At 41.2% G+C, this 72,089-nt stretch overlaps 1 protein-coding gene across 1 annotated transcript; it reads left to right on the top strand.

The window, feature by feature from the left end:
* The first annotated feature begins 19,076 nt into the window (after window positions 1-19,076).
* Window positions 19,077-58,054, top strand: LOC147634672 (Transport protein particle (TRAPP) component). Its single transcript, XM_086803803.1, has 8 exons — window positions 19,077-19,225; window positions 34,302-34,390; window positions 39,172-39,235; window positions 39,333-39,410; window positions 39,489-39,565; window positions 40,151-40,217; window positions 40,317-40,424; window positions 57,646-58,054. The coding sequence occupies exons 1-8, from the start codon at window positions 19,160-19,162 to the stop codon at window positions 57,673-57,675; spliced, it is 579 nt and encodes a 192-aa protein (XP_086659929.1). The 5' UTR covers window positions 19,077-19,159; the 3' UTR covers window positions 57,676-58,054.
* Window positions 58,055-72,089: the final 14,035 nt, after the last annotated feature.

Below are 72,089 nucleotides of genomic sequence, written 5' to 3'. Positions count from 1 at the left end.
TCTTTTTAAAGACATAAAAACATACCTACTCATGTCCTTTAAATATTTTCTTGTCATATAATATTTAACGGCTATAATTTCTAAGAAAAATTCTCGTCCTTTGTAATTATTTGGATATTAAAGTACAATTATTGCCAACAATTACACACAAATCTTGTCAGAGGCCTAGAGCATAAAATTGTATGCCCTATGTAGGGCCATTTCATTAAAAAAAAAGGATGTGAGCTAGTTCATATATAAAAGGCATGAGCATATAGACATGAATCACCAGACATGAGTTAAGCAAGAATCAAGCAAGCTTATCTCAAGCACGCACACACACACACACACACACTCAAGCAATGACACATGCAAGCAAGCAACTCATCAAGGCTTTAATAACTTAAACATGAAAGCATGCAAGAATTAATAAGAGATTAAGGCAACCATTACTTCTTAAAGGATAGCAATAGGGGAAAGCCACTAGGTAGACATTCGACTCTAAGTCAAGTCACCAGAGGCCAAATATATACCAAAAGTCATAAGAGTTCAAAAGTCAAGTCGCCAAGGCCAAAAGCCCAATGGCATAAAAGTTCAAAAGTCAAGTCGCTAAATGATCCTAAGGCATAAGAGTCAAGAGTGAGGTTGCAAAAGGCCAAAACAAGCCCAAGCATAATTCCTTAAAAGGGTTCACCTTATATACACACATGAGCAACAATTGCTACTCCATAAGTCGAGTCACAAAGATAAGCATAAACGTTCAATTGAGTCACCTTATGCTGGATGCGATAGGCATAAGGTCAAGTCCAAATGAGTCAGGAGGATAGAGTAGCGTCTTTGGGTGGATTACATGTTTAGCACCTATATTTGGCTTCTTCCTAGGTACTATTATTTGTGTGGTCACCCATCCCTGTGTGGCTAGATCATTATAAGATTTTTGGCTTCTTCTTAGCTTAGGGATCCACCCTAGTTTTTCATCCACTTTTGTGAGCATTTTGGGGATACTTTCCTTTGGAATCCACACACGTTTAGGCTTTTCATTCTTGGGATTTAGCAATTTAGTGGGCACATAAGTTGGCTTTCTTGATGCCTTTGGTACCCACCATAGTTGCTTCATCTAGTTCTTTGTTGGGACTTTATGAGAGACTGAGGTAGAAGGATTAAAAATATTAGTCGCTAGCCTTTGGTGTCTCTTGTAGTGCCTCTTAGTGTTGTTAACAATGCTTTTCCTCGTTTGGGGTGGCTTTTTCCTCCTAGGTTTTTTGTTTTATAGGATGTGAGGAGAGGATTGATTAAATGAGGCCCTGAGCTTATGGATAATTACACTTATTGCCATTTACCACCCATTGTTGCTATGAAATCTTGATTACGGCCATCCTCATGGTCCAATCTATGCTACAGTCGTTTTTGGCTATCCATCCCCTTCTAAGGATGATCTCTTCTAGAATTGTCCTTGCAGTCATAGAAGCTACATTCCAGAAGGTAAGAATTGATATGGAACTTGAGGTTTAACATCCCCTTGCATTCATTATAAAGGAATGAGATAGTTTACTAGAGCTTGAGTTGGATCAAGTGCAAGTTTTCCTAATGAGACCCAAGTCTCATATGACATTAAGATCCTATATCCACTAAAGGAAGTTTAACTATTAGTTGCATGCTTATGGGAAAGTCTAGGCAAAGCCTTGTGGGTTTAGCCTCTTCCTCCTTGTGATCATTGTGTACTTCAACCATGTGGATCGGTATAATACCTCTCCTTTATGTTTCTTTGTCAGCCACACGGACAGGTATAATACCTCTCCTTTGTTTTTCTTTTTTAGCTCGTCTCTTAATCTCCACCTCATGTTTTTTCTTTTCTTTAGCCTTATGAATAGCTTGAAGTTATTCATTGGATAACAGCCCATAGTACTTTCTAAGTATTGAGGAATCCTTCTATCTAGAATCCATCAAGGGTCTCTATGTGTGTTTCCCCTCCAATCATGAGTTTGTAGATCCTAAAAGGACCCATCCCTCTCAAGTTTAGTTTCCTTTTATTTTTCTTAAGGTTATAAAGTAGGACTAGGTCCCCTTCCTTGAAACTCTTGGTTTTGAACCACATTTTTTGTCTCTTTTTCTTAGCATACATGCTCATTACTAAGTGTAGACTTGCTTCATCAATTTTGTGATCTCCACAAGTCATTTAGATAACTCATTTCCCATCCATTTCATTTGCTTTGCTACCCTCAAAGTTGGGATCATGAATTCTACTAGGAGTATAGCATCAAGTCCGAAGATTAGGTTATATGAATTTTTATAGGCAGTTCTATAAGCCCATAAAGTGGATGAGGGCTTTTGCTTCTAATCCATCATCATCAATACTTCCGCTCGAATTTTTGTAGGCAGTTCTATAAGCCCATAAAGTGGATGAGGGCTTTTGCCTCTAATCCATCATCATCAATGCTTCAAGAGAGTCTTTGTAATCACAGTGCATAAGATAATGTTAGTGCTGTCTCACCTTGTCTATTTGTTTGTGGATAGTATGGGAAAGACTTGTGGTGCACTACTATTAGTTCTTCTAAAGAGAAAATCCACCACATAACTTAAGAAATTGGTCCCTTGGTTGCTAAGCTCCAAAAGATATCCAAATCTAGTGATGATGTGCTCATAAATTGGTCCCTTGGTTGCTAAGATCCAAATGATATCCAATTCTAGTGATGAAGTGCTTATAAATAAATTTGGCAGTCATTCCCATGTATATTTTTAATGTGGCCTTAGCCTCAGCAGCCCACTTGGCCACATAATAAATAGCCATAATGATGTATCATGCTTTTGTGCTTCTAGAAAAGTAGCACGACAAGGGTAATGGCTATCCCACAAAGTCAATTCTCTATTTAGTAAAAGGTCTTATAGGTGTGATTGGATGTAAAAGAATTCTATCCTTTTGTTGGGGCCTTTTATTAGTGAAAAGTGAAGCATTGGCACTCATCGCAATGTTTGACATATTCCACTCCATCATTGAAGAGTATCAGCCATTGTAGTCATACGCATAGGAATTTTCTAGCTATGATTTCTCCTTTGAAGTGTCCTCTAGTGACTCATGCATGAGCTTTTTTTAATATCAATGTACTTATCCTCATATATGCAGAGTCTTAAAATATCATCTTTCCCTCTTTTATAGATTTATCTTAAAATGAGGGTGTACGAGATAACTACTTTCACTTAACAGATGTTATCTCCAGATCCCTGTTTTCTCCATAGGGATATGGTCTCATCAATTCCTCGTATATTGACAGCATTAGGCATCTCTCCAATAGTATCCCATCAATGTCAAGATTGGGACTTGGTTAGTTGTGTGGAAGCTATAACATTGTAATATGTATGCTTCATTGGTTCTTGTATTGCTAGCCTAGCCTCTAACTTGTTCACTTGTGGCCCTTCTCTCTCACCCATTAGTCTTGGGGCTTGGGATCTTTCAGCTCCTTCCAATACTCCCCTCTAAACACTCCATGGCCTCATTTGTCCATAACTAAGTTTGGACAATGAAGTGGGCTTATGCTCCTACAATCCTGATCCGATATATCCACCATTTGTTAAGGGTTCTTGGTCTGCTTTCAAACTAGAATCTATAGCTACTAGGGTGGTTAGATCGACTCTCTTGGTCATGTCCCACTCCCTAATGTTGGAACGTATGATAATGTTTCGTGTTTGAGAGTTGGGTTAAACTATGAAGTTGCAATGATTCAACCCGAACGTAAATGTATAAGCACTTGGTCCAATGCACCAGAATCACTTGCTAAGGTTCTTTTTATGATTCTTTCTTGGTTTTTTTATTTTTTTTGGGTTTTCTATGCTTTTTCTATTGTTTACATTTTTTTGTAATTTTTATTACTTTTTTAATGTTTTAATATTTTGGGAAAGATTTATATTTTATTAAAATTTTATGGTTTTTCTCCAAGTTTTAGCATATCTAAGTTTGAGGTGGTGGTCAAAATCCCTTACATTGATTGTTTTTTCTGAATTTTAATGTTTCTAAAATTTAGTCTCAATAGAATCGACGATCTTACTTGGGCGATTCATCTCTGACGATCCTCCTTGAAAACAATTCCTATTAGAAAAAACAAACAAAATGATTCCAGTAAAATGATTCTATTGTTGAAGAACAATTCTACTTTTGGGATCAGTACAATTAGACCTTGGACAATTCTACTTTTGGGACTCGTATGATTAGACCTTGGACAATTCCACTTTTGGGACCGGTACGATTAGACTTTGGATAATTCTACTTTTGGGACCTTGGATGGTTCTACTTTTGGGACCGGTACTTTTGGGACCTTGGATGATTCTACTTTTGGGACCGGTACGATTAGACCTTGGAAAATTCTACTTTTGGGACCGGTACGATCTAAGTGATCCTAGTTGACTAGCGATGTGGAACTTGGATCCACCGATTGCACTTTTTAGATCGTCATCCAACTGTATACCAAGCTATTAATGTCTATAAGCGGTGCCTCAACTGTAGTGCATTTATTGCACCGTTAGCAAATTTTCCCTATAGATTTGGAGGTACATTGGCACTGACTCCCACTTCACAACCATTATGGATAGTTACCTACTCTCATTAATGCACTTGCATATGTTAGGTCAACAATCGTGCTGGCCCAGTCAAATCGATCCAACTCATAGACTTGGATTAGAGATTCTACCCAAAATGATCCTACTAAGTAGGACTGAAACAATCTAATTGGAAAACAATCCCATTTTACACAACGAGTCCTTTCCTTTCATTTTCTTATTTTTTTGGGTTTTTTACTTAGTATCTAGCCTAATAATGATTCCAAGATGGTTATTCTAGCATACGAACATCAATATGAATGATTATGATAAATCAATTGAAAGAATGGGCCAAGTTTTATCCTTTGTACATAATGGGAAAGCTCTTAATTTAGCCTATTCAACCTATTTAACCTTATCTAATGCTTAAGATGTTAATGGAAAAAACTCACAAGCAAGAGTGCCAACCTCAATCTTGTAAGGGGGAGCTCAACTCAACCATCCATCACCACGAATAAGCAAAAACAATTAAAACATAAGAAGGGTTATGGTAGAAGCACTAATCAAGGCTACTAGAGCAAAAGAAGAAGAGACTTTGCAATTGGCACAACAATGATTAGTAGCCCAAATAGCTCATTATATCCAAAGCCAAGACCACAAAAGTAGTGCTTGATAGCCTAGACACACACAATAGCATTGCATCTACCTTGAGGAAAGAACTAGGCATGCAAGTTTTAGACCAACATCTTCTTATAGAAGACTGGGAGAGTAGGACGCGGGCGACAGAAACCCTTGTGGATTTAGGCTTAGCTCAAATCTACGGTCTTACTTGGGAAGAGATTGTTTAATCAGTCTCTAGGGACACAAACCGAGGAGGAATGCTTATATGACATCTATGATTGCATACATATGATCATCAAACATAAAAGGATCCAAAGACCTATGATACAAGTTAGGACATCCAAAGCAAAAGTGCAAAATGGTAACACCCCTTGTGAGCTCGGCAGATCCTACTTTTGTAGTATCACCCAGATATACCATGGACCCACCCACATCTTCTATCCCACAAGGCCATGTAGGGACTCAAGAGCATGATAGCATGAGCTTCACATTCTTAGATCCTAGAGCTATCCCTACCCAAGGCACTACTAGCACACTACCTGATCAAGTGATAACTGACAAATCATTATTACCTCTAAACCAAAGGTCCACCACCATAGTAGAAGCCACCCCCACTTTCCACATAGTCCTCCCCTGTGCCTCGCACATCTACTACGGCCATTTCAAGAGGATCATCAAAACTTCACATCAATCATTTGTCACATCTCATTCTAGTGCACCCATGACACATCCATTTTCTATAGTGAGTGTGCTACCAAGTCCCATTGTGAGATCGACTGCACTTAATGCCCACATGATTGTAGCACCTATTTCGGCTCAAGCATTTGAACTCTCATTATGTTCTTCATAAACTCTATTCGATTAATCCACCACTGCTTGTGATAGATATCCATGGGCTTAAATATGAAGCGATCTATAATGGCTTAGTCATTAGAAGGATCACTACATGGGATGAAGTCATAACCAATTCCATCCAATTAGAAGATAATTTGATGGTCAAGGAAGCCAAGACATTGGATTCTACATCTATTACTTCCAAATTCACTCGTCATATAGCACTTCTACTATCAAACCCATTGCTAAAGGTAACACTTTAGTGGATGAATTTCACAAACTTCATGAAAGCACTCTATGAGGGGATGAAGCAAGATAAAGCTCCTAAAAAGGTAACACTTATGTGAATGAATTTCACAGACTTCATGAAAGCACTCCAGGAGGGGATGAAGGAAAATAAAGCTCCTAAAAATGTATATATATATGTATCCAAGAAGATAGCTTCAATGGTGCTCAATCTGTCGACAAGGGCATTTGACCAGTGAATGTCCAATCCTAAGGGCACAATATAATGGGAATTATACTTTTTGTGGATGTTATGGACATGAGGATTCACAGTGTTGCACGCATTTACAAACCCTTACTAATGCTTCTAGACCTCAACATTGGCTTTATGAGCTGCATCACAACCACAAGTCATAATTCCTACTATAACACCTCAACCCAATGCTCCTTCACTAGTTTTAGGACCTCAACCTCCACCTCCAAGGTTATAACATTGAACCAAACAGGTTTCGAGGAATCTTTTAAGTGTCCAAAATATGAGGTTGACTTGGAGAGTGTATCACATGTCACTAAGGACTCCAGAGAGCTTTATCCAGACTACTATATAGTCGATGTAAGAGGCGAAGTTAAACCAGTATACCAAGTAACCACGGGGTAGGAAGAGGTCGAGACATCAACAACTCTACTAACAAGATAACGCCTCTTCAATGCTATCATTGTCAGGGACCACACCAAGTCTCTGAGTGTCCTATCAGAAACTAACCAATCACCCAAGCTACATCTTCTAGCATGCCACCTACAACCTGTAATCGTTGTGGCATAGATCATTGGATCAAAGATTGCCTAATGAATTTTGTAGTTACAAATTAGCAAAATGGTCCTACCATCACACCTCTCAACACGATTAGAGTGGGTGGTCAAACTCATAGATCAATTTTAAGAAACCTTAACCCACCTATAAATGCAATAAGGAGAATCATGTCTCAAAACACACCCATTGTGGAAAAGAAAATAGAAAACCAAGCTAGTTTAGTAGTAAGTTCCAAAAAGAAGAGGGGCCATAGAAGGTAGAAATCTATAAAAGGGAGTAAAAGTGAGAAAATGGAATGAGTGAACCTGGGAACACCTACTGAACTAGTCTACATGAATGATATGGATAAGAATTCCAATTCAATGGACACAAAGGTTGGTTCTAAGCAAGCTAGAGACACTCAAACAAAAACTAAGGAGACCAAAAAGGAAAGGATGCAATCCATCAAGCAACTAGACAAAGAGAAACTTGGTTCATACCTTGACCCTGTAAAAGAATTGGAACAACTTCATGAGCTCACAAAAAAGTAAACATCCTTGACACTATTCATCCAAACTACCTAAAGCCTATCACAACCCACAAACTATTGGATATACCTAGTGTCATCCTTGAGGTCAATGAGAACTTGTCTATCCCAAGTATGGATTCTGAACTCTTTAGGAGATTAAATATAAAATAGACGAACCACCACTAAACTATACATAGTCTCTTAGTGGTGACAATGTACCAGTAGCCATCCGACTCACTAGGTACATGGGTACATGTGTACTATGTGCATGAATCAACCTTGCAACCCAAAGATAAGTTATCCTAAGAAGATCTACCCAAGATCATGGTCCATTGATTTGCAAATGTGCAAAAAAACCAAGCCAAAACCCTCGAGCCAAAATACCTAAGCTTACAAATTTTCAACACCCCAATGTCGACATATTAACCCATAAAATATGGCTTATAGCTCATAATGCAAGACAACTTTGCACAGGAGAAGCAAAATAGCTAAAACCTAATAAATGCATGATAAGTGACGCCACAATATCATGCATTTATTAGGTTTTAGCTGTTTTGCTTCTCTCGTGCAAGACAACTTTGCACGGGAGAAGCAAAATAGCTAAAACCTAATAAATGCACGATAAGTGACGTCACAAATAGAGTACTACATGGGGCATGTAGCCGACCATGTCTTGAATTTCTCTTGACATAAACAATCAACATGACATTCTAAAGAGTTCGAATACATTTTCTAAATATGTGAAGGAAAATCCACAAAATAAATGGAATCTAAATCGTCCAGTGTCATTGGAAAGACACAAAAAGAAGTCTATATTATTGCCTCCCAAAATATGAGGTAAACCTATCCAAAAAAGAAGAAAGGCAAAAATAATTTGTTTGTGAATCTAGCATATATGACTCCTTAGCCCAATCATCAATGAAGCATATTGTGCATCTCTCTTTCTCCTCAAAATCAGAGTCAAAGAAATCATGGTTCCTCTCCATGAATGAAGCCATCCCCCCTGTGCATAACAAGGCATAGAACTATAACCCCTATGAGTACTACTTGTATCATCAAAACCAAACCTTCATTGATCTAAGCATCAAAAAACAAAATGAACATATTGTAGCACTTACTAATCCAATGGGACTAATCATCATCGAGATCAAGGACTACATGATGAGTACAGGCATCCTCACCCAAGAATGCACCCTCCACCACTCCCTTTAACTGCACATCACAAATTTATTTATCCATCTCCACTACCAAGCGTGAGCAACCAAAGTGCAAAGCCGCCTTCAAACAAGGCCCTATTCCTGCACCCAGCTCCACGATAGAACCATGTGCCAAACAAAACATCTCCATGAGCATCAACATAAATGACAAACTCTTCTCAAGAGCCCCATGCCAAGCCCTTTGAGCGATATGACGAAGGTAGGAAATGTGGAATGAAGTAGTTGCCAATTTGTATCTTAAGTATAGATGCAACAACTTGCTCCATCACCATGTAATATGGTGCAACCTCACCTTTCCTCTTTAAAGCGATGAAGAACAAAACTTTCATGTCACTTGCTTTGACCATTTGTAACCAATGGAAAGAAAATCTTTCAAGAAAGATAGGAGTGCTTGGGAAAAAGATTGTAGTACATGTATCTTGCATTAATTTATTAAACTTGTTTTGAAGGTGGGGTGGCAATAGACAAAGACCCCTCAAAGGTTCATATAAATTCTTTCTATGTCTGATGATGGCATCTTCAAAGTACTCCACTAGTGTGGGGTGCTTGGGCACATTTGAAGATATGCATCACCAATTGTAGTCTTCACAATGTGTTGTAGCAACATTGTTGCATCACCAAGTATCTGATCCATGAAGACCTCTTTTGCAAGCCATTATATGATCGCATGGTAACTACTAGGCATGTCGTGTGTAGTCTTCAAGTTAGCATCTACACTAAGAAGAGCTATAATAGACAACTATTTTGGCTTGCTACTACAAGCCATAATTGAAAGCTGGTACAACTTATCAATGGTGATCTTAGCACAGGAGTCATCAAATGGCAACGAACAAAGTATGTCAAATCATTCCTTTCCATTTAATGGATTTACCACACTTAACATCTGCAACCATCCCATAACAAACAAAACAAATCAAAGTAGTAAAGCAAATTACTAGAACAAATCAAAGTAGTAAAGCAAGGAAAAGATTCTTCAAACTCACTTGATGCACCTTCCATTTGACACTTATAACACTCTTCTTGATTGCATTGACCTTGACTCCCCTACCCGCTTTCTCCATCCTTGGTGGTAATTTCTTTCAAGCATCATCATAATCTGCCTTCCATTTACCTTTTAAGTCACGGCTATACTCTCACATAAAAGCCTTTGCCAAAGCATGAATGCAATTATTACATCTCCCTTACTAAGAAGACCATGCGACCAAGTATTTCTTGAGTTAGAGATACTAAGCCCTCTTCCCTTGGCGTGAGTCCCGTTGTCTTATCATCTTAATGTTCCTTTTTTCATCCTCACTAAAGCCTTCTAGGAATTGCTGAGAATCACAATTCACTAAGGTGCTAGTATGAAAGAGATAATCTTTCAAATTTGTCTCACAACAATGGCATGCTTATTAAGCCTGCTCAACATAATAAAGTTAAACATGCATGTTTAGTAAGCATGCAAAGTGGGTATCCTCCCAAAGTAACATATGTCTTTTGCTAGTTACTATAAAAAGAATCAATGCATCCCCCATTATACTCCACATGCATGAGCTTCAAGAGATTAAGGTATACTAATAAGTTGCATCTTTGAAGTGCAACAATCAAATTGGCTTCATCTTTGGCCTTGGTTGAATTATATTTGCACATACTCTAATGTGACGAGACTTGTTGTTGACAAAAACCTCAACAATTCTATCAAGCCACGATGTTGTTGTATGCGATGATTTCCCTTCCAAACCCAAAACATCTTGTTAGACAAGAACCCCCAATTTGGATCATCTTAGATCTCTTCTTCAAACTCAGCATTGACAAGTTCTTGTCCCACTTTGGCTTGACATCATCTACATCTTTTACAGTCCCATCAGGAAACACAACATACAAAATGAAGGGCCCCTTTCTAGTGACATACCCTAGGTCTCAAAATCCCTCTTCAACATAGAGAGGTCATCACGTAGCTATCACATAATAGCATTGACCATACATTTACAAAGTGGAATTCTTGGTGGACAAAGACCACTATTTATTATGAGAGCCTCAATAATAATAGATGATCCAGTTGGCTTGTCAATGGCCTCATGAATAAACTCCTCAACCTCCACTTTTTTACCTTTCTTTGTTGTAGATCCAGGGACCTCACCATAACCTTCTGAGTTGGCATGATCATCGTCTTGCAAGTCATCATCTCCTTGAGTCTTGGCCTCCGCTTCATGGTCTATGTCTGCTATTGGGTCCTGCCCCTTCTCTTGAGGCTGTTTTGTTTTTTTCTCCCTCCCTTTTTGCTTGTATTTTCTTGGGAGGCATCAATTCTACAACATGGATTAAAAACAAAAACATACCCAATAAGAGTCACAAGAGAATGTCTCCCTTAACCCCCTAGCTCCACTAGATACCCTTCAAGCCATATCTTGGCCATGGTTGCCTCTCAGGTATTCTGCTCATGCATTTGCAATGTGTATTTACCGAACTTTATGGCTAGCGCAGTAGGTGCCTCTAATTCTTTATCTCTTTCTCTCTCTACCTTGACACTTCCCATCCTTCTCTTTTTAGCCATTTACATGGCACCTACCTCCACCTACATACTCCCTCACCTACATACACTGATGCATGCAGATGAGAATTTAAACCTCATTTGGGGCCCATTTTCTCAAGCCCCACCCATGTGCAACAAATTTAGGACCACTTAGGTATTGTGCCTAATTAGGAGAGAGGTTTTGCTCCAAGTTCCCTAGAAGGTGCTTCCTACTCTTATTCATCCATATCAATATGGATTTGTGCATGGCAAGAATATTTTGCATAATATTCTTAATGTTCAACCTCTCTAAGCTCATGAATGTAGACTCAAGGCTCATGTCTCTAGACTCATGAGAGCAGCTATGTCCTAACAAGTTTGCAAAGGCATTTTTAATTTGTTGGTATAATATTAGGTATGCCTACCTTTAGACTCACCTCTCTAAGCTTATGTATGTATGACTATTGGAAGCTCATGGTTGGCCCTCTATTAAAAATCAACTTGAAAGAAATACTCAAGCTCAAAAATAGAAGAAAGCTATGCACACGACATAAGAATGGGTTGAATCTCCCCCACCATGAGAGTGGCTCACATCCTCTTCATGGTGTATTTAAATATATTTCCTTGTACAAAAAGCAAGAGCCAAAAATACATGTAGCCAAAAATATGGATCTCCACATTGGGCTTGCATAAGCCTAAATACAAAAATGTGAACACTCTAAGGTTCACTCATAAAATAGAACTAATGTATATCAAAATGTTGCACACTAATGTGTAGATAAAATATCATTGCCACTGTCGAATAAATAATCGCCATGCGCCATGTGTCAATAGATTTACGTCGAAGCAAGCCCAATGGATCCACGCACATCCCGCACACTACCCTGCCACCACTGATCTGCATTGACATTCACAATATAAACTCAAAATATCAATCTCGCTTACATATAAAATAAATACCCATCAAATAAATCCATAAATTGATCTCGCTTGCATATAAAATAAATACCCATCAAATAAATCCATAAATTCCAAATAATGCGAATAATTCCAACATAGACTCACGTCTCATGTCTATAGACTTATGTCTAGCTAGACTCACATCTATTTTCATTTGCAAGATTATGGGCTCACATCTCCAGACTCATACTTGGCTAAACTCACACCTCATTTTCTTAGGTTGTGTGCTTACAAACCAGAGAGATGGTTTAGCCTAGTTTTTTTTAATAAAATAAAACTTGATAAGAGGTGATTAAGGTTCATAATCCTAGTTTAAGGTGTTTATGCAAGTGATTAAGTGTTTTTTTATTGGTTTTAGTTGATTTTACATACTTCTAAGGTACCATTTCCAACAATGTATGAAAAACACGCAATAGATGAACAAAAAATATCTTTTCACTCTAATCCACACCTAATGGAGCTCAAAGCTTATGTTTTCAAAGTGGAATCACGTTTGCTAAGCTATTGCTTGATTCAAATGCAACAAAATATAAGCCTTATGGGCTCCAAAATCATGCAAATCTCCAAGAAACTAGGGTTTTTCCTTTTTAAGACATGAAAATAGAAGTATCTAGTGCATCGAAAGCTTCAAAACGTAATAGAAAACAACAAAATAAACTTATCCAAAGCTCCAAAACCATATGGTTTTTGGAGTGTTACCTCCTAGTCAACATCACTAGTAATATTGGTGTGGGTGATCCCAATAGCTTGTTGTTAACTCTTTTACGTACACATAAAATCCTCACCTCTAGCCTCAATTATATTCACATTATGTTTAGGCCATGGGCCACTATTGTATTGAAGCCTACTATAGCCACAAAACTTGTTTATAAGGATAGAGATAGGAATTGAGCACCCAGGCCGAGAAAGCCCTCTTATATATAACTTTTGATAATGTGAATGGGGAAGTTCTATAATTTCCCAAGTGAAAAGCTTTCTTCTTCTCTTGAGCTCTTGCCTTCTTGCTTGTTTGATTGCAGTGTGCATGCTTTGTGTGTGTTGATGGTGTGTACAGAGTGTGCATGCTTCCTAGCTTGAGTGAGAGAGTGATTGAGCATGATTGCAAAAGAGGGTGGTTCAAGCTTCCTAGCTTAACCCCATTGCCCTTAGATTTCTCTTACATAGTATGTTCATGTATTGTTTTTTTACTTATATCAATTGAAGCACATAAATATAATTAAAATGTAGCACTATATGTATTTATTATATACATATCCTATAGTAAACAATGCATTCCAAAAATATAGAATTTCATATTTTGAAATGTATTAAATATAAAAGGTTACAATATTTTAATACATTTTATGTTAATATTAAATAATGTAGTAATATAGTATTTTAAATATTTGAATGTTTGAAGTATTTAAGACATTCAATTGGACAGATGGTATTAGCATTAATCTCACTTATCACAAAACAATAAATATATGGTATAGTATTAAACACAAGACGCTTATGCGGTGTGTAAAGATACTCTTCTATGTGGCAAGGGGCATCACTATTAGTTGTACTGGTATATACAACCCCCTAGGTATGGGCTTGTGCATGATGCAAAAAGAAAGTGTGATATGGAAGGTCTCGTGCACTATGCTTGTTTGCCTCTCTATAATCCCAACATTTTAATATCAAAAAGTAAGTGGGCTATCTAACGATGAACATTTTAATATAAAAAACTAAGTGGGCTATCTAGTGCTAAACATTTTTCTCCATCAATACCACTATCAGGAACTCTTCTAGCTCTTCGTCTCACCATTGATTCTCCCCATAAATTCTCCAACCAACTGGCTATAGCACCAGGTACGAACCACACAATGTATGTGCAATGACTATTTATATGCCCCCTTCAAGGGTATTTTGTTGCAGAATACTCTAGCAGGAGTTTTTTTCTATTGTGTCGATTCTTCTCTTTCTTTATATGCAATCAATTTTCTATTTTCCATGCAAAGTTATGTGCAAGTAATGGATCATATGCCCTCTTGGGGTAATGTGCTACTTTTTAGCCTTGATTCTAAACCACGCCTTAAGGGTATTCCGCTAGAAGAATACCCTTGAGGGGAATTTTATTTTGAGGATGCTTTGAGCCCCCCATTTAAGGGTATTCAGTTGGCATAATACCCTTGAAGGGGGGCTCACAAAGAATCCTTTAAAAAAAAGTTCCCCCTTTAAGTGTATTTTGCCAGTGGAATGAAGGGGGGGCTCAGATACAAGGCTAAAAAATAGTGTCATAAAGGAACCATGCACATATCAAAGCCAATGATGGCAAAACATTTCCAAGCTTGTACTTGTATAAGAAAAGAGGTTGGAAACTTTATTATAAAGTGGAAATTTGTTGCCTAGTATAACCAGGGAGAATCTAATTTGTTGCCATGATTTAGTCAGGATAACCCCTTATTTATATAGCAGAGGCTACTTTGTGGATGCTTTGGGGACCCCCTTCAAGGGTATTCTACTGGTGGAATACCCTTGAAGGGGGGAACTTTTTTTTAAGGATCCTTTACTTTATGAGACCCCCTTTCAAGGGTATTCTGCTGGCAAAATACCCTATCGGAATACCCTTAACAGGGGAACCTATATATTTTAAACATGTTTTAAAAGGCTATAAAAGAGCCCGAATTGGTAATCCTCCCATGTTACAAGTGTATGTTACCATGTGATTGCCTGAAAGATGTCACAATACTAGCCTTGTAGACCAAACAAGGCATGTTTTAAGTGTATATGTTATCATGTGATTGCCTAAAAGATGTCGTAATACTAGCTTTGTGGACTAAATAAGGCATGTCAAATGTTTATTTCATTATAGGTCTAGTGAAATCCATAGAAGGCTTTATAGACCCCTCTATAAGGGTATTTTGCTAGTGGAATACCCTTAAAGGGGGGAACTAGTTTTTGAAGATGTTTTGTGAGACCCCCCTTCAAGGGTATTCCATTGGCGGAATACCCTTTAGGGGGGCCTATAATTTTTAACATATTTTATTAAGGAAGCTAGAAACAAATTGACCGGGGAATTTTGGAAGGAGGAATGAATTGGAACAAGTTTGACTAGGGGTTTTCTATCACTTGGGCCTATATAGGTACAATGTGCCTTTGCCTTGTCGTGTGATAAATTTGTGTATACTTTGTGTGCCCTTAAAGGTATGCTTAGTTTATGCTTCATGTGTGTGAGCTTTTCTCTCCAATGGTCTCCCATGACAAGCACCAGAAGAGTTGTAATGGTAGACATTAAAGGGAATGTTAATCTTTGTAAAGATTTTATACATAATACCCAAAAGTGAGATCGGGCGCCATTGAGCCAAAGAAGTAGACGAAGGGACTTTGGGCAACAAACGAAGTATGCCCAACTTCCAATCGGCAGGCATATATCCCTCATCCCAAACCCTTTGACAAATAAGCGTCAAAGGCTCTGCAAGCTGATCAGCATATTTTCGAAAAAACTCATTTGTCAAACCATCCCAACCAAGGCTCTTTCCCACGGGAAGTTTGGAGAGAACAGCTTCCACTTCCCCTTGAGTAACAGGAGCATCAAGCTGAACCGCCACATCAGGGTCAACTTGATATCGTACTTCAGCAAACAATGACTCCCTTGCAGCCAGGACAGCCGACGAGACATCCTCTCGAGGGGCAAGCAAATCTTCATAAAACCTGATGCAATGCTTAATAACCTCAGAAGGTTGAGTAACAAGGTTGCCTTGGGCATCCATAAGCCTAACAATATTCTCACGCATATGTTTTTGATGCAACTTATCATAAAAGCGATGAGATTGACAGTTAGCATCCGCAAGGCATCTCATGTCATATAAAGATTTTCCAAACTTGAAAGAAAAAACTTACTTATGTCCTACAAAGATTTTCCAATTATACAATCTGTACTAACTACAATTTCTAGGGAAATTCTTGTCCTTTATAATTATTGGGGAGCTCACCAACCCCTCATCACCCCTGTCTCAAAGGCGTATTTCATAAGAACATGCCCAGGTAGGCCTAGTTTATAAAACGTTAGCTTAGTTCATACAAGAAAAGGCTTGAGCCTACATACATGAGTCTATAGGCATGAGCCGACATCCATGAGTCTACAAGCATGAGCCTAGAGATGTGAGTTTACAAGACATAAGCCTAAAGATGTGAGTTCATAAGACTAAAGATGTGTAGTTCTGTCTCACAAAAGGCGAGGGAAGAAGAAGAAGCTAATGCAAGAGGGAGACCTACAAACAAATGCAAGAAGAAGCTAATGCAAGAGGAAGCTAATGGAAGAGGGAGACCTACAAACAAACTTATCCAACATGCATCCATCAAGCAAGGAAGATTCAATAGCATACATGAAAGTAATAATATAGCTATAAACAAACCTATCTAATATACATCCATCAAGCAAGAAAGATTCAATAGCATACGTGCAAGTAATAAGATAGCTACAAACAAACCTATCTAATATACATCCATCAAGCAAGAAATATTTAATAGCATACATGCAAGCAATAATAGAGAAGAAGGGGAGCTCACAAGTATTCTATTGCAATTGTATTGCTTAGTGTCAAAAATTACTTACAAGTGACTCAGCTGGCCAAACTTAGAAATGGTCCGGCCTGTACTACCACTACTCTTAAGTTAGTATGTACAATGATGTCTTATAAAAGATAAGTGCCTTTCCAGCAGGTAAGATGACAAAGCACCTTACGATACATCGGGCAAATAAAACCATGTTAACCTATGGAGTGGTTAACATACCCCCCTTCCTAATGATCATCTAAGTTGGTGGTAATGTTGTTGTCAGGGTAGAGGGGTGGAAAGGTGTGGATAGTCCAAGATACACCATGAAGTTGGTCAGCCGAGGTTAAGTGGTATGGTTTGAGACCGACTGGTATCTGGATACAGGGCATATTGGTGAGAAAGCTTTAGGTAGCCATGGGGATAGGCAACTTGTCAAGGCGACATGGAAGGTAGATGCAAAGCCTCCTTCTATTATGGAAATGGCATGGGCCCTTTAAATTTAGGCAGTTGGTAGAAGTGGCCCACTCCCTGTGATTCGCGGAATGGGCACCCAAGGACCTTCATAGAATAATTTGCATGGTAAATGGTGGTCCAAATTTTATTGGCATGCAACATAATATAGTATGCCCCAATCTCATATCATGTGATCCACAAGAAGACCTGGGCTTTCACTGGGATCAAAGCTTCCCATATCAGGTTCCACATTCTCTTCCAAATGTTCATATCCCAGCTGACTCTCTAGACTTTACTACAATATTTAACATTAATTTCCCCTTTACATATCTCTTCATACAATATCTTAGTATTGATTTTATTAAGTTTAGCCCTATTAAACCAACTCTAGTCTTAAAACCAAGAGTCTTCATTGTATGCTGTAGAGTACCAACTTTTTTTCGCCTCAGTAAGAACTAAACTCATAACATGTACCTCAGTGCCCTCATGATCTGCTGAAGCTCTTTCCATCCTGCTTGAGAGAAATCCCAGATGTCCTCTAATCTCCTAATTCCCATATTGTTTAATCTTCTAGAGACCTTGGTATCAAGGAGGGCTAAGGGAGGCTTAAACTTATGGGTCCACCAAATATTTAGGTCAAGTAGAGAATTTCCAAAAAAATTTGGTACACTCATTCTAGTTAATCAGGCCCATTTCTTCTTTCCAATTGGAACAAAGGAATTTATAGAAGGGAGAGCTCCTTACTCTCAGGGGACCAAAGGATAATAATTTCTCTTTCTAGTTGAGATCAAACCATTTACCCCTAAGCTAGACTTTAGCCCCCTCTATCTCTTCTTAGCCTAGATACTTTCTTGCCTAAGAGCTTTAGTGTGAGAGGGTAGATGTAATATTCTCAAGCTTCCCAAGTTTTTGGGGAGAGCAACCTTGTCCCAAGCCAACCAAGAGAGGACTTTTTTCCCATTATAGCCATTCCTCCATAGAAAGTCGCATTTAGGAGCAAATTTTTTTTTCTAATGGCCTTTCTTAAACTCTATCCCACAGGGAAAATAAATAGGATATAAGCATTAAGTACTATATTCACTATAGAAACCCTGTCATGAAAGGGTACCCTTACCCCTTCCCATTTCCTAAGCTTAATGGACAACTCAATAGCCCAATCTATCAGATCCTTGTTACTCACTCCCATAGGGACCCCTAGGTGTCTAATGATCCTTCTTTTTTTAATAACATCACAACCCCATATCAAAGTTGTTCTCTTCTATCAGGCTTATGATTCTAGATTTATGAATATTACACTTAGCTTTGGCAAACAACTGTACTAGCTGTAAAGCATTTCTCACATTTTCATTGTCAGCTCTCAAGAATAACAGAGAGTCATCTTTCAAAGCATTGAATGATTACTATTCCCCATTCTTAAGTTTCAGTATAGTGATTGATCCTTTTTCACTAGCATCCTCCAAGGCTATTATGAGAGGGTGCGATGTCACAACAAACAATAAGGGAGCTAAAGGACAACCTTGCCTTACAGATCTCCTAATTTCAACTCCCCCCACTAGCCTCCCATTTAATGATAGCTTAGAATGTGCTCCAATTGTTAGAGTATAGATGCATGAAGCAATCTAGCCAAAGCCCATCTTCTCCATCACTATTGCTACAAACGACCAATGAATTATGTCATAAGCCTTCAATCGGAATATTACACAATCCTTTCCTATTCTTTGAGCTATGTCCTTTCCCAACATTGCTGCAAATATATTATCATAGATGGATCTGCCTTTAATAAACCCATGTTGTTTGCTGAGACAGATGGCTTTCTAATGAGACCATAGGCACCTATGTTTTCATGAACGAAGATAGAAAGCAAGACTTGTAATAAATTCACAACCTTGGAAAATTAGAAGTACGCTTTCCGAATAAGGTTTATTTTTCTATTATAAAACTATTATAAAGAGAAAAAAAAAGGGAAGGATATTAAGCTACCATTTCGGCAATACACCAGATCAGGCAGGATGATAGGGCGAACCAAGCAGTATGTTAACGTCGTGGACAAACCCCTTGGCAAGGGCAAGTTAGAGGTAAATTTTACTTCCGAGAATGAGTAGTTTAGATCCTATTAGGCCTTCTTGTACCTGCTGTTGTGTGTGCGCGCGCGCGCGTGAGAGAGAGAGAGAGAGAGAGAGAGAGCGAGAGCTGCTTGGTCTTGATTAGTGTTCTAGTGGGTAAGATCATGCTGGGCTGAAATGCTGTAGCATAAAACTCATAGTAATGCCTTGTGGAAGCTTTTAAAGTAGGGAATTCCCGCCGTGAAGGTCGAGGCAGAATTATCTGGATGATGATGATGATGGCTTGTCCAGCCAGTGCTGATGTGTCAGAATTGCAAGCCGATTCTGTCTGTTTGGACAGCCTTGATTTCCACGCTGCTGACCTGTGACCATGATGCTGAATGCATCAATGATGGATGCAATGGCATAATGTATGCTTTTACTGGTCCTAGGATTGTGTCTAGCTTGGGGCAATAGGAGGATGGGCTAGAGTCTAGCTCTCAAGCAGCAAGGGTTATGCAAAGCAATTCCTCATGGGGTGTCTACTTGTATCTCCCCTGACTTGGCGCTTTGACACAAGATTGTGAGAGGTTTCTGATTATGATCCTCTCATCTCCCCATATGTCTCATGCATCATGAGCCATGCTTATTAGAGAGAAAGTTTTGCTATGCAATTCTATGGTGGGTCGAACATGTTATCTGCATTGAATGCATGTCGAACAGGATGTCAGATTGCATCGATGGAACCGGCCAAATTACAGGAGATATATGGTTAACTTCAAGAAAGTCATAGCACAATTTCTGAAGGATCTGGAGAATAAAAGCTAGTAGACAGAAGGGCAATACAAGATTGTGCAGCAGTTATGACTGCCCGTCACTAGATTGTTGTGTGTCAGTTTTGACTAGTTTTGATCAGATCACTCATAGTTGACAGCAGTGTTTGCTGGTGTGTAGACCAACCTTTGACCTGGGTTGCCTGGCTTTCGAAGAGGGTTCTAACAATGTTTGATCAATATTTGACCATAAAGGACTTGCTTTTGACCATTAAAAAGCATAATAGGTCAGAAGATCTATAGTATATGCTTCATGGGGTTGCTTTGTGAAGACAAGAGAATTGAAGCGAGTGAAAGATCCTCTCTGAGAAGCAGATCCTAGATTTGCTTGTGATCTTTGACTTGGTATTAGTAGAGAGTCTGCTGAGTAGGGCAAAGAGGAAATCATCCTGGGTTAATGTGGTATATCGCATGTGTTTAAATTCTTGGAGTTATTTCCTTATGTGTTTCATTGGATTGAAGTTAATAATAAGATCTTGTGAGCACCAAGTTTTGGCTACTTCTTGGATTCAAACAATTCAAACCTCAAATGCCTTTTTTTTTTGCTTAGATATAGAAGAGTCGACCACAGGCCTTTGCTAGTTTTTTTGCAGGCTTATTGGAAAATGTAATGCATGTACAAGCGTAGAACACGTATCAAAATGAATGGACATGAGAACATGTAATCCAAGGTCATTGCATACTGAAGAAAAGCTTTATGTATTCTTGTGGTAGACTTGTGCCTAATGTGCAAGTGAATAATAGAGAAGATAGCACAGTAGAATAGAGAGACACATGCACAACACATAAGTACCTAAACTATTGTATATTATGTACAAGAAAATGGGGTACAAGAGTATTCTTCCAGTACAAAATGTTATTGAATGGAGATTTTTGATCTTCAGGTCAATCATGGCTAGATTAACCTCAGGTCAGCCCTATGAAGAGAAACGCTCTAGTGGGCTCAATTGCTCCAAAGGTGTGAAATGGAAAGACTGAATATCTATGCATGTATATATAAGGCCCTTCATGCCTAGTCAGCCCTGTTGGCCTGTAGAGGACATGCCCACAGCCATGTACAGAACTGACAACAACTGGCCTAGCTAACTTCCACATGGTACGGCTTGGCACTTGTCTCGGCTGTAGCCTGCCGATTGTCCACCACAGGGTTGTTCACGGAGGGGTGTCACATTCTCCCCCACTTGCATTGCAGCTGTGTCCTCAACTGCATGGTATCCATATAAAGTGCCCATCCATAAGGAAAAGATCCTAACAAAGCTTTTTCAAGGTACCCGAACATTGCAAGACCACTTTGTGTCCAGTACAAATGCTCACATTCCCTCCTTGTATGTCAGCTCAAAAACTTGCAAAGAAACATGTGGATGACCAACTTTTGCCCAATCCAACACTTTCCATTTGTCCAACTATCCATGACGTGACACGTCCGGCTAGTGAGTATTTTCTCGTTATAGGGCATGGAAAGAGCACTCCGGAGAATGAACTGTCAAATTCTTGCTATCCAAATTCCATATGCTAATGCATCGACTTAGATGGATCCCTAGCCTTATTCATGTATATGTGTGTGTGAACACCTGCTTAGGTGTGAACACACCCTTATAATTGGATAAGATAAGTGTGTGGCATGTGCCATATACTTATATGTGTATGTGATTTATGTGAGTCAAAAGATAAGGTTTGCAACCTATAAAAGCATGTACTTGGTTGTACTTCAAAATACCAATCAATCCAATACACATTGGGTCATGCAATACTGTAGGCTCCTTTTTATCTCATTGTTTTCTCTACTCTTCTCTTTACCGTACACACCATGGAAATCTTCCATCCCCCATATCTGCTCATCGCTTGTGTATTCTAGTTGGAGCTCCTTCAGTTGGTATCAAAGCTTGGTTTTTGCTTGCCAAAGAAAGAGAGAGCGTGCTCATGACAACAGGCTAACATAGTTTGCCATGACTCTCGGATGATCGCTTGCTGGAGCAAGCTGGAGTTGCTGTTGGGCATGGGAGGGGGGCCTTTCCTCTGGACGCATGCTGGCCCTTGGCCTCCACCAACAGGCCGCCTTCCAAAGAGCATGGGATGCACATGGAGTCCATACAATCTACGGGAACTCATCCTCTAGCATCCGTCCCATAGAGACATAGTTGCTACCATTGTCAGTGACCACCTGCGCTATGTTTTGTGGGCCTATCTCCATGATAGCCTCGCGAAGGGGTGACCATATAAACGCTCCTGTCACCAATGTCCCAGGCATAGATGCATCAATGGCACGCAAAAACATAGTGCCCTTGCAAGAGGACACCAAAATATTGTACACGTTCCTCTTGCGTATATCTGACCACCCACAATGTGTAACCATACTTGCTCCAAGTGGCTTTTAATGGCTCCATCTCCATCTCCACCTCCACTGCTTGTTGCTCTGTTTTGAGCTCTTTAGTGCACAAGGTCTCATAGGAGGGTCCCTCCCACTCACATCCAATGCGGTTGATTGCCCTCATAGCCTTTTTTCATCATAGTGTGCGCACAACGTGAAAAGACAATGAAAAGCCTAGTGAGTTCCCTAGTTATATCTTTAATTGCTTGCTTGTGTATGCTTGCTTGAATGCTTGCTCTCTTTATAGAGAGGCTTTGGGTGCTGCGGGCAAAGGGGTTCGTGTTGCCGTGGGAGTGGAACTACCAGCACCCCCGAATCCTGCTTGGCTCTGTGCATCTTCCTCTGAACCCAACCGTGTTCTCTTTGATGCATCACCTGTAGCCTCACTAGCCCCGATATCCTCAAGCACAGGCCCACAACCGCGTCTTGCCAGTCGCTGTCTTTTCCATTCTTGTAGCTCGGCTTTGATGTTTGCAGGCACAAGTTTGCATGCACCAATGCCTTCCCGGTTAAACCTGTGAAATGGGCCTTAACACAGATTATGAACCCTCCTGAGCAAACTCCTCAAAAATTGCATTTCCACTTTTGTGTTCCTGAACCACCATATTGAGATACAAGAGTGACATGGGCCCACATGGCATCCTTAGTGCGAGGCATCTTGACAAAAGCAGGGCTAGATTGGCACCCTGGCATGAAAATCCCCAAATTTCAAAATCTGTGTGTTTTTTACAAAATCGAAGAAAAAAAGTACAAATCAGCACAACCAACCTGAGAGATGGCAGGCACGGAACCTGGGAAGTGCGGGAGGAGCTGGTAGGGGCTGATTTGTGCAAGGCAAGAGCTCCTTCAATCAGTTTTCCAGTCGCCTGTAGGCGTTTTTTTTTCGAAAAACGTGCTCTCTAGATTAAAAAATGCTGAAATTTGTAGGTTTTCCCAGGCTACATGAAAAAAATGGGTTTCATTCCAATGAAATGTTTCGTTTCATTCAGCTGGAATGAAACGTGTTTCATTGTAACTATGCAGGCTCCAAGGGACTCAACCTCCATAGGTCCAACCAAGTCTACATGTATAAGCTCAAGTTTTCGTGCAGCCTAATGTGTAGCCTCCTCTGGAAAAGCATCTCTATGATGTTTGCCCATCATGCAAGATGAGCATGCATATATGTGGTAGTTGACGGAGCTTAGGTAAACCAAGAACCAACTGTTGGGAAGATAAGAAGAAACAAGTACATGACCAAAGCATGAATGCCACAAAGAAGTCTCATCAACATAGACTAAGGCATGAGAAGGAGAGAATAACTGATGGATATGAGAGTTGGATGAGGGAATCTGTGAGGAGAAATTGGTGATTTTGTAGAGGTCTCCATCATGAACTCCATTGGCCACAAGCGAGAGTGTCTTTCAATCAATGACCTGAACCACCTCATCATCAAAGTAGACTCCAAGTCCCTTTTGAGCAGCCATGTGAACTGAAACTAAGTTCTTTGAAAGTGGAGGCACATGTAAAACTTCATGGAGAGTAGTAGAGGGACCAAGAGAGACATTACCAATACCAAGAACGGGTAAGGAAGAGTCATCTCCAATGCGAACTGAAGAAGAGAGTGGCTGGTAATCCTCCAAAATATGTGAATGTTTGGTCATATGGGCGGAAGCACCGCCGTCCCTGACCCACTCAACCTCTGTTGGTGTGTCACTAACCTTTGTGGAAGAAGTTATATCGGTAATCACGAGGAAGTATTCTGTGGAGAGGTAGGGGTAGAATCTGTATCTGCCATGCATGCCACTTTAGCATTGCCCTCGTCCTTCACCTTTTCCTTGCCTTTGTTCTTATTAGAATCCTTGTCAGATCTTGAGAGTTATCTTTGGCTGCCCGAGGATTGTCATGTCGAGCAAAGCACCGTTCCTCCGTATGGCCTGATCTGCCACAAAAAGAACACTCCAAGGTTTTGTTACCTTTGACATATGTAGCATCCTTGTTGCCCTTGCCTTGGGTAGCTTTGTTGTTGTTGTTGCCACCTTGTCCTCCATTTTCTCTCTCCCAAAATGCTAAGAAACTGGCTGAATTCTGATTTTTAGAATTGAAGTTCTCCATTCAAGCTTGCAAAAGAAGAAGAAGACTTTTCGGTTGATCTTATTGTAGCCAGGGTACATTTTTAAAAAGCTAGGTTTCCATTCTCTTTGGCATTGTTGGGCAATCTTGGAGAGGGGTGCATGGCACCATATTGCTAGCTTGTAGCCGGGCTACTTGTGGGCGAGTATAGCACTTGTGTATTGTTTTCATGCAGAGTTATTTTGGAAGAGATGGTGGTGTATGGCTAGGCCAGGCCACCCGTTTCATGTACTTGTGGAACTCTTACTCCCCTAAGCCTTAATAATCAATTGCCATGTACTTTTTAAGACAGAGATGTATGGTTTTGTATGTGGGCATGGCTGTGATCAGAGGATGGTAATTTTATGATTTAAGTGTTAAATTTTGTATAATCACGTGCTCGTTTGTGATAGTTAGTATGAGGATGAAGAAGAAGGAATGCAGGGTGGGAGGGTGGGAAAAAATGAGAAGGGGAGAAAAGAAACGGTTCTCCAAGGTTTAATGGCACCATAGATGCTGAAAACACGGTTCTGTGAAGAGAAACACAGAGAAAACGTAGCTTTCTGATGAAAAAACACAGCACCCAGATCTGAAAACACAGGTCTTTATGTGCTGAAATCTGTAAACAACAGGTTCATGAAGGAAAACGCAGCTCTAGGCTCTAATACCACGTGAGAAATATGTGCTACTGCTGTAAATCTGAAAACAGAGAATAAAACATCATATATGTGTAGACAGTAGACTGTAGATGATCAAGAACCTGAATATGAATGAAGGTACAACACGAGGGAGGTCCGTGAGTGCTGGTATGTGCAAGTCAAGGCTGAAATCAGAGATGAAATGATGTGGGAATGAGGCACCTATTTATATTGGTCCTCATGAGCTAGTCGGCCAGGTCCTGTAGGCCGACTTGGACAAGAGTCCATAAAATAAGCTAAAAATGCTAAAAAAGGCACCTAAAAAATGGTGCAAAAATAGCAGAGAAAATATGCGATGCAGGGCGAGATACAAGCATGCAAAGAGTCCATCTAGGGATGAACAATATTTCCAACATGGCCACCTAAGGTAAGCTTCAAGCGCTTGATCTTTTGTGCTGGATAATCCCCCATTCCCAAAGCTTGTACATTATTGCATCTCCAGAGGTTTGACAGAAACTCAGTAACGAAGGGCTTTGTGTGAATATATGCTCTTATGTGTGTGTGTGTGTGTGTGTGAGAGCATATCTTGATACAGAGTTCTACACCCACTATTGGGCGCTGATGACGTTAGTGGGGATGTCGTAGTATCTAGTCCATACTATGTATAATGGAGTTGATAGTTATATAGTCTTGTGGGTTGACTACGATGAGTATATAACATGCACGTTCCTAAAAGGTGAATTTGGGCATGTTCTTGGATTCATCTAGGTATATATATATTATTGCATATTTGGATGTTTTGGAATCCGCTAGACCTCTTTTCACATTGGAAACGTCCACATTGGTGACATACCCTCCAGCTTCTTAAAAGCTGTCCACAACTTTAGACTTTAAGCCATATATCCAAGATAGAACTATGTCCCATCAAGTGAGCGAAACGAGACATGATTGCGTAATCAAAGACTTAAACCCATGTTCAAAGTGCTTCTTCTTCATGCTCAAGACAGAGTAGAGAGAGATGACCTAATCTACTATTTATTACTAACATGAAATGTATACAATGCTAAATAGAGATACCCAATGGTAGTACTGCTACTGAGTTCTCAATCACTCAATGATGATCAATGAATGAATATGGCTAAAGCCAAGACCCTCGTTTATAGTGTCTAATGTTGGTGAGTTGGCTACCAACTCTACCAACCCTAATAATAATGTCCAACTAGGTGTGTTCACACAATAACAGTAACTCTGTCCACACTGGGCTGCTCATTGGGTGCTTGGACAATATTACAAAGATCTAGCACAATAGCATAAATCCGGCCACATACTCGACCTCTGAGCTAGCCAATGGGTAGAAGCATGTCCACGTCACACTCGGGAGAGTGTGCATGTGACATACCTCAACTTTGGTGTGTGTGCTTCCATGTGCTTTTTTTTTTCCGAGAAAAGATCCTTTCATTAGTTATATAAAGACGCCCATAGGGCTACAAAAGATCCTCTCCTGCTCGCAAGAAAAACAGAGCAGTGGACAAAGCAAGGCAGCCCGGGAGACTCTCCCTAGGTGCTGAAAAGTACAAGCAACAGTACAAAGAACTGAGGGGCTAAATCATACAATAGGAGGGGGGAAAAGCCAAACAGGTGGCCTGTAATGCCAACGGGGGGGCCCCGCGTGTAGGGTATAGAAGGGGCCGCTGCGCCAGGTGGTGTGGAAGGCTTGGCGCCGCAAGGTCGCCTCATCCGAGTCACCCCGGATGCGGTCATACAACTGTCCTTGCAGGGTGTGGATCAACTCCTGCCAAATCCCCCGAACAGTCTCTGCTGGTGGCTCCAATCTCCCCTCAAAGGCCCTGAAACATCGGGCCCTCCAGGTGAACCAGATGGTGAGGCTGCTAAGGAGCTCCCATCGTAGATCCCTCTCCTGTGTCCAGCTGGCGGACGAGAAATCCGGTGAAGGAACAAGGCGAGGCTGGCCCCTAATGAATCTGATGGCCTGGCTGTCCTGCTCCGTCTCATAGCCCATAGCAGGCCCTGACGAAGTCGACCAAGCAGCGGCACCCCACGTATACAAACCCTCTGGAGAGAGAGGGGCCAGAATACGCAGCATCTGCAGCCAAATCTGCTGCGCCTGAGGGCAATCCCAAAGGCAATGTCTCTGTGTCTCCATAGGGTGGCCGCATCGGACGCAGGCCGCCGGAAGACCGCTGTAGACACGCCAAGTGCCAACTGCTGATCCCCTGTGGGCGACCAACCACTGGAAAGTCGAGATCCTGCGGGCCTGTCGACTAGCCCAGAGCCGGGCCCAAAAATCCTCCAGAATGGGGGGGCGGGGCGCTGAAGGAAGATGGGAGGGCGCGAAGGAGAGGAGGAGGAGCGTTGCACTGGGGCGCACAGGACAGCCAGGCGGGGGTGGGGGGGCGAACGCGAATGCAGGCGGGGGGGAGGGAGGGGTGAGCAAACACGAAGGCGGAAGAGGGGGGAGGTGTGCAGTAGCGCGATCTGTTGGGGTAAAGGGGTTATGCCCACCCTTATAGTGTGTACAAGCCCATAAGTTATAGTACATAGTACACTTAGTACTTTTAATGTACTAAGTGCACTATGTGTACTAGTGCAATATACATGTGTGATAGGGGAGTCACACACTCATGCCTCATGAGTTGACTTATCCCCACAACTCTCTCTCTCTCTCCCTTGCTTCTCTGTGTATGTCTCCCATGAATGAACTCTAACCCTAATTCTGTTTTCTCCCCATCAACTGGTATCAGAGCCCTTAGTGATCCCTCCCTTCCTCTTCTCCTTGATGGTAGCAAGGAGTCAGGCGCAACAAGGCAGCGCAGCAGGCAGCAATCAGGCACGTAGTTCTTCTCTTCACAACTTTGTGGGCGTGAACGAAGGTAGCATAAGCGGGCGTAGATGATGAAGCGGGTGCTGGTAGTACCTTGGTCGAGGGCGTCCATCGAATACTAGGCCAGCTCTACGCGGCGCAGGCAAACACGAGCGAAGCGCACAGCAGCCAGGCGAAACTGAAGCGCCAGGCGTTGAGCGAAGGCTGCTGGGCATATGGAGTCGGCCGGCCACCTAGTCGTGTAGGCGCTAGGCAGAAGTCGAAGCGTGGAGCGAAAAAAACGCTAGGCGTCGGCTGGCGCTAGGCGAAACTGGTGCGACGCGTGTTCGTTCCACCTTCCGACACTTCATCCTCTCGCGAGAGCTCCGCTGCGTTCCCTGCCGTCGCTGGCCGATACCACCTCTAAGGGGCTGGCCAACCAGCATACGTGGCTGCCCACGCAGCCCAACAAGGGCTACCCAACTGGCTGCCCACAGCCAGGTGGGGCTGCCCAGCTGCTCCAGAAGTTGCCCAGCACCGAAGTCGCCGCCGAAGTCGCCGCCACCACCGCCTCCGTCTCAGCCTGCAAGTCAAGAAACTCAGAAAAATCAGAAATTTCAGAGGTATTTGCCTTCAATATTTTGGGAATTTCTTATCAATTCAAGCAATTGAGCAGGTACAGGTGCCCAATTGCTCAATTTTGAGCAAAATTGGCAAAATTGGGTGACATTGGTCACAATCAGGATCAATTTGCAGGAAATTGGTCACAATCAGGATCAATTTGCAAGAAATTGGATGTCGAAATTTGGGGCTTTTGATGTAATTGTGCAATTAAGCACTCATACATGCTGTATGATGTGAAAAATCGCACATTTGGGCAAAATTGCAGCAAATTGCAGTGCAAATCAAGGGGCTTTTGTGCCGATTGAGTTGATTTGCATGCAGGCAATCGCATTTGATGCTGTGGATAATGTGTTGATGCCTTACAAGCACTCAATGTGCCTGTAAATCAAGGGGCTTTCATGTATTTGATGTATATGTGGCCAGGGGGAAGCATCGTGAACACTCTGGTTGCCTTCATGTGCGTCAATGTACCATGTATGATCAGAAATTGATCTTAAATCAAGGGCTTTTCAAGTTCGTATGCTTGTTGAGCTTGGCAAAGCAGCAGGCAAGACATTTATGCCTTGAATCCTCAAAAATCAGCTTGCAGTCAAGGGGCTTTTGCCCAATTTCTGTTCGGGACTGTTGTATGCAGTGTACAGGACTGTAAAAGTCTGATTTTCACTCATTTGGACAGCCAGGAGAGCATTTATTGCTACTGTGCCTGCTGGTACAGATTTGGCACAGCTTTGTGCAAGTTTTGGCATGGCTGTACACTGTTTTGAGTGACCAAAAGGTTCAATTTCAGCTGCTGTACTTGCCGGGACAGGTTTGGTACATCATTGGTGAGCACTTGGTACTGCTGTACAGTACTTTGGAAGGGCAAAAGAGCACATTTGAGGTGCTGTCCAAAATCTGCAGCAACCAGATTTTGGTGTTTTCATCACATAAAGTGGGAGAAAAGTTGCATTTGTGCTTCCGCAGTGGGAGATAAAGCTTGGGAGAAAAACTGTGAGCACTTTGTGTGCTTTTGGTGCAGTGTTTGCACATTTTGCAGGGAGTCAGGCATTGACAGGTTGCATTTTGCTATGGCAACCACAGGTGAGAGCTCTTCATTGCTTCACATCAAGAAGCTTGAAGGCTCGCATAATTATGATATTTGGCAAACCCAGTGCTACAATGTGTTGCTCCAGAAAAAGCAGCACAAGCCTATCAAAGAAAGGGGTGTAATGCCCGCTTCTCTTACTGCTGAAGAGTGGGAAGATATGGATGAGCTGGCAAGATCTACTATCATGTTGTCTGTGTCAGACTCTTTACTTTTCAGCATTCGTGAAGAGAAGACAGCTTGGGGAATGTGGCAGAGATTGCAGGACTTGTATGCCCAACAAAGTGCCTCAAGCAAAGTGTATTGGTTGAAGAAACTCATAGGTCTTCAGATGAAGGAAGGGGCGTCTATGACAGCCCATCTAAATGAGTTTAATGGTATTGTCAGCTAGGTCATTAATCAAAAGTTGGCAATGGACGATGAGTTCAAAGCCACTTTTCTGTTATGCACTTTGCCAAAGAGTTGGGACACATTCAGGACAGCCACTAGCAATTCGCATGCTATGCTGTCATATGCAGATGTTGAGGGTGCTCTTCTTCAAGAAGAGATGAACAGGAAAAACAACTCTGTTGGAAAGTCCAATGGAATGAATGCACGTGGGAGATCCCAGCAAAGGGGGAAAAGCCAAGAAAGGGGAAGGAGCAAGTCTCGCTCCAAAAAGGATTTGGAATGCCATTATTGTGGCAAAAAGGGACACATTAAAAAGCAATGCTACAAATGGAAAAATGATCAAAAGGAAAAGGGAAAAGGCAAAGACAAAGACAAGGATGAAGCCAAAGATGTAAAGCCAAAGGGCAAAAGTGGAGTCAAGATTGAAGAAATCAATGTGTCACATGCAGGTGGCAGTGAGGATGAGGTCCTATTTACTTCTTCACTTGATGCCCATTCACTTCTTACAGGTGGTCATGGTATGCACTCATGGATCATTGATTCAGGTGCCTCCTTTCATGTCACAGGTTGCAGAGACTTGTTTGTCAGGTACACTGCTGGCAATGAAGGAGTGGTTTATTTGGGTGATAACCATGCATGCAAGATTCTTGGCAGAGGTGATGTAAGGCTTGTATTTTCAGATGTTTCACAGCTTATGCTCCATGATGTCAGGCATGTGCCTGAGATCAAAAAGAATCTGCTTTCTACTGGACAGCTTGATGATGCTGATTATGTTACCACATTTGGTCGTGGAAAGTGGAAGATTAGTAAGGGCTCACTGGTTGTTGCCAGAGGCTCTAAGGTGGACACTCTTTATTTCATGCATGCAGGTGTTTGTCACCATGCTAATGTAAATGCAACCGAGCTGCCGGAAATTTCTATGTGGCATAGCCGGTTGGGACACATGAGTGTCAAGGGAATGGAGCAATTGTCTCGTTTGGGTTACTTGCCTTCTCTAAAGTCTTCAAGTTTTCAGTTTTGTGAGCATTGTATATATGGTAGGCAACTACAGTGCCCCCACAAGAAAGCTCTTGGACAGAAAGATGCTCAGTTAGAGCTTGTGCATACAGATGTATGTGAGATGCCTCAGCTTTCTTTGGGAGGGGCAAAATATTTTGTGTCTTTTATAGATGATGCCACACGCAAAATGTGGGTTTATCCTCTTCGTTTGAAGAGTGATACATTCTCAGTGTTTCAGAAGTTTGTTGCTCTTGTTGAGAATCAAACTGGCAAAACACTGAAGGCTTTGCGTTCCGACAATGGTGGAGAGTATACGTCCAAACAGTTTCAGGACTTTTGTGATGCCAAAGGCATCAAGAGGGAGCTCTCTACTCCTTATGATCCTCCACAAAACGGGACAGCAGAGAGGATGAACAGGACCATACAGGAGAAGGTCCGTTCTATGTTGTCACATGCTGCATTACCTCATGGTTTTTGGGCTGAAGCTGTTATGACAGCCGTTCACCTTATAAATAGGTCACCGAACACGAGGCTTGGTGGGAAAGTGCCAGAAGAAGTATGGACAGGGAAGCCTCCGTCATACAAGCACTTGAGAGTATTTGGTTGCGTTGCGTACGTGCACATACGCAGGGAAATGCGCACCAAACTTGATCCCAAGTCTCACAAATGCATATTCCTAGGATATGGTGACAGAGGTGAAATGGGGTATAGACTTTGGGATCCCATAAATAGAAAGATTATACGCAGCAATGATGTCATTTTTGATGAAACATGCATGTATAAGGAGCCTGCAAGGCAACAGGAGCCTGACAGAGTCATCTTTGATGATGATGGACATCATGGACAACAACAAAGGGCTGTAAATCAGCCATTACCGCAAGAAAACCAGCCCTTAAATGGTGCTGAAAATGGTCCAAATGGACAGCCAGAGATGGCAGAAGATATCCCTATGGATATACCACAGTTAGAGGAAATACTGGGCATGATTTTTCAGCCTTATGGCATGGAACAGGAGCCACCAATGGGTGATATGCAGGCTGGACAGCAACCTGCAAATGATGGTCATTGGGTACGGAGGTCCACAAGACCCTCCAGAGCCCCTGACAGGTTTGTTCCAGGGGTTGACTACTTGATGCTCACTGACTGTGGGGAGCCCTCATGTTATAAGGAGGCTTTACAGAGGGCAGACAAAGCTCTATGGGAGCGTGCCATGAAGTCAGAGATGGATTCTCTGCATAAAAATGGAACATGGAAGTTGGTGCCTTTGCCTGCAGGCAAGAAGGTTTTGCCATGCAAGTGGGTATACAGGCTCAAAGTTGCACCAGATGCAAAGCCAAGATACAAAGCCAGGTTAGTGGCTAAGGGCTTCAAGCAGGAATATGGTGTGGACTTTGAGGAGATCTTCTCTCCAGTGGTCAAAATGACCACACTTAGAGCTGTGTTAGCTTTGGTTGCACATGATGATCTGGACTTGATTCAGATGGATGTGAAGACTGCTTTTCTTCACGGTGATCTCCATGAGGAGATATATATGCAACAGCCAGAGGGTTATGCAGTAAGTGGAAAGGAGAAGCTTGTATGCAAGCTGAAAAAGAGTCTTTATGGGCTCAAACAGGCACCAAGAGAATGGTATCATAAATTTGATACATTCATGAAATCTCAGAAATTCAGGAGAAGTGACATAGATCACTGCTTGTACACCAAGAAAGCTTTGGATGGCAGTCTATTGATTCTCATTTTGTATGTTGATGATATGTTGATTGCCGGGAAATCTCGTAAAGAGATGGATGTCTTGAAGCAGAGGCTGCATCAAACCTTTGATATGAAGGATTTGGGTGATGCAAATCACATCTTGGGTATGCGGATACTTCGGGACAGAAATCAGCATGTGTTGTATTTGTCTCAGAAGGAATACATTGGCAAAGTCTTGCAGAGGTTCAATATGGACGGGGGGGAGAAAGCTAGTACTCCTTTGCCTCCATATGTGAAACTCAGTGCTATGGACAGCCCACAGTCGGATAGTGACAGGGCTGATATGGCCGAGATTCCGTATGCTTCAGCTTGTGGCAGTTTCATGTATGCCATGGTTGCTACTAGGCCGGACATTGCATTTGCAGTGGGAGTGGTTTCTAGATACATGGCCAACCCTGGCAAGAAGCATTGGGAAGCAGTGAAAGGTGTCATGAGATACCTGAAGGGCACACAGGATTTGTGCATTTGCTTTGGCAAACAGGATGCATTAGTGCATGGTTACACGGATTCGGATTATGCCGGTCATCCAGATAACCGGAAGTCTACTACCGGTTATGTATTTACATTCACAGGAGGTGCTGTGTCATGGATATCCAGGATGCAGAAGTGCACAGCCTTATCTACTACAGAGGCCGAGTATATTGCAGCCACAGAGGCTTGCAAGGAGGCATTATGGCTATCTCGGTTAGTGGTTGATTTGGGTTATACAGGGGATATTCCATTGTTGCATTGTGACAGTCAGAGTGCCATTCAGTTGGCAAAGAACCCTGTCTTTCATGCAAAGACGAAGCATGTGGATGTGAAGTATCACTTCATCAGAGAGGTGATAGAGAACAAGCAAATTCAGCTTGTTAAGATTCATACGGATGACAACCTGGCTGATCTGTTGACAAAGAGTTTGCCTCCGGAGCGGTTTGCTCATTGCAGACACTTGATGGGCATTGGATGAGGCCAGTTTCAGCCTTGATATGGCCTTGTATATTATCATGTACATGCTGATTTTTTCTTTTCCTTTACTTAAGGGCACTTTGCCTTTAAGTGGGAGGTTGTTGGGGTAAAGGCGTTATGCCCACCCTTATAGTGTGTACAAGCCCATAAGTTATAGTACATAGTACACTTAGTACTTTTAATGTACTAAGTGCACTATGTGTACTAGTGCAATATACATGTGTGATAGGGGAGTCACACACTCATGCCTCATGAGTTGACTTATCCCCACAACTCTCTCTCTCTCTCCCTTGCTTCTCTGTGTATGTCTCCCATGAATGAACTCTAACCCTAATTCTGTTTTCTCCCCATCACGATCAGGGGGGGGAGCGCGAGCTTCAGCGAGCGTCTTACTTTGTGCTTCCATGTGCTTTATATACATATGGAGTAGATTTACCTAGTTCTGAAATTTTATATGGAATAAATATGTATATTTGCTGATATCTTTACATTCTCAATAAAAAATGTGTGTTTCTGATGTTCATTTGTGATAGACTCCAAGATCTTTTGTCGGGTTGTATGCAGGTCAGCTTAAATGCATTTGCATTCTTATTTTCAGAAATGGTGCAGTATAATCAAACACGTGTGGACAATATTGCTGAACTTGAGCACAGGTCATACTTGTCATTTTTTAGATCTTTAGTATATAGATAATGGTAATATAGTTGCTTTCTGTGTGCATATGTGCTTGATCCATACCGTACTCTTTGCATACCATATGGAAGGCCAAAGCTGCTGCTATAACAAGTACTTAATTGATGTATTTAACTAACTTGCATAATAACCATACCCCTGAACCCCATCCTGGACTTAAGATTGAATAATGGCCATTACCTTTTTTGCAATGACAATACTTAAGTGTCCTGGCCCACATCACTGATATTGTTTGCCTCCATATATTCTATTGCAAACCTTGTATGCGATATTATCCACCTAGTTTAGTGCACCAGGCCTTTCTTTTGTCCATGCTCCCCTCTTGGGACAATGAAAAATGTCATAGTAATCATCGACTCCCTTTCCTGCTCTCATGAGTGGGAAGTGCTCTTTTAAGGCTTTCTTGCAAACATCAGTTTCACTCATCACCAACATGCTGAACTTAAAAATCATTTGTTATTTGGGGCTTGCAAGGTGCACTGTAAAAAAGGATGGCATTCAATATACATCATGTAGTCTGCTCACTAGTTGCTGCTTCCGGATGCAATCCATGAACTTGTGATCACGTAGGGGTTGTAAGATATTAGCTGCTACCGGTGATAAAGTATTCCAATTTGGATAGTCTACCACCTTGTGCGGTCCATGACAATAGAAGCAGTGCAATGATTGCTTCCTTATTAGCTTCTTTTTTTTCGAGTAAAACAGGGCTGATTATATTACCACAAAATCTCATACAAACACGTGCTAAAGCGCCAAAAGATACAAGTGCGACCAACCGCACTCAAAGGCAAAATTTATGCCAAAAAACAAAACTTGTACAAAATCTCAGGGAGGGAGAGAAGAGATTTGGGACAAACTACTATGGAGGAATGTACTTCCACTGTGGGTTACCACCTTGCAAGTGGAAGAAAATATGGTGATGACTCCAAGTCTCCAAGAAATGTTCCTTATTAACTTCTATCCCTTGGTTGGTTTCTTTTAAGGAACTCGATTTCTCAATGGAGTTCCTTGGGTAGGTGTTTGAGAGGTTTGGCATAGTGATTGGGTCAAGTGTGTGTCAATCGATGGTGCAAGGGTTGACACGCCTATCATCAGGGATTGCAGTGCAACTAGGATTTGAGGTGACCTTTGTACACTTATTGCATGATACTAGCTTAGGGTATGGATAGTATGAATTGGGGTGGTAGTGATGCCAATGTACACAACACATTTGGTCCATAAGTGGAAGGGATTTTTAAGCTCATCATCCTCTTGGAATTTTCTTATCAAAGCTCTCAAGCAAGGCTGTATGGAATTCAGCGTACGACATTTCAAAGATCAATTTCTCTTTGCTCCTTGCTTCTATAGGTTTAGACGAGGAAGATGTTATTTCACAATTATCCTCCAACATGTTGTCATCTAAACAAATTTGGGACTATAATCAAAATGTGCAAAGTGTTTTTCTTCAATCCCATGAGAAAATGTCTCTTTATGTGTGCCATTGAGTTTCTCCCAATGCTCACATCGTGAGTTTAGGGTTTTCATGTGCAAGATGTAATCCCGTATAGTTTTACTGAGGTATTCTTTCTATGGAGGGGATTTCTCTTGTTGCACTCCACCTAGGATCGTGCCTCGAGAATCCGTAGATGAAGTTTTTCGCTCTATGGTGTAGAGTTCTCTTGCTGCACTCCACCTAGGACCTTGCCTGGATAATCTGTAGATGAAGGAAGGCTTCCTTCAATGTTTTGAAGTTTACCTTAATCTAAGGCCTCACAATGACGAACCACCTGCTAGCCTTTTCCACCAAGAATAGGTTCAATGCTTGTATTTTGATGGGGCAATCCGGATTTCTAAATGCTTCACATCTCTGTTCAAATGTTTCTAGGTGGCTTCCTTGGGCTTTGTGTAGCTCTTCTTGAGTTTAGAGTACCATTTATGCCATGTGTCCCCCCCCCCTTCCCCCCCCCCTTCCTTTGCTAGATAGTTCAGTATAGCTAAAGTTTGGGCATCTAGGGGTTGCAAGTGTTGTTGGGTGTTGAGTCCCAACATCTGCAAGAGATTGGGACTTGTTGTGTTTGGTAAAGGACTAGTCACTAGAGCATAGGAGCCAGGTGTTTCATGAAAAGCATTTTTCTGAAAGTTTTTGAAACATATTATAAAAATCCTAGATGTTTCAAAAACATTTTATACAAACACGTCTAAAAAACTGTGAGATATGTTACTTCTATGCATAAATAAACTTCACAACTATGGTTCATTGTAAAAAGCATATATTCTATCATACAAATCATGCATTGCCTGCATTCATACAGTGACGAGAGTAAAGATAAGTTTAAACTTCAGACTTAAAAAACTTTGCAAGTACTCCAAGAAGAACGGCGTACATTTTCAAAAATTGTGCAGTATGCTTTTTTCTTTGATTATTGTGGACCAGTATTTGATAATGCCATTTTTTTGACTAAGAAAATACAGTGTTTATGAAACGCATTTTCAAAAACTGTGCAGTATGTTTTTCTTCTTTGGTTATCGTGGGTCGCTATGCGAACTGCTGAATGTCACATTGCCTTTGCGTGACCCTTCATGAACTGAGCCTCTACCCCTTTTGCCACCCTCTATACCTGAGGTTTCCCCTTCCTCTTATAACTGTCCGAACCAAATTTCTTGATGTATGGATAAGATGTACACGGACAAGTTGAACTTGCCATTGTGTTCAAGATGGGATCTACTTATCTGCGTACAAGATGAAAAAGTAACAAACATGGAAATGTCTATGGACAATCAGAATTGTCCACGTGCTGACGTTTTTCTTCCCCCCCCCCCCCCCGGACTGGCCTTAGGCCCAAGATCCTCTCGTAGTTACCGTTTTTCATTGCCCATAGGCGCTTGCCCGTAGTTACCATTTCTCACTCCCCGTAGGTGCTTTCTTTATTTGCCATAGGCGATGCTGCTGAGGAAGCACCTAGCGAGGGTTTTGAACCTAGGACCACCCAGTCCTAGAAAAACACCACCACTTGAGCTATCACCTCATTGGTCGCGTACAATTAGAACTGTATTGATGTATTGATATGACGTACTTTTCAATTCGTCCGTGTACAATTAGAAATGTACAGTTAAGGTTTGGATGAAGATGTAAGAATAAGATGCCATGTGTCACACAGTGATTGGTCCGTCAGATTTTCTTATCATGTACTGTTTCAAACCATGTGTATTGTTGCAACAGTGTACACTGTACATGTGGGGTCGAGATGCCATGTGCAGGTTTTTGATTTTTTCAGTTTGTGTGTGTATATTTTAAGTTCCTAAGAATAATGCAAGCATGTGTGCACCGCATTCTACAAACAATTGAAATTTTTTTTTTTTCTGACTGGTCTTAGGCCCAAGATCCTCCCGTAGTTACCGTTTTTCACCGCCTGTAGGCGCATTTCACCACTCGTAGGCACTTTTTTCTGCCAGTAGGCTATGCCACCAAAGGAGTGGTCTGAACCCAGAACCTCCTGGTCCCAAGACAAACACTTCACTACTTGAGCCACCACCTCATTGGCAACAATTGAAAGTATCAACAACAAGTTTTAAACGGATTTTTAAGTTTTTTGACAAAATGGAAGAAAGAACATAAATTTGCTTGCATATTACCTAAAATGCAAAAATCTCTCAACTCTGAAGCTATTTGATAGAACCATGTATTCTAAATGCATCTAGCTACTCTTTAGTATGCTCTACAAATAAAAAACAAACAAAAAACAATCTACAGGCGATTTGAAACAAAAATAAGGAAAAAATAAGAAAAAACTCTTCTTTTCTTATTCATTGTATCCACACATCCAACCGTATGTGTTTCATGGACACACTACTACTCCCTCTGGGCTATGGAGGGCTCCATAGATTTAGGGGAAAATGACAAAAGAAGCCAAGATATTGCTCCCCGACAACGGAGTGTGTCAAACAGCCAAAGCTTCGTCCTGGGCTCCTGGAAGTGTGCTGCTCAAGCAAGGCCAATGCTGCATACCCTCTGGTCTTAGCCAAGACAAATAATGTATAGGCTTAGAGATAAGGGGTCCACTCCAATTAGTGTTGTTGGGACTTCATCTGCCAGCCGAGCTCGAGCGGCGCTCCACTCCTAGGGAAAGTTGGTTCCGTTGCTTCTCTCTTGTGAGCATTGTCACACTGTCATGTTGGACTATGGGTCGTCATCCCTTCTCTCACCACACATTCCCTCACAAAGCTTACTGGCATGCAATTAGAAAAAGGATTAGCAAGAGGTTTAGGCAAGAGCAAGACTCAATTGCACACTGAGAGAGTATATTTGCATTATGAGAAAAGTTGACATATATATTCAAGGCCTTATGCGTTCACACACACTTAAAGTGTGGTTGGCCATGGCTCATAAATGGTTTATTTCTTATACAAATTGCTTACTCTCATAATAACATTAGGGATATTATCCTAACACGCACTTGGAGTAGGAATCGCCATAAGTATTCCGTCGGACCATCACGGGCGCTCGCCCAAGTAGTTAAACTGGACACTACTCACTTCATATCTTGATTCTTCATTGTGTTTGTGTCCATCCTTGCTCTGTCTTTGCTGGTTGGTGTTGGCCGATGTTAATCCATAAATGGGTTAACAGTGTGCGTGTGTGTGTGTGTGTGTGAGCATATCTTTGTACATTTGTATGTATATATGTATGCATGTACAAAGGAAGAGGTAACTTCGATTGATACCGACATTATCCCTTTCCTTGTAAAAATTTGGGACAAAACAGGTTAGAGGATGCTGGCTATGGTGTGGGTCTCAGAATGCTAGAATTGCTTTGCCATAGAGAGAAGGTAAACTTCTAAGCATTTCTTTTTTAGATTCATACAATTGTTAGCTACTTACAGTAAGATCATTTACTCATATTATACTGATGACCCTTGCAAGCAGGGAAATAGAAGGGAGGTCAAGTTGCTGGGAATCCTCTCTTTTGTACATAGCACCCTATGGAAGTCACTTTTTGGAAAGGTATCTATTATTTTATCAGGTGATTAGTCTTAATCCATTTCTATTAAAGCTGGCTAATCTGATTAATGCTGATAAAAGGTTGCAGATTCTTTGGAGAAAGGAACTGAAAATGAAGATGAATATATGATCAGTGAGAAAGATCTCCTTGTTAACAGGTAGATATAAAGGTCATCTTTTGCTCGCTCTATTGCACACTTTTAACTTTTGAGTTTTGCCTCACGTCTAATCTCGGACCTTCTTCCTTGCTCTCACAAGAATGCATGCACACACGAAGCGGGGTTGCACACGTCCATGTACACGCTTGCACTCTTGCATTTACAGATGTTAAAAACATGCGTATATACTTGTACGTGTGTGTGCATGCTACATGTATACATGAACATATTTGTTTGTGTTGTGTGTAAATTGTACACTTGCACAGTGCACACACTTGTGCATTTATATACATGACTACGTACGTATAGATGAAGGCATATAAATGTGTGCGCATGCACGAGCATCGGCAGGTGTGCATGCATTGAATCAAAAGGGATAGCAAGTTATGGTAACCATCATGCAAGGCATATAAATGTGTGCGCATGCACGAGCACCCGCAGGTGTGCAGGCATTCAATTAAAGGGATAGCAAGTAACGGTAACCATCACATGGGTTGAAGTCATGAATTGAAAAGAGAGCTACTGAGCATGTACGAATACTTTTTTTGAACCTAACGAATATTTTTTCTTGGGGTTTTTGAACAGGTTTATATCTGTGCCAAAGGATATGGGAGCCTTTAATTGTGGGGCTTATGTAGCAGGAATAGTGAAGGTAAACCAATTTGTATGTGTGTGCATCTAGAGTTTGGTTGAATTTTAAAGTCTTGCTTTCATGTAGTTTGAATCAGGGTTTCGTATGCCTCATGTACAGGGTGTTCTTGATGGCTCGGGTTTCCCTGCAAGAGTGACAGCACATTTTGTACCCGTTGAAGGTCAGCAGAGGCCTAGAACAACGATTTTAATCAAATTTGCAGAAGAGGTTTGGCCTTCAACAGCGTTGGAAACAATTTCCACAAACCTATGCAGCATTGTTCCCTTTGTAGCATGGCAGATCCAAGCAGGAATTTTGCATTTCATTTTACTAGTATGGAAGAGGTCTCGGCCTAAATTTGCTAGTGTAAGTTGATCCAGTAGACACAATGGCCAGCAATGCTCTTGGCATCTCCCATGGCCGTGATCATTTTCGATGACACATTGACTGTTGTGTTCCTAGTTGGCCTCTATTAAACACAGGTAGGCTGCTTTGATTGACACCCTGTGGAATTAGTAGGGTACTTTTGGGGGGGGAAGTGTATATATATACATATACATTTACATTTATATGTATGTACATACATACGTATGTATGTATGTACACGCACACACACACATACATATATATATGTATGTATGTGTGCGCTTTTGCCGCACAGGTCGTAGCTGGGGACTTGCCGGACACCGTATGCGAGCCACGAATGGCTACAAGCATACAACCAGGGAAGGAAGCTCAAACAGAATGCCAATGGGTGTGTCACTCACCGCTCAACCGCCGCCTTGAAGGATTCCCGCGTCGCGCAGCCGTGAAGGAGGAGCCGCCGTCGTCGCCGCTCTACCGCCTCTCCGCCGCCGTGCCGCTACACAGTGCTCGATCGCTCTCTCACTCTCTCTCTCACACACACAGGAGAAGGAAACCTAAGAGATAAGGCAAGAGCACTCTTGTATTCACAACACATGAGAATGAGGATTTTAGGGTTACATTTGACTCATATAGGTGACTTGGCCGTTCACACTTGGGCGCCCATACATGGCCGGCCGACCCTAACCCTTATCCTACTGATATCCAAGGTGCGCCTCTCATCAGCGATCACCCAATCCCTTCATCCTTAACATATGGTGCCGACAAGCCCGGCCCATGACTCAGAATATTTAAATTAATGACGTAAAATATAGTATGTCGCAATGTCCGCCATGGGTTAACATGCCCCCCTTCCTGATGTAGATTCCGTCCTCGGAAGCTATGGTATGGTAAGCTCGAGAGGGTTGTTGTGGTAGACCGTCTGCAAAACAGGGAAGTAGAGTGAAGGTATGCTGGAATTCAAAAGATATAAAGTGTATAAATTCAAGCGTGTGAGACGACAATGGATGATGCTATTAGAACTTAGTTTAAGGGTACATGAGTGAGCTAGTGTAGCAAATTAATAGGAGTTTAAAATTATTGAAAGGAATTCAAGAGTTAGCAAGGTGTCAAAGGTTAATCAAGGTTTATAACTGGCCTAAGTCAAGGAAAATAACCAAGCTTAATAAATAAACAGATGACCATACTATGTCTACTCTAAGAACAAGTAGTTACCACGAGCCTAGGGACACAAGAAACATCAGAGTTACAGGAGCCTTTTGCCTTTTTTTTTTTTTTTTTTTTTTGCACATGACAATTTTTATACACAATGGCGACCTTCCTAAGGCAAAACTAACATCGATCCTGGTACCATGTTTAACACAAGGCATTATCCAGGAATCTATTAGCTCACTTTAGGCAAGGCTACCCCCTACCAACCAAGGCATCGGTCTGGAGTAGAATACTCCTCGCCTACCAAGTATCAATAAGGCGATAGGCCAACATTAAAGCACATCATAGACTTGTATTGCCATTTATTGTAGGCTTTTTTTTTTTTTAAAAAGTTTGTTTTGATCTTCGCTCCTGAACTAAAATGTGTTCTTACATCTTTTCGACAAGGGGTAAAATCTATGTCCTAGAGGTCAACACACACACAGCCAGGTGTTCAAACATTAAGATGGTTTGACCCTAGACCTAAGACAATCGTATTCCAAGGTTAACTAAAGACGTCATGCTGCCTAGGAATATTTCCAATAAAGTTAAGCTCATTAATGATTTACACTAGCATGCAAGCAACTTCAAAAACTAAGTAGTACATTGATAATTTCCATGTGGTCATGCATTATAGTTTATGCAATTGATTGAACAGTAAAAACGAAAGAGAGTGGGTATGGAAGAATTACACCTGTAATTGGAGATCTCCTTGATTTGACGAGACAGCTTGCAATTTGATGTAGATATATTTTGATGAACGTTGCGGCAGTCTCTGGACTTGGAAGCGAACCCACCTCAAACTTTTTAACCTGTACAATCAACTAACAAGCACTATACCTCGAGAGGCACATCAGTGTGAAAATTCAAGACTCGTTTAAAGAATCTAAACTAGAAAAAACTTGAAAACACTAACCTACCTACCAGTCACCACACTACTACTGAGGATACGGTAAGAGGATGTTGTAGAGTCCTGGCTCTAGCCCCAAGGCTAAGCCTCTATCCGCATCATCCAAATAAATAAAATCAACCTCAGTAGTGCCATGAGTTTCATCCGTCCATTCATCATTGTCAGATATTTCCTTTTCATTTTCCCATCCACATAGACTCATCAAGAATGTAACCATGCGAGGATAGTCATCTTGTGGAAAAGGAAAGCATTGGGCTATCGGGGATATGTCCTCTACGGAGTAGGGGTCAGTCATGGTTAATAGGCGAATTAGCCATTCTAATTCCTCAACATTTTCCTCTCTGGCTAATACATCTATATGATCCCATTCAGTTTCAATTACAGGATAGCACATGTGAAATATCTGAGAAAGGTACACATGATACCTCTCATCAAAGGCGGGAGTGGATGAAGTGTATGCTGATCGTGCATCTGCCATATCTGCAAACACAGATATAGCATCAGTAGGTTTGTGAGACAGGTCAATCTAGTTCTTGATTGTACACGGATATTTATCCTCTTTTTGTGCTCTTGCTCTTTTTACTATTTTTTGTTTTTCTTTTCTTTGTTTTGTTTTTTTTTTGTTTTTTATAATGTATGAAGCTATATATATACATCCCCTTGAATTTGGCAATTACATGGTCAGGGGAGAAGGTTAAGGAGGAAGCATTAGAATGTCGACGTGAGTACATGCTCCCCCTTTCCTTGGGTAGATCATATTATTTGCAATGATGTTGCAGCCTCTTGGAACCAATTTGTCCAGCGGGTCATAGGTTGTGATGTGGGCAGATAGCTTTTTATGACCCTTGTGGCCACATCCAATTGCAGAGATGGTAGTGTACGCTCCCATTGACGAATGGAGGAAATGGTTTCCATCGATACTATTACAAGGGGAGATGTAGGCTCATCGGTTTTTTGTTGGGTGTTGACAAGAGTAGGTGTAGAGCATGTAGAAACTTCTATATGAGTGTGTGCCTGGCATGAGGAGCTAGAAGCTTCATGTGGCTCCCCCCTTCCTGAGCTAGGTGGTAATGATCGATATCGTTTGGGAATCCAAACTAACTCTGGAAGTGGTGCGGAGCACTCTGTTACCTTTCCCTTACCACGGTCTTGAATTGTCATTGGGGTGGCAACAATTGGTTTGCAAGGTTTTACAGGTGATGTAGAGGGATTCACCTTATGTTTAGGGACCCAAATCTGGTCATTCCCCTCGTAGTACCCTTGGGCTACTAATAATTTTTTAGGGATCCATCGCGATGTTACATTGCCCTTTCTCGGGTGGGTAGCTGCTTTCCTTTTACGAGGCTTCTTGGTGGCTGAACGAGATTGAGCAGGGGAAGTAGCTGTTAACGAAGCTTTGGGGACCCATTTGTATGTACTCTTTGGCATAGTAAGTGAAGCTTTAGGGACCACCTTGCCTGTTTCCACTCTTGGCATTGAAGCGTTAGAGGGGTGGCCAACAATCAAAGATGGTTTTGCCACTGGACTTTGTGATTTTTCGTTATCTAATATTTGAGTGGATGACTTAGGTGCGGGATTTTGAGCGGTCAGACCTAGTGTTGGTTCTTGCGTTGTGACTTGTCTGGTTGCCCAATCGATATTGCACTTGGTGGCCATCATCCATTTGCGCCCTAAGATTACAGTCCCTCCCATGGTACCAGTAGGCATAACCAAAAAGCTTTGAATTATGGTTCCCTTGTCATAGGCAACCGGAGTGTGCAGAATTCCTGATACAGGGGTTTTCTTCTTGTTGATTCCTTGAACTTGGATAGAACTCTTGGTTAAAGGTGGTTTTCCCATTTGACACCACACGCCATATGATAGCAAATTATGTTGAGCTCCTGTATCCAATAATGCATTATACAGCACCTCCCCGTAAGGACTCTGTAACTCAATTGGGTATCTTAGAGGTGGGTCAGATTCCAGTGCATCCTCCTCTGCTTCCTCGAAAAATACTTGCGTAATTCCCAAGTTGGCTTCTCGTTGTCGCCTAGCACGCTGTTGACGTTCTTTGGCTTCGACTTTCGCTTGTATCTTTTTAAGCTCAGCTTGTTCTTTAGCTGCCTTCTTTTGATGGATTGCATGTAACTCCTCCTGGCTTAGGGGGTCATAGTATCTTTTGAATTTACTCCCATTAAGGAATCCAATGGTTTCAACTCCGTCGAGAGTCTCCACTCTGATGGTACCTTGCGGGGTAATTTCACATACTCTATATGGTCCCTTACCAGCATATTTGAGCTTCTTCTTTTCGTTTCGCACTCCATACATCAGGACTTTATCCCCAACCTTGATGTCCTTGTCCTTTAGATGGCGATCAAACCATTTTTTCCTCCTATCCTTCTCCACAAGGGCATTGTATACAGCCAATTGTCTTTCTTCATTTAGCCGCTCAAGGATATACAGACGTTCTGCTAAGGGATTACCATCCCAACCCTCTTGAGTAGCAACACGAAGACTTGGAATGACAAATTCCCACGGCATGACTGCTTCTTGGCCATATACCATTTTGAATGGTGTACAATTAATAGCCACTTTGTACGCAGTACGATAGGCCCATAAAGCTGTCGTAAGCTTTAGATCCCAATCCGTGCGATGAGCTTCAACTGTCTTTGTCAAAATAGAGATTAAAGTCTTGTTGGTACTCTCGGCTTGGCCATTCGCTTGCGGATAGTAAGGAGTAGATTTATGATGCGATATCATGAAATTTGTTGTGAGCTCCTTAATCACTTCATTTATAAAATGCGTACCATTGTCGCTCACAAGTTCAAAAGGACAACCGAATCGTGTGATTATATTTTCAAAGAGGAACTTGGCTGTTGTCCTCGCATCTGCCTTACGTGTCGCTTTCGCTTCAGTCCATTTGGTCATATAGTCAGTGGCCACAATAATATAGCGAGATTGTGTGTTTCGGGCCGCTGGACTAATTGGACCTACAAAGTCTAAACCCCACTTTTCAAATGGTTGGTTTACTTTGATCGGATGTAGGGGCATCTGATCTTTCCTCTGCGGTTTCTTGTATCGTTGGCATTCATCGCAACCCTTCACAAAGAGTGATGCATCTTGGAACATAGTGGGCCACCAATACCCTGATTGTAAGATCTTTCGCGCAGTTAAGTCTCCTGAGAAGTGACCACCGGCTACGCCCATATGTGCCTCTTGTAAAATGTATAGATACTCATCCTCTCGGGCACAACGCCTAAGAACGTCATCCTTTCCTCTTTTATAAAGAGTCCCGGCTATCAGGCAATAGGGTTCGCATTCTTTGATCAGCTTCCGAGCTAGATCTTTACGAAGCTCCTTGGGTGGAAAGCCATTAACCAAAAAGTTAACAATTTTCTCACTCCATTCAGGCATTGTCTCCACCATGAACAGGGAAGTGTCAGGTAAGTCATCATCAACCCCCGTAGGAGCCTCACCATTAGGTATGCGAGACAAATGATCAGCCATAACATGTTTCTTGCCAGGTCTCACAACAACCGTGAAATCAAACTCAAGAAGAATCAATAGCCATCGTGTGATTCTTCCTGTGGAGCATGGTTTGTTTACCAGATACAACAATGCTTGATGATCCACATAGAAAACAAACTTGGTGGCAAGGAGGTAATAACGAAATTTCCTTACTGCATATATCATTGCCAACCCTTCTCGCTCCGTAGTGGTGTAGTTCATCTCAGCATCGTTCAACTGGCGACTGGCAAAGCTAATGGGGTAGTCTAGCTTGTGTTCTCCAGGTTGAGTTAACACACACCCAATAGCAAAGTTTGATGCATCAATATGCACATGGAAGAGTAAATCCCAGTTAGGCATTCTCAAGATTGGAGCACTCGCCAATGCCTTCTTTAATAGCTCATAGGCACGGTCACATTCTTCGGTCCAAATAAACTCGATGAGAAGCTTATACAATGGTCGAACTATCTCGGCGAAGAAGAGAATAAACCTTCGATAATAACCAACGTGGCCCATAAAGCGTTGGACTCCCTTGTAGTTGGTGGGTGGGGGTAATTCCAGAATGACCTTGATTTTACTCTCATCAGTGGAAATCCCATTTTTGGACACTATATGCCCTAAGATAACTCCGTGTTTAACCCACAATTGGCATTTGAAAGGATTCAAGGAGATGCGATATAATCTACACCTTTCAAATATTTTTCGTAAATACGTCAAGTGCTCGTCCCAAGAGGAATGAACACAAAGATCATCTAAGAAAGCTTCACAGAAGTCCCTTAGATATTCCTTAAAGGCCGTGTTTATCAATCGTTGGAATGTTGCAGGTGCATTGGTCAGGCCAAAAGCCATGACGCGAAAGGCAAACACTCCAAACTCCGTGATAAATGCTGTTTTAGCTTGGTCCTCGTCTGCAATTGTGATCTGATTGTAACCCGAGTACCCATCTAAAAAGCTATATGCCTCCTTGCCTGCCACTCTTTCAAGCACATGTTCAGAATATGGAAAGGGGTAATGATCCCTTCTGGTGCCTGCATTAACCTTTTTGAGATCAACGCACACTCTGAGTTTCCCATTCTTCTTTGGCACGATGACTATCGGAGAAACCCATTCTGAGTGCTCAATTGGGTATATGAATCCACATTTTACCAGCTTTTCAATTTCCTCTTGTACAATCTTTGCGTACTTAGGATTCATTGGGTAGGGACGTTGCTGGACTGGTTTAGCAGTGCTAATCATTGGAATCGTGTGTTGCACCACCGAGGGTGGAACACCCTTCATATCATGATATGTCCAAGCAAATATGTCCTTGAATTCTTTAAGAAGCTTCGTAAGTGCAGCTTCTTCCGCCTTGGTGAGGTCTTGAGCAATATAAACTGGTTTAGACTCATCACCCGGATCTGCTAAGTCTATCTCCTTAACTACCGCAGGGCCATCGTAGACACCGCTACTCCCATTGGTAGGCGTTCGTTGGGCTTTTGTGTAGACTACTTTACGTTCCCCTGTGGTGAATGATTTGAAATGCTCGGGTGCGGGGTGTAAGTCTACTGGTTCTTGTTGTGCCAGACTTTTTTCTTTCAATTCCGCTTCCTTTTGTTGTTGAGCCAACTCTTGGTTTTGCCGCCTTCTTGCAGTACGACTTAGTTTCGGCCTCTCTTCGATTTCTAATTGGGCGACGTCATGAGGTTGCGGAATACACCACATGACACTTTGGAGGTATTGTCCCCAATTATCCGCTATCTTCCGATGAGCATCAATGGCTCCTACATAACTAAGCCATTCTGCAGTGGATCTTTCCTTGTTTATTGCAGTTCGTACATTAGCTCGATAGCGTTGGCGCTTATGTCTCGTTTTCTTCTTACCAAGTTTTTGATTTTTGTTTCTATCCGATTCGGACTCACTTGGTCGATCTTCACTTTCGGATGAACTGCAGGAGGCCACTGTCCTAGGCCTTGAGCACCTTGCTTCCACATTTGGGTGAATATCTGATTCATTTTCTCCATCAGGCTCAGGGTCAGTTTCTTCTTGAGATTCATACTCAGAGTAGCATTGGTCAGAGTCTTCGCTACTTTCAGTGTCGGTGGAGTTTGCCACGTTCTCGCCATCAGGAGTCATGTGCATAACACCTATCATGTTTATTGGCACTAACGGTGGCATATCTTGCCCCTCAGGTGTTACCCAACTTGTGCCTCTATTTCCCCATGTGTCTATGGTTGCCGCTAGGTGTACCCAATCCACGTTATCCGACTCAGTCATACCCGGTAGGACATCCATATAAGGAGAATCTTTCCCATCATCAGTCTCTTTTTTGCATGTATAGCAATACCTTAATGGGGCGGAGTGAATAGTGGTATCCGATCGATTATCAATGATAACCTTGCTTCCTAAAGGATGTGCACGACCATTCTCAAGATCAACTCGAATGACAGAGTCCTGGAATTGTAGGTAGACATGGTTTTTCGACCAGTCATGCACCATTTGTGCTTCCCTCATGAAAGGACGTCCTAAGATCATTTGATATGACATAGGATGCTTGGAGAAATCCATTACAATGAAGGTATGTTTTACCTTGTATCCCAGGACCTTGATCTTAAGGTCCCTTAACATTCCAATAGGTTTAGCTATGGTTCCGTTTGCCATCTTAACCACTATGTTTGTGACTTCGAGGTGAGGCCTTCCCATAGATTCCCAACAGTTTTTAGTCACAATGCTCACTCCAGCACCACCATCAAGGATTCCCTTTAGAGTTAATCCCTTGGTAGTAATGGGGAGGGTGGCATTAGATTCGTCACCTTCAAAGTACTGTCCCAACTTGTTCACAGGTATTTCCACGACCGAATCTTCATCAAAGTTGGGTTGTAGATCCCAATGCTCCCCTTCATCTTGAAGTGTGTTGGGTCTATCCATATTTGCAAATTGTGGTAGCCCCGCCTTTAGTTCTCCATTGAGAAATGCCCGAAGAGCTAAGAATAGCTCAGGATCTCCGTATAATTTGGATATGATCGTGGTTCTGATCTCAGAGGACATGAAATCCATTAGCTTAGACACATTCAACGGTACTTTTCGAGACATCGCCCCTTGACTAGGGACTGGTGAAGATGGAATCACTTCCTCTTCGATGGGGTCAGGCATTCCCTCACTAAACATTCTTTCCAGCAAGAAGGGTGTTTGCCCACTTCCAGATGTCCTATCCTCACTTTCTTCCCGAATGATACTAGGTATAGCTAACGGTTTATGGTTCCGGTGAGGCTGAACTTGCGTAGGAAACACTGTGTCTGGAATTTTGATTTTACTCGGGTTTGGCTCCAGTTCTCTTTGTGTTTCTTCCACCAAACCCCTTAAGTGTTGTACTTGTTCAATCTCCTCAACTGGGTTTGGGTAAGTTCCAATCTTTTTCTTGAGGGTTTTTGGCCCACGTGGCTTGTCTTGGGGAGTCTCAGTCAGTTTGGGTGGTCGAGAGGGCATTAACTGACTTGGTTGTGGGGCCGAGGAAGTTTCCTTCTGTTTCCCCTTATTTATGTACTCGCTTGATTCTCCGTCATTGAGCTCCCGAGTGGGTTCCTCCCTTAAGGTAGTGGCTTTGGTCCCCATGGTTTCTATTGAATCAGAATCGTCTTCAGGATCATTCATATACACGGGGTCGTCTCCTGTCCCTATGTTAGTCTTTGAACTGGGCTTGGAGCTTGTGGCATTAAGTGATCTCTTTCGCCGTGTTTTCTTTTTCTTTGCCTGAGCGATTGATGCAGTATCCCTCTCTTCAAGAATGTAGTTTTGATTTTGAAGCATTGACCGTGTAACTACATTCGCGGGTACAACGGGTGTGGTTCTTCGTGCTTGGTTGGTGACCTCAACCAAATTCAATGGCGTAATCTTGGGTGCATTAGGATTATGTGGACATTGAGCGATCAAATGATCTATGCCACAACGATTACATGTAAGTACCGGCATTCCCGATGTGCTCCCTTGATTTGGTTGCATCTGAGTAGCGATCTTTTGTAACCTATTAGGGCACTCCGCTACACGATGCGGTCCACCACACTCATAACATTGAAGAGGTGGTCTCCTCGCCATGGTATTAAGGTTTTGCCCTCTTGTGGCAAGAGCAGCCGCTTGATATACAGGCTTGACTTGCCCGAAATGATCCTCCATGTAGTACTGGGGAATCATTTCAAACGTATCAATCCCGTATGGAGTAGTGGGGTCTATCTCCTCTTCATAATCCCCACATGCACTATGTGACTCACAACCCATCTGGTTTACAGGGGTAATCCTTGGATGTGGAGGTTGTGGTCCTAGCACTGGCGGTGGTAATGGCACAGACTGGACTACATTCGGATTCCTTGGAACTATGTGCTGTGACGGTTGCTCGATAGGTTGTGCAGGCATTAGCGCGGGTACTTGAGGTGTGTTTGACCAAGCTAGTGGTGCCTGGTTTGCCAACATTCGCTTAAGTGTTAGGCAATCTTTAGATTGATGGCCATACTTACCACATGCATTGCAATTCCCATTGAATTTGACTCTGAATGTGGGACATTCACTCGTGCTATGTGGTCCTAAGCACACCGAACACCATTGTTGCTCTCTCCTTGGGTACATATGGCTATTCTGAGGAGCTCGATTACCCCTAAAGTATTCTTGGAGAGCCTTAGTAAGGTCGGTCACAGACATTTCAGATATCTTGGGCTCCTTAGCAATAGGTTTTACCGTCATTGGCTCGTGCCCAGATACTTGCGAACTAACGGATTTTGTTTCTGAAGACACCTTTTTACCTGCAATCATCAAGTTGTCTTCTAACTGGATTGCATTGGCAGTGACTGCTTCCCACGTTGTAAGACCTCTAATGACTAGGCCATTGTAAATGTCCTCGTGGCGCAATCCTCGGATGAATCTATCGAGGAGTTGGTTGTTATTGAAGCGTTCATCGGGAGTGCAGCGAGAATTTAGATGCTTCAATCGACTTATAAAGTCTCTCACTGACTCCCCTTCCTCGCGTTCAGCTTTTTGGAGTTGAGATGCTACTCCCCAAAGCACACCCTCACGTATGTATTCTTTCAAGAACAATCTCTTGAGAGTGGGGTAGTGAGTGCGCTCTTCAACCCTTAAGGTTCGATACCAATCTCCGGCCTTCCCACTCAAGGTTAAGCCTAAGGCTTTACACTTATGCAGCTCATTGTGTTCTTCCAAGGAATCACACACGTGCTCAAAGACTTCAATGTGCTTCCTAACATCCTCGTTACCACTGAAGTTTTGAGTGAGCTTAGCCACTTGTACTGCCTTGCTTCTAGGTTCTCTCTCAGGCATACCCCGCATGTTTTCCGCAATAGATCGTCCGATCGTCTGAGCAAACGCTGCGAGATCACCTAGGTGAGCAGGCATAGTTGGTGGAGGCACTTCTGGGATAGCCTGGCTGATAGGAGTTGGCGTTGGTCTGAGTAGGTTGGCAAATGACGTAGGATATGATATGTGACTAGGCCTAGCTCCCCTTGGATAATGGTTATGATAAGGCGGTCTTGGAGCATACGCCATTGGCATACTAGGAGGCGTAGGAGCTACATGAGCATGAGTAACAATAGGTACATAAGGCCGATAGGCACTGGCACGCACTGTTGTAGGTACTGTTCCACTAGGTAGCGGTGTCGTACTAACTACAGCGGCAACAGGTGCACTTTCAGCCATGCTCATCATTGGGGTAGGCATTGCAGATTCCCTAATGGAAAGTTGAGCCAAGGTTGGAAAGCTAAAGTTACTGCTCGTGGGCTCAACCTGCATTGAGACTCCAGGCGAAACAACATATGAAGGGTCTATGGGACTCACCGAGGGGGTCTCCAATTGTGATAGGGTTGGTTGTTTTGCCTTGCCCGTATCCAAAAATCTCATAGGGCCAGTGGAAACTAAGTTCACTCCCCTATTTTGCCTCTCAATTTGGATAATTCTATGAATCACCTCACATATCATGTGTTGTTGCTCCTCTAGATTAGTGGCGCTAGATGTAGATCGCAGGACTTCTAACCAACCTACATGATATGTGTAACCCGTGTATAGGTCCGTTAGAGTCTCTGTGTGTAGATCATATTCCCAATTTTCATTGAGAAATATCCCATCCAGACTTGGTGTGCCAAACGGTTCTCTTGAAGTGGACGCAATGTCACTTCTTATGGATTGGCTCCTAGGAACCTCTACTTTAGGAGGAGCATCGGAATGTGGTAGCTCAGTAGGGCCCTCATTGAACGAAGTGGGTAGAATATCCACATGGACACTCTTTGGGAGGGTAGGGTCCACATAAGATGTGAATGGCGAATCTACTACCCCTCCTTCCTCATTTACTTCGCTTGTCGCATGCTCAGAGCGTGTAGCTCTACTAAAGGTCTCTATTAAACGACTAAACATGCTAGATCCGGGCTGTGGGGCCCACACTGGCATGTTTTGGCTTGTCTCCTCAGGGTTCTTGGTAGGGTGCCCTTCCATGGCTTCTGAGTCGGAGGATGAGTCACTATCCACTATTCGTGGATCTTGGGTTGCACTCCCTTGGGTTCCAGCCGAAGGCCAAGATGCCAACGTGGAGGGATGGTGTGAGCCTGCGTAGACTGAAACGCTTTCTAGTGGTTCAGGCTCTAGCACCCGACCAGAACGTAGATACATGTGACGTGGGTACCCCACGTGCGTTGGTAACTACCCTTGAAACTCACACAAGTGGTTTCTTAGGTGTTTCGCACCCCGTTTTTACTTGTTTTTGTGTTGTTTTTAACCCGTTTTTGACCCCCTTACTTACGGTCGAACTTGGACTAGGGCGTGTGATAGCTCGAAACGAGCGTATCGTTTAAAGGGTCCTAGTGTGCTTTACAGCACCGTGTTCGCCTATCTAGAGCTCCTGTAATCCTCAAAATAGTCCGTTTCCTTTGGGGGGAAAGGACAAAAGCTTATTTGTTTGTGGAGGAAAGGGTGAGGGCTTTATCCCACATGCTCACTTTACTCCTTGGGGAGTGGGCTACATATAGGGCACGACTTCCCATAAGCTCTCACTTGAGAGAAAGCTATGGAGGCTCACTCTCCTATATATATATATCAAAAGACCGAGACCGAGACCGAGACCGAGGCCGGGGCCGGGGCCGGGGCCGGGGCCGGGGCCGGGGCCGTGGGTCGTGGGTCGTGGGTCGTGGGTCAATTGGGGTTCTTTCTTTTCAAAATTTTTTTCTCCAATTAGAAAATCTTTCCTCTCCACATGTTTGGTTCTTTCTTTGAAAATAAAATTTAATTTTTTTTATTTTTTATAAATTTTTTAATTTTTTTATTTTTTATTTTCTGTTTTTTTTTTGTGAGATAAGTTTCCTGGGGTTTCCTCAGGGTTCAGCCTTGGCCGCGGTGCAGTTCGCACACTCAGCACAGATCTGGGGATTCAGAAATCCCTCTCACACGCAGAAACCAGATAACAGAACGTACGCCCACACGCGGAGCGAAAATATAACAAAAGAAACAGGAATGCATAAGAAAACTTGCAGAAACAGAGATTGAAAACCACAGAAACACCACAACAGCAACACAGACGCCTTTCCTACAGTAGTGTAAATTAAACTTCACGCAGCAACAGCCGAGCTGCAAACTGGAGCTTGGTGCAGGGCAACTCCCCGGCAGCGGCGCCAAAAATGTGCGCTTTTGCCGCACAGGTCGTAGCTGGGGACTTGCCGGACACCGTATGCGAGCCACGAATGGCTACAAGCATACAACCAGGGAAGGAAGCTCAAACAGAATGCCAATGGGTGTGTCACTCACCGCTCAACCGCCGCCTTGAAGGATTCCCGCGTCGCGCAGCCGTGAAGGAGGAGCCGCCGTCGTCGCCGCTCTACCGCCTCTCCGCCGCCGTGCCGCTACACAGTGCTCGATCGCTCTCTCACTCTCTCTCTCACACACACAGGAGAAGGAAACCTAAGAGATAAGGCAAGAGCACTCTTGTATTCACAACACATGAGAATGAGGATTTTAGGGTTACATTTGACTCATATAGGTGACTTGGCCGTTCACACTTGGGCGCCCATACATGGCCGGCCGACCCTAACCCTTATCCTACTGATATCCAAGGTGCGCCTCTCATCAGCGATCACCCAATCCCTTCATCCTTAACATATGGTGCCGACAAGCCCGGCCCATGACTCAGAATATTTAAATTAATGACGTAAAATATAGTATGTCGCAATGTCCGCCATGGGTTAACAGTATGTATGTAACACACACACACACACACACTTTTTTTGTAAAGCTTCATGTCATTAATTACAGGTGGGAAACCTCAAAACAAGGAAAACCCACCAAAAAGATCACACTTTTTATTTACAAGTGGGAAACCTCTAAGCGAGGAAAACCCAGAAAAAGAAGAGTAACTATAGGCTTCACTACCTAGAAGCAATCAAAGTAAATCCTATAAGCATCAAGAGTGATGTCCCCAGCATCATAAGCAAAATGAAGCGCGTGACCAAGCGAGAACTTGAAGTAATGGAAGGGAACAATGTCATTGGCTTGGAACATGAGGTTGTTCCGAACATGCCATATGGTCCAAAAGACCCAGAATCGGACCCAGCTGAAAAATACAGCAAACTGAGACTGTGATGCTTGTAACACCCCAAAAAGCCAAAAGCATCTGTGAAAAATGCCCGAAGGGAAACGAAGGCGAAGAGCAGTCGAGACCCGGCGAATGAACGATCTGGAGCATACGCAACCCCATAGTAAATGTGGGACAGTCTCCTCAGTAGCTTTACATCGGACACAACGTGAAGGCGCAATATGACGTGCATGTAACAAGCTACCAACAGGAAGAGCACCAACCAAACAGCGCCACAAGAACAGGCGTTCTTTAAGAGGCAGATGACTTTTCCAAATGCGAAACAATGTACGTTTCCACCACATTGAAGATTTGGAGAGAGACCATAGCTGATTACCATGTCTGACTATCCATGCATCCGATTGCAAGAGGGCATAAACTGTCCCAGCTGAAATACATTTCATAGCAGTGGTTCCAAGATTCCAATCAGATAGATGAGAATCCACATTCAAGCGAGGTAATGGAGAAATATCAGCAATCATCCGCTGAATTTCTGTCCAAAGATGAGAATAATGGGATCCCAATCGAAAACGATCCGCTGCAACAGAGAAGGAAAGAACCTGACCAGTGTCATCCACCACCTGATGTATCTGACAAATTCCTTTTTGAGATAGAAAATATGCCTGACGAGGTGAACGGTCAACCAAAGTGGAAGAAAATACACGACTCCAATGCAAACTCTCTAGCCGCAGGGAATTGCTCATCAAAGATCGGGAACCATGCCATATCATATGTGAAGTAACTTCCTTCCAATCAATAATGAGAGAAGAAGTGAAAGGACATCCCGGAATGTGTCCTTCAAGTTTTCCACATATAAGATCCCAGTATGTGGGTTGCCAATGACCATAGAATGGCGTGACAATATGCCGACACAAATGGGACACCATGAGAGTCCAGGGTTGCTGCTGATCCAACAAAACCGGCAAAAGCATAGCTTTCCTAGCCAAAACATGACGTCTCAAATCCAAAATATTCAGGCCTCCAAGGCGCTTAGGAGAGCATAACTTGTCCATGGATAACAATCTGAGGCCCTTTCCACGAGATGAAGTGCGCCAGAAATGCGCCAATATACTTGACATAAGGGACTTCAAGCGGGATTGAGACCAATATAGCAAAGGTAGATAAAACTGCACATAAGCTACAAGAATGCATTGCACAATTCTAAGACGCACATGAAGCGGCCAAGTGGACAACTTCCAATAATGTAACTTGGAGTGCAAGCGCTCGGCTACCCAATCCAATTTCCGTGTAGCCGATACAGTCCAACCCAGCGGATAACCCAAATGACAAACTATAATGTTCGGAGGAACAAGTTCGCCTGGCCAAAGCAGCTTATGCCAATCATACTCAGTCAGAGCCAATAGTTTGGATTTACGAAAATTCACTTTGAGGCCTGCTGCCAATCCAAACAAATGAAGAGTGTGCATAATTTGTTCCACATCATCTTGGTGATTGCGAGGCATAAAGAGAGAATCATCTGCATAAGCTTGCGCAATAAAATGTTTCCCAGAGGGTAATTTCAAGCCCTGCAATCTTCCAGACGAAGTCAAAGATTCCAAATACATAAGCAGGGGATGAGTAGCAATCGCATAAAGCAAAGCACTGAGAGGACAACCTTGCCTTACTGAACGTCCCAAATGCCAAGGATCTGTGAGAAAACCATCCAACAAACCGGCAGAGGTACTGTCAGCATACAAGAAATAAACCACAGAGGATAGCTTAGGCCCAAATCCCAGCCGAAGCATGGTATCTGCAATGTAATCCCAAAGAACAGTGTCAAATGCCTTTTCAATGTCAACCTGCATGACCAATACATCTTGTCGAGTGTATTTCGCATACTCCATGCCAATGATGACATTTGCTAGATTATCAGTAATTTGCCTTTGTGGAATGAAGCCATACTGAGATGGATGCAAACCATCATGCAAAAACCCTTTAAGTCTATTGACAAGCATTTTAGCCAGCAATTTATAAACCACAGGCATGAGCGTAATCGGCCTCCATTGCGAGAACTCTTCACAAAGTGCTTGCTTTGGAATCAACTTGAGCAAGCCTTCTTTCCAAGATGAAGGCAAAACCTGTTGCTCCCATGCCCTGTTTATCATTAACAATAGTGGCTGATCCAGGTAGTGCCAAAACGACAAGAAAAAACACACACACACACATATATATATATACACACACATATATGCACATATATATACATATATATGTATCTATATATATGGGGAATTGTGGGCTTTGTTTTTTCCTTTTGTGTCTTACGCACTCTTAGACAACAGGCATTGAAACCCTTCAATGCCTATTGTCTAAGGTGAGACAATGGTCCTTTTCACATGCTGAGCCCTTCATGGGACCCTCATTTGAGGTTTCTCGCACTACCTTGGTGGGCCAGTGTTTTGCTACATCTCTTTGTAAATTTTAAAGCTCTTCCCCAAGCTTGCATAGATGTGCATGTTTATTCTTCTGGGAATGCATTAAGGGTGAGATATATCCTTAAACCATGTTCTCTCATTTTGCATTATGTCCCACATTTCTTGCATCTCTTTAGACATCCTTGAGTTTGGTTCTTGCATCTCAGATGTCTTGAACTAGGCAATTTCCTCTTACGTATCCAGCCCGTTTTTTAAACTCTGCATTTTGCTTTTGGGCATTTTCTAATGCAGCTTGCAGCTCTTCTATTTTCAAGTTTTACAACTTTGTTATTAACTACCTGAAGTGCTGTGACATGCATATGCATCTTATAAGCCTTGATGTGCTGGTTATGCTTAAATGGATTTGACTTCTAGCTTAGGTAATGTGCATGTGTTGAATACAGCAATCTCAATGTCTTTTCATGGGCTACAATGGTTTTAGCAAACTCAATATATTGGCTAGGCTTGTTCCTTAATGAAAGTGGCGATTTCTTGCAGGTTCTTCAGAGAGAGGCTCGCTTGGGCTAGGAGTTGAGCTTGTGTGCAGAATAAGGAGTCTTTGCACCTTCACACACACTGATGTGTATTATTCTTTGGGATATAAACAAAGAGGAAAGTATGACATATCATGAGCATGCAGGTCTTTTGCTGAATCCTTAGCTTTTCTGCTGTGCCTCGCAAGTTCCTAGTAAACAGTCACAAGGAAGCAGTTTATATATTCCCTGACAGGATGATGTGGCAAGTGTGTGGGGTTGGGTTTTTTTGTTTTGGGGATGGTGGAAGAGAATTTAAACCCTCTTTTGTGGATAGTGGTTGATTTTGAAATGACTCTAAAAATGAGTGCAGAGAAGCATCATTAGAGTGACTTCCACTGATATAATGGAGTTTGAGGTATCCTTTATTTGAATTTTGGCCAATCTCTCTCTCTCTCTCGTACACAAGGTCATATGATATCACATTATATGTACGAGTGACATTCGTTTTTCATTTTCTTTCAGTTACCTTTTCCATGGCTTAGTATACCCATGGTATCATTGTATCACTCATGGTCGCATAGAGCCTTGGAGTCTTTTGTAGACGTCAACATTACTCTCTCTCTCTCTCTCTCTAGCAAGCAAAGCAATAAGGAGTCCACCACTCCCACCTGGGTGCAACCTGCCACCCAGGTCGGGGGGTTAGCCCTAACTGCAGGTCTTAGTCAAGTGCGTTCGCTTGTGCCTGCATCATTGGGCGTTAGTTCCATAACAGCAGCAGGTCCCCAAGTGCAGCTCAGCAGCTCCGAGCTTCTCCGGCTTTTCCCATAGTCCTCGTGCAGCTCAGCCCTGACCCAAAGTCTGAATCCTAGCAACTGGCAGCTATTGCCTTCAAAGAACCCTGCAAGCAGAGCAAAATGCATCATAACTCAATGGTGTTTTCCTTTTTAACAAACCTGCATTACACACTGTACACAGACATGCGAGCTTGTCTCTAGCTCCCGCCTCCACGAGCAAAATACTGCAGCAAACCAAAAGTGAACAACGCCGAGTCAATCCGGGTTGGCCGGTGCACTAGCAATGCTGAAGAGAGCTTCCTTCGCTTGATCCAATGAGTGGACAGAGTACCTCATGGAACAGAGAACAAGATTGATCATGCAGAGGAGATTATTACTAAGGTAAAGGAAGAACAGGCGAAGAACGGACCGCAAGAGACTGTGAGGAATATCAAGGGGGTGATCAACATCGAGATTGAGGAAAACAAGGGAAGGGAGTCATTTGCCCTCAAGATCTGAATGGGAAGGTTGCCAGAATGATGGAAGCAATGTGGGCTCGACATGTCGGACATATTAGTTTCATCAGTACCAACAATCCATTGGAAGGGACAGACAGTAACACAAAACTTTAGTCATGCAACCATCATCTAATAGAGCTTTGTTGGTCGAATATGCCCTCGTGTTGCATTCTACCGATGTTAATACCTCTCTCTCTCTCTCTCTCTCTCTCTCTCTCCCTCCCCCCCCCTTATAAAGGCCATGATCCACCCGAGTTCAAGTCCCACTGTTGGTCGTATATGCCCTTGTGTTGCATTCTACCAACGTTAATACCTCTCTCTCTCCCTGCACCCCCCTCCTCTCTCTCTCTCTCTCTCTCTCTCTCACACACACTTCAACTCATACCCAACATCTCTCTCTTTCTATATGCCATTGTCTACTTGTTATACTTTTGATTTGATATAATTTGGTTTTTGAATATGTTAATCAAGTTACTATATTGACAGTGCTACAGTTTGTTGACTTGAGATATGATTGCTTGCCTATCCAATCAAGCAATTGTTCACATTTTCAATCAATCCTTTGCTTCAAAGATGAATGTGATTGGTTGAATTTTTTTTGTATTTCATATCAAGGGCTCCCATTAAGCAAATATTAATGCATTGAGGGTAAGAAAAACTTCTCCTTACCTTTACCTTCGCCCTTTTAAGAAGAGTGGCTTTGTTATCCCATAACTTTGATCATCAAACAACCGTGATACAACCTTGTGACAATCGTTTTTCACAAGATGTACATGTTGAATGCACCTCTTCTCAAACTCCAAAAATCACAACTCCCAAGAATCACCATATTTACGACTTACTTATTTAATGATGTATGCATGCTAGCATTCACATGTCATCACTAAGTGGACCGAGACATACATGCCCTACACCATGTTAATAATATTGAGGAAGCATCAATTGCTAGTGAAATGTTACTGAAGGTCAATTCTAATTAAGATGTTGATAGTTCCTTGATGATGAACAATTTTAGTATACCCATTTTGGTAATTGCTATGTTCAAGGCATGATGGATGTCTTGTAATGTTCCCCCCTTTCCAATTAGGATTTTAGGTTATTTTTATGCATTATAAGACTTTTGACAATAATAATTTATAACATTTTAACACAAGGTGGTTTACATAATGCCCCCATGGCCTAATGCCTTACCATTATACAAAGTAATGTGAACATTACATAGTGGCCTTATGGTCTAATGCCTTACCATTATACAAACTAATCTGAACATGAATACCACCATGGAAATTCTATTGGAGATTTGCATGTAGCTTAGGTGCATACATTGCAACCCCTTTGGTACTCAACATCGCTTCACTAATGTGCACTTATTTTTATTGATCCTTCTTGAATGTTGTAATCAAGAATAATCACTTAGGAGAAGGGATGTATCAACATGCGCTCAGCACACCACCTCCCATCAGAAAGGAACTACTGTAGTGGCTTACTTAAATGAGACTACTTCTCTCTCTCTCTCTCTCTCTCTCTCTCATGTGCACACGGACCCCCTAACACATTAATACACATCTCTCATGTCCACATGTACCCCCTTACACATAAGTACATGTGTACTTATGTGTAAGGGGATGTGTGTGCACGTGAGAGATCTCTCTCTATCTCTGTCAGGTGCACAAGTACCCCCTTATACATAAATACACGTCTCTCATGTGCACATGTACCCCCTTACGCATAAATACGTGTATTTATGTGTAAGGGACTATGTGTGCATGTGTATTTATGTGTAAGGGGGCATGTGTGCATGTGTGTGTGTGTGAGAGAGAGAGAGAGAGAGAGAGAGAGAAAGTTAACTTAGAAAATTATGCTTAGATTATTATTCATTTATACCTTAGCTTAGGAATGAGAACTCTATAGTCATGTGGATTAGAGGTGATGCTTTGTTCCTTGATTTGGGAAGTTATATGTACTGCACTAAGCGATGAACTTTCTATGGATGATGATACTTATAATGATGAATACAGATACAATTTACTATTTACCCTTGAGTACAATCATGTTTTCTATATTTAGAATCTTGATTATAAGTATCATGATGTTCAGTAATCAATGTTTTTTATATTTAGATTCTTAATTCTAAGTATCACGATGTTCAATAATCTATGTTGTGTAAACTTGCATGTCTGTCAAATGTTTTACAATGAGATTTGTTTGATGTTTACTCTATAAATTGCGTGTTAGTTTAACCGCCACTTTTGGGAATCGTGCTAGGATCTGATCCTCCAGAGGATTGGGATGTACTATAAGGACGAAGGATAAACTCCAAAACTGGGAGGAGCAGCGACGTGTCGTGGACTAGGAAGCACAAGGGGTGGTCTAGAAATGCTCAAGAAGTTCCTCTCCCAAGAAGGAAGGTACAAGTTCAAAGGTCACCCAAACATAGAAGGAAACAAGTACAGCATGTAAATCCATCGCTTTACTTGTTAAAAGGAACTAGAGGGTGTACAAAGCAGTGCGAAGAAGTGTTGGAAGCATCTGGAACAAATGGGAAAGCAGGTAAAGCTATGGAAGAATTGTCTAACTCAACAAAGAATGTCGTTTATAGTTCAAAATGAAGGAGCAAAGCTCCATTATCAAGGAGGTAGATATTTTGCCTCAGAAATCCGGATGTAACGACTATCTAACAGAAGCATCCCAATATGATCTATGGGATGATCTGTAAAAACAAAGTTAAATAATACATTGGATCAATTTCTATTTCTTTTTTTTTTTTTGGGGTGCCCAACTATAGGTAATAGCTCTTGAGAAAGATTGTTACCTTGGAGAACTTGGTGGAAGTGTAGTCCAACAGTAATTCAAATAATGTAGTGCAAAGCTCTTGAGAAAGATTGTTACCTTGGAGAACTTGGTGGAAGTGTAGTCCAACAGTAATTCAAATAATGTAGTGCAAAGCATATCTCAACCCCAATTATGCAACTGTCAAAGTACAAAGGGCTACTCCATCAAGACCCCATTACAAACCTGGCAATGTTTTAACTAGCTTGAGACTAAGGCTCTAGGGATAACAAGGCTATGTTGTCAGTGGAAAGTATAGGGTGATTATGACAAGGTTTGGCTATCCTGTTGAGTTGGTTAAGTGATCAAGATGGTAATTTCCTTAATTATGTAATACAAAGTCTTACAGGGGCAACATATGATCATTCATAAAAAACCCAAGTGTATCATTGATAGGTAAATGGTTAAGCTGGGTCCATAAATCAGGTTTCATAAAAAATCTTGAAGAAGAAAATTGCAATGAAAATATAACACATTGGGATAAAAAGTTATACACAGTGCTATGGGCATTCTGGATAGCGTATAATGTGTCTCTACTGGTTATGCTCCTTTTTCACATGTATATGGTCTAGAAAGTTGTGGTACCAATGGAATTTATTATTTTGAGTTTTTGTACGACGGCGGTTACTTCCAGACTCTCTCTGAAATAGTATGGAACAGTTTACTAGCACTAGGAGAAAAGTATTTATGGAGTACCTAGATTGCTGATGTCATCCAGAGGTGTCAAAAACTTTGTAGACATGAACAAAAAAATTAAATTTTTTTATGTAGGAGATCCGGCATTAGTGTTTAAATTTTTTGACATAGGAGCAATATTTTGGATCCAAGAGTGCAATGAAAGAATATAAGTTGAATATCTTGCCAATGCTTTCAATTAGCTCTATTTTTGCTTATCATAAGGTCACATATATGTCAAAGTGAGATTTAGGGTTGTACCTTTATGCATCTTCCGTCTCTTGGGATTGTGTTTTCATAGTTCAGCAGGTAGAGATGAAGAAAGAGCAATCCCAACTCTAAAACAAAGATTGGCCAGATTGGCGAATATCTCTGCTTCATGCACCAAGGTGTTCTAGTTGAGGTTTCACTGCAAACAGAGAAGTCACAATTTTAAAAAAGAGATGGAGGGGCATGGCACATAGAAGACTAGATGTTCCAGCTACTACTGGAGTTGCACAACACTGTGGTGCTATCCCCTAACTATATGATCAGAATGATGACCTTGATCGACAAGAGTGATAACCTGTATCTACAAGAGTAGATTAAAGATACATAATCCAAAATTTTAGCACAACAAAGAAATTTTTTCTCCTTATTTGATCTCTTGTTATTTAATTTCTCAAATAGATTCTTCTAAAATTATTTACCACAACAAAGGAAATTTTCTCATTATTTAATTCCTCAAAAAGATTCTTATAAAATTATTCATCCATCTGCCCATGTAATAGATGTCACTTTTAAGCATCCCATTAGATAAATATCGATTTGGATTTCATACAAATTTTGATTCATATGAAGTTTCCCCATATGGATTTATTATTACTTATATGAAGAATACTCCTAGTCATAAATTGGGTTCAACTTTTGTGCACATGGTGGTGTGGAATGTGTTAACGTAGAAAAAACCTTTAGTTTATGATTCATTTATACCTTAGCTTAGGGGTAGCTTAGCAATGAGAAGTGAACAGTCATGCTGATCAGAGGAGGGATGCCTTTGTTCATCGATTTGGAAAGTTATATGTACTACACTAAGCACTAACCTTTCTATAAAGGATGATGATATTCATAATGTTGACAATAAATATAATTTACTCCTAAGTACACTCATGTTTCCTAATTCAAAATCTTTATATATATATATATATATATATATATATATATATATATATATATATATATACTCTTGAGTATATTCATGTTTTTTATATTCAAAATCTTGATTATAAGTATCACGATGTTCAGTAATCTGTGTTGTGTAAACTTATATGTCTGATTAATGTTTCACAATGAGACTTGTTTGATGTTTAACCTATAAATTCTATGTTGGTTTAACCACCAATAGAGAGAGAGAGAGAGAGAGAGAGAGAGAGAGAGAGAGAGAGAGAGAGAGAGAGAGAGAGAGAGAGAGAGAGAGCTCCCCTCTCCCCTAACACAAAAAAAGTGATGTATACACACACACATACACACATGTGCATGCGCGTGTGTGTGGGTGCGTGCGTGTGTGCGTGTGAATCCGTATCTATAAGAGAGAATGTTCAAGCAAACTAGAAGGCAAAGGCCCTAACTTCATCCCTCATCCCTCATTCCTAGAAGGCAATGATCATTCCTAGAAGGCAATGATCATTCCTAGAAGGCAATGATCATCCCTCATCCCTGTTGAGAGAAAATGCCCAAAGAAAGTGAAGAGTACTTTAATCCAAAACCATTCATCCTAGCTTAGCACTTACCTAAGCTTTGATTCTAAATTAAAACCATTAGATTTAATTATAACCTAACATGAAACTGAGTAGCGCGGTGGACTTAATAAACCCATTACATTGAATAGCTCTTGCTAATGCGATGAGAAGAATATGCATAAATTTATAACCATCAAAACTGTAAGATCCCCCTTCCCTTATCCTAGTGTAGCTGAGATATTTAAATTTTTGGATGTATATTTCTAGTGAGAGAATATGAGATTTTGATAAGATGTGAATTTTTAATGGGAAATTTGGAAGATTGAGAAATTAGATAATAAAATTAAATATTCATAATCAAGATTGCATTCCTAGTAAAGCTCTACACCTTTCATGTCTTTTCACCAAGTAGGATCATCCATAGTTTGGCTGGAATAGATATTGTTCATGCCCAATTGCCAAAGTTCTACACCATATGGAATATTTTCCTCCCGTTTGTGAAAAAATGGCATCATTATATGTCTTTTCACCAAGTAGGATCATCCATGTTTGGCTAGAATAGGTATTATTCATGCCTGATTGCCAAAGCTATAAGCATTACATAATATTTCCCTCTATGAAAAAAGGCATCAATATACATTTTTAATTACCGTCATGGCATCACATTTTAGCTCTAGGTGTATTCCACGTTGCAGTTAGCAATTTTGCCTCTTCCTTTGCGAAAGTTTCTCGAATCAGAGGCATGCATCTTTTTAGTCCTTGATTGCTCAATAATATAATATAATTTATTTAGTTTTTGATTCTCATAATTGAATCGAATTCTCATTCCATCCTTTGAGATTACTTTCATTTGCTTTTTTCGTACCAGATTGCCAAAGCTCTAAGCCTTATGGAATGTTTTTCCTAGGTATACTTCAAAGGGCCTCTATGGAAAAAATGCATTAAGAAAAATTCCCAGTTACCTTTATACTATTAGATTTAGCTCTAGGTGTATTCCAAGTTATAGTTAGGAGCTCTGCCTCTTCCTATGTGAAAGTTGCCTCTTCCTTTGTGAAAGTTTCTCTAATATGAGGTATGCGTCTCTTTTTCGTCATCGATTTCTTAGCACTATAGTTAGTAGCCTTTGTGAAAGTTTCTTAAATATGAGGTATGCATCTTTTTAGTCATTGATTTCTTAGCACTATACTTTTATTTATTTATTTGATTTTCATAACTTGAATGGAATTCTCATTCCATTCTTTGAGATTACTATCATCTACATTGACCAATTCTTTAATATTAGCTATAATTATTTTGACCCTAGAAATGGCTTGCTTAATATTCATCAACATAGCTCGTTAGTATATCTTAAACCAACCAGCCAAGTCTATTTGTGTGAGTAGTAGAAGATCAAGCTCATTGTACATGTAGAAATCTTATGATATTTTATGATTTTTTTGCTCCTAATAATAATCATTCAATGATGATAGAAGGGCTAGATACAAAATCATCATATCCAAGTTTTTTACAATCAAGGTGCTACATGGGTTTTGCAATCAAGGTCCACATGGGTATGTTCTAAAATTATAAATATTCATATATTAGAACATATGATTAAATACATTGGCTATTACATTAATGCCACCAATGTGTATTAAAAAAGGAGCACCAAATTAATGATTATATTAGAAACCAATGACAATTTATTGCATGAATAAGGAAATCATCTTAAATAACATCAAAATAAAAATACCTATGATTTTTTTTAAATTAAAGGCATTGAAAAATAACCATAGATAATTTAAGTTGATTTTTTATCACAAAATAGATGTTTGCCCTCAATGTGGAGTCCTCACCCACACAGAGAAAAGGTAATATGTTGGTACTTTTGAATCTTGGGAATGCAAGCTTCATAACACACCACAATTGTTATCCTTATCCTTACCTCAAGGGTCTTTGCAACAACAATTAAAGAAAATAGATATCAAACTACACAAACGGTAGATGCATATACTCTAAATTTCTAATGTTTACCAAATGAGGCTTTAGTCATGCATTAATAATAGTCGTGCATTAAGTCATAAGATGCAAAAGAGTAGTATTTATAAGTATAATGTTAGGGCTTGCTTCATTTTGAGTACAAAGGAAATGAGTTGGCTAAGAGGACACTAAGACTCAAATTACGCAGGAGATATAAAATCCATAAAGCAGGTTTTCTTTGATGGGGCAATCTCATGGATGTGAAAGAAGCATTCTTAAATCTTTCTTTTCTCTATAGATGGCACAAAAGTATAAGGCACCACTCACAACCTCTATAAATCTTTCTTTTCTCTATAGATGGCACAAAAGTATAAGGCACCACTCACAACCTCTCTTGCAAAGAGGATTTATGGTAACAATGTTACTTATAAAAGTTAGAATATAGGATGCAAAGACACTCACCACCATCTTCTATGATAATCAATCAGCACAAGGTTTGGCGAGTGTGTCATGTTGGAAGTAACAAACACATTGAAGTTACTCATTACTTCATTAGAGAAAAGGTTCTTGTAGGAGAGACATGATTTTGGAGAAACAGTTCTTGCAGAGAAGTGATTTTGGAACATTTCTCTTCATAAGATTGTACTGTAGACATATTCACAAAACCACTTGGTAGAAAAATCATAAAGGAGAGAAGTGATCTTGGAACATGTCTCTTCACAACATTGTAATACAAACATCTTCACAAAACCACTTAGTAGGAAACTCATAAAGTTTTTTATATGAGAAGTGATTTCGGAACATCTCTTTATAAATTTGTATTCCACTTGGTAGGAAACTCTTTAAGAAACATAGGCTTAGCCTTGGAGTGAAGGAGATACTTTAAGGGAGAATCATAAATGATTTGGTCTCTGATTTTAGGATGCAAAGGCATATGCTAAAGTTTAAGAGGGAATGTTGAGATATCAAAAATCAACTTTATACCATATGTTGGGCTTTTCTAATAAGCATGCTGTATGCAACAGTTCATGAGAAAAATTTAAATGGAATATTTGGGGGAGTTGAGATATTTCCTTGGGATTGAAGTCCTAAAGACCAATATATGGTTGATGCAACAACATTATGGATTGGATATGTTATCAAAGTATGGTATGATAGGTTGTACTCCCATGGAATAGAATGTGTCCTACCATGTATAGATAGATGGTGGGGAGCTTGATTTACATAATGATTACAAGGTCAAACCTTAGTTATGCACCTCAATTATGCAATGGGTCTCGTAAGTCGGTTTATATAGGTACCATGCAAACCACACTTGGGTGTAGCGAGGCACATTATGAGACATGTGAAGGGTAATTTTCATTTTGGTTTGCACTATCAGGGTGACAAGTGGTTTAATGTAAATGGGTAGCATACAAAAAGATCTATCAATGGTTATATGTTTAGTTTGGGAAGTGCAGTTTCATGGAGTTCAAAGAAGCAACCCACAGTTTCTCTTTCTAGCACTAAGGTATAGAGGTGCTACTTCATGTGAGTTAGCTTGGTTGAGAAAGCCACTTGGTGAATCGGAATAGTCCATACATGATGTGGTCACTATATATTATGATAATATGAGTAGTATATACATTGCCAGTAATGATGATAGTCAAAGGGAGGGGGGTTGAGCTTGTGTGTGTGTGTGTGTGTGTGTGTGTGTGTGTGTGTGAGAGAGAGAGAGAGAGAGAGAGAGAGAGAGAGAGAGAGAGAGAGAGAGAGAGAGAGAGAGAGAGAGAGAATAAAACAAGATAAGGTATTATGACTCAAGGCACTTTGATTTCTTCTTTATCATCATAGGCTCTCTAAATAGAGCTGAAGCCTGATTACAAGTTGCTCATGATTGTCCTCTTTTCAAGATATTAGCCACCTAATTGGCTATACCCTTGACTTCTCATCATATCATCTCCCATACAATTCTATCATGGGTTCACACACACATGCTAGATTTCAACACCCCCCCTCAAAGATACAATCTTTAGTGATTGGTGACATGGAACTAAAAATTAAGGAGAGATTTAGCCAAACCACGTAGCCCACATAAAAAGAGAAACTCTGGAGGTAGAGCCAGGGAACCTCTGTAAAGCTATTTCTTGTCATAGAGTCCAACCTTCAAGGTTTGCAAAAGGAATCAACTCAAATGGAATGGTTTGCAAGAATGCAAAAGCAGAGTGATTAACGATTCAAGGTACTTGTGGTGGCTGAGCTTTTGGGGCACTCCCTTTGAATATATATAGGGCCTTATGTGTTGTCAATAGCCAACATATGAACCAACCTCTAGCCTTGGAGAAAAAAGGAGTAACCTTGGAAAGATGCTCCTCACTATCAACCATGTGCATGGAAGAGACGACGTCGTCCTTACCACGTGGACACCTTGGACGTTGTCGTCATTGGTGCACTCCTGACCACATGGACGCCTTGGTTGCCTGCTGCTTCTCTTCACGTGGATGCCTTGCTGAGGTGGACACGTTGGTAGCCACCTTCTTTGGCTTGGTTTTTCCTAGCCGTCACTTGTTGCTACTATAGCCATTTCAACAAGTAACTTGGTAGAACTAAGTGTACATAGATTTCAACAAGTAACTTGGTATAGAACTAAGTGTACATAGAGGTGCATTATCATTACATTAGAGAGAGGCTTCTAGCATGTGACAGTGATTTGGTATATGTCGGCATGAATTAGCAAGTTACCAACATTTTCACAAAGCTATTAGCAGTTGAGAAGTTCAGGAAGGAACTTGGTGTGCATGAGATGGAATTGAGCTTGAGGGGGACTATTAAGAATGCAAGCTCAACAGATCATGGATGATGGGTAACTTCAAAATACAACGGAATGATGGAAGTCACCCATAACACTATCATGAGGAACATCATCATGAGGCATTTACAGATGCCAATTGTGTTGGGTAGATATATGCATGGAGTAGAAATAAATGGCCACACATGCCTAGTGTATGATTACATATGACTAGGTGTGTAAGGCACATGTGAATGTGGGCTTGTAGTCGTGTGTTCTTAGAGACTAAATAGGATCTAGAAGATAGATGAAAATGTTTTTTATTATGGAACTAATTAGAAGAGATATACACACTAATTGGGTGGTGTGTGCTTTTACATGAATAATTTTCTACATGTATATAAATATAATGATTCCTTGGCCTCCTAAGCATGTCTAAAAGATTTAGCTTTTAATAGCATGATCCTCATATTTATACAAATCTTCATTCTCATTATACACACACATGCACATATATACACACACATATGCACATATATACACACACATGTATATAAATATAATGATTCCTTGGCCTCCTAAGCATGTCTAAAAGATTTAGCTTTTAATAGCATGATCCTCATATTTATACAAATCTTCATTCTCATTATACACACACATGCACATATATACACACACATATGCACATATATCGTGAGGTGAGTCTTTAATCTTTCTGGTGGTGTTATCTTCTAGTATAATATTAGTAGGTACAACTACTAGTAGGCTCACATCTAGCTAGTTACAAACTAATCTCACATCATGTCTATTTAGACTCACTAAGAATACTATGGCTAAGTAATTAATTGACCTTGAGAATACTATTGTTGAGTAATTGATTGACCTTGAGAATACTATGGCTAAGGAATTGATTGACGTACAAAATATATAGTACCAAGCTTGAGTATCGCGAATTAGAGAGAGAATACTATGGCTGAGCAATTGACATTAAGAAATTGGAAGAAACCAAACTATTTGCCATGCATGGTTTGACGGTAGAATAGTTTTGATGAAAAAACTGGTTCGACCAGAATATAAAGGACAACAAGCAAAAAAACCTAGTTCTTCTATTTGGAAGAGGAAGCAATAAAAAGAAAAATCTAAAACTTTGGGAAGTATGTGACCATTCAAGGTCACAGAGATCACTATATAAGGGTCAGTAAAGGATTGAAAACCTAGATGGTTTAGAGACCGATGGTGGGTACATCAATGGAAGTAAGCTAATAAAACTACTATGGACCCTTCACCCAAGACATGCTCAAATCCATAGAAAAAGGAAAGAGAAAAAAGTGAGGAGACAAGCCCAAGATGAGGCTAACACTAGAACAACTAAGGCTAAAATGCACTCTTAGGGAAAGACTCTAGCAATAGTCTTTCCCTAAGAGTCAACAAATATGGCTACAATAGTCTCCCTTGAGGATGATGACCTAGATATTAGCCAAGTTTCAAGTGGCTATTGTTGCAGGTAAACCATACCATGAGTATTACTCTAATTAACATAGGGTTAAACCACACAACTTACTATCCTCCTTTGAAACATGGGAAGTTCTGTTTAAACCAGAACTAGAACATACGAATCCAAGGGCTTGCAGCCTTCTACGCAAGCATGGTAAAGGTTAAAGGAAGGTTGAATGTGCATATCATTGTTAAAAATAACCATGTGGCAGGAAAGGTTTATGTTATACCTACAAGACTTATGGAAGAATAAGTGTTGCTAAAATCAGTGCCACTGAATACTTATTCAATGGAGAGAAAGGACAATTTAGACATAAAAAGATGGGTGCAGACTAACAACACTACTCTAGACTCTGACTACTATGGAATGCCCATCTTTTTTCAATACTCATAGCTTTCCAAACCTAAATAAAGATCAGAGAAAGAACAAAGACAACATAAAAGAGAGGATGGTGATAGTGGTAACCCCTCTTGGTGGCCATCACTCTTGTCAATAGGCTAGATAACAAGGCCTCTTGAAGACACAAGGGTATTATGAAGGAAAGAAAAAATCTGGATACCCAAGAATAAAAAAATCCATAGCTTAGACTCAAAACAACCTACATCTTTGACAACCTAAATGGGAAAAGGAACTACAAGTAGGAAGCCATGTTTGCTAGGTACCTAAAGCCAATCTAGGAAACTACCAAGGTGTGAGGTGCACCAAGATATGGATATCAAAGTGAGTTCAAAAGCCAAAGGAGATGAAGTGCCAAGAGCACAAGATTAGAGCAAATGTTACTAGCAGCAAAGGCAAAGGGTAGAAAGCAAATCTAGCAAGGCAAAGGTGATTTTGGAAAAATTTACAACAGCCTCCACTTGTTTTGGAAAAAAAAAGGTGCAAGTCCCATCCTTTCTGGGCGGGCATAGAGGAAAGCAACATACCAATCCGGCATGAAGAAATAAATCAACCTCATTGGGTGACAAAGGAAAGAAAAAAGGGGGAGGAAAAACTTGACCGAGAATCCATCATGGACCCATAAACTAGCTTCATTCAATGGATGGAAGAGGAGCTGCAACACTCAAAAATGGAGCTAGAACACCTTTGCCAACAATATCCCTCTAGCTCCAAGGAAGAGAATATGTACTAGAAACCCTTCTAAACAAAGCAATCAGGGGAGTAAAAGATTTAAAGACTAAAAAAAGAACAATTATACATGACTAAGAAAGTGTTAACCCTATATGGAGGTTAACTTAGCATCTCTTCATTACATATGAGGTTAACTTAGCATCTCTTCATTACATATGAGAGAGAGCACAATAAGTGTCATGAAATGGCACTATAAATGTTGTAATTATGAGAACGATTGGCTATGCCCAAGCCTATGTATCTTGTAGTCATTTGGAGTTGTATAAATAGCAAATTCTCATAATGTACAGATACAATCCCCCTTTGTGCCAATTGAGTTTAGTCTTATCTCCTTGCTCTCTTGTGTCGATGGTGTGAGAGAGAGTGTTGGGAGAAGAGAATACTTCATTCTTGGTTCATGTTCCTCTTATGCTTGTGTTCATGAGTGTGAGAGTAGAGAGGAGTAAGAGTCCTTATAATAGGAAGAGAGACAACCTCTTGGTTATAGCTTGTGAAAGAAGGAGAAAAGGAGTGGGGAGAGCTAGCCACCACCACTAGTACAACTTGGAGTCTTTCATACTACTTTAATATTAATATCATATGTAAGTCATCATAAGATGAAAAA

The sequence above is a fragment of the Cibotium barometz genome, chromosome 10, assembly GCF_041138505.1.
Source record: "Cibotium barometz isolate CiBa-2024 chromosome 10, ASM4113850v1, whole genome shotgun sequence".
Lineage (NCBI taxonomy): Eukaryota > Viridiplantae > Streptophyta > Polypodiopsida > Cyatheales > Cibotiaceae > Cibotium > Cibotium barometz.
This window is presented reverse-complemented; position numbering and strand designations above follow the sequence as displayed.

What these genes read in the sequence shown, in the direction of transcription:
- LOC147634672 (XM_086803803.1), top strand. Translation starts at nt 19,160, where the DNA reads ATGATAGGGCGAACCAAGCAGTATGTTAACGTCGTGGACAAACCCCTT. An exon ending in GGAAGTCACTTTTTGGAAAG is followed by an intron (nt 39,411 to 39,488) that starts GTATCTATTATT and finishes TGCTGATAAAAG; the next exon opens with GTTGCAGATTCTTTGGAGAA. An exon ending in ATGTAGCAGGAATAGTGAAG is followed by an intron (nt 40,218 to 40,316) that starts GTAAACCAATTT and finishes CCTCATGTACAG; the next exon opens with GGTGTTCTTGATGGCTCGGG.